This window comes from Pistacia vera, unplaced genomic scaffold, assembly GCF_008641045.1.
Source record: "Pistacia vera cultivar Batoury unplaced genomic scaffold, PisVer_v2 Contig25, whole genome shotgun sequence".
NCBI lineage: Eukaryota > Viridiplantae > Streptophyta > Magnoliopsida > Sapindales > Anacardiaceae > Pistacia > Pistacia vera.
The window spans coordinates 344,616-416,704 of NW_022196057.1; the positions used below are offsets into that span (position 1 = coordinate 344,616).

At 35.2% G+C, this 72,089-nt stretch overlaps 4 protein-coding genes, 2 non-coding genes and 2 pseudogenes across 9 annotated transcripts in view; 1 reads left to right on the forward strand and 7 right to left on the reverse strand.

Moving 5' to 3' along the window:
* Positions 1-5,189: 5,189 nt before the first annotated feature.
* Positions 5,190-41,118, forward strand: LOC116132209. Its single transcript, XM_031417866.1, is given in 19 exon segments — positions 5,190-5,266; positions 5,389-5,510; positions 5,607-6,079; positions 6,174-6,309; positions 6,390-6,430; positions 6,974-7,022; positions 7,388-7,789; positions 9,041-9,163; positions 9,518-9,729; positions 10,324-11,129; positions 11,379-11,479; positions 11,574-11,740; positions 17,817-17,878; positions 20,263-20,353; positions 23,650-23,673; positions 40,574-40,585; positions 40,665-40,760; positions 40,857-40,978; positions 41,064-41,118. Coding segments are annotated over 19 exon segments (3,171 nt in total).
* Positions 22,366-52,296, reverse strand: LOC116132197 (zinc finger CCCH domain-containing protein 30-like). Of its 3 annotated transcripts, XM_031417858.1 has the most exons (3): positions 38,199-38,583; positions 35,371-37,563; positions 22,366-22,477 (listed from the first exon to the last, which is right to left on the reverse strand). In XM_031417858.1, the coding sequence occupies exon 2, from the start codon at positions 37,550-37,552 to the stop codon at positions 35,396-35,398; it is 2,157 nt and encodes a 718-aa protein (XP_031273718.1). In that variant the 5' UTR covers positions 37,553-37,563; positions 38,199-38,583; the 3' UTR covers positions 22,366-22,477; positions 35,371-35,395. The 3 variants fall into 3 exon arrangements, with proteins under 3 accessions (XP_031273718.1, XP_031273717.1, XP_031273716.1); XM_031417857.1 differs by lacking the exons at positions 22,366-22,477; positions 38,199-38,583 and adding an exon at positions 52,147-52,296 and having other exon boundaries at positions 34,699-37,563; XM_031417856.1 differs by lacking the exon at positions 22,366-22,477 and having other exon boundaries at positions 34,699-37,563.
* On the reverse strand, positions 28,146-28,219 carry TRNAI-AAU. Its single transcript has one exon. It is a non-coding gene; the product is annotated as a tRNA-Ile (tRNA).
* LOC116132210 lies at positions 42,752-43,589 on the reverse strand (annotated as a pseudogene).
* LOC116132211 lies at positions 49,410-52,099 on the reverse strand (annotated as a pseudogene).
* Positions 52,297-56,572: 4,276 nt separating the features above from the next.
* TRNAI-AAU lies at positions 56,573-56,645 on the reverse strand. The gene has a single exon. It is a non-coding gene; the product is annotated as a tRNA-Ile (tRNA).
* Positions 56,646-64,849: 8,204 nt separating this feature from the next.
* Positions 64,850-65,635, reverse strand: LOC116132173. 2 transcript variants are annotated; one of them, XM_031417830.1, is made up of 3 exons: positions 65,500-65,635; positions 65,199-65,426; positions 64,850-65,098 (listed from the first exon to the last, which is right to left on the reverse strand). In XM_031417830.1, exons 1-3 carry the CDS (start codon positions 65,551-65,553, stop codon positions 64,964-64,966), a joined length of 417 nt encoding a protein of 138 aa, XP_031273690.1. In that variant the 5' UTR covers positions 65,554-65,635; the 3' UTR covers positions 64,850-64,963. The 2 variants fall into 2 exon arrangements, with proteins under 2 accessions (XP_031273690.1, XP_031273689.1); XM_031417829.1 differs by having other exon boundaries at positions 64,850-65,110.
* A 1,441-nt stretch (positions 65,636-67,076) lies between these two features.
* Positions 67,077-72,089, reverse strand: part of LOC116132241 (cellulose synthase A catalytic subunit 3 [UDP-forming]) — a 6,509-nt gene continuing 1,496 nt past the window's right edge. The window contains exons 3-14 of the mRNA XM_031417892.1: positions 72,005-72,089; positions 71,803-71,917; positions 71,504-71,702; positions 70,970-71,236; positions 70,479-70,824; positions 70,258-70,395; positions 69,742-69,867; positions 69,450-69,662; positions 69,035-69,299; positions 68,647-68,849; positions 68,041-68,391; positions 67,077-67,952 (exon numbers count right to left, since the gene is read on the reverse strand). The exon at positions 72,005-72,089 is cut by the window's right edge and continues 136 nt beyond it. Of these exons, the coding sequence (XP_031273752.1) occupies positions 67,368-67,952; positions 68,041-68,391; positions 68,647-68,849; positions 69,035-69,299; positions 69,450-69,662; positions 69,742-69,867; positions 70,258-70,395; positions 70,479-70,824; positions 70,970-71,236; positions 71,504-71,702; positions 71,803-71,917; positions 72,005-72,089 (2,893 nt within the window). The 3' untranslated portion in view covers positions 67,077-67,367. The remainder of the gene's footprint in view (positions 67,953-68,040; positions 68,392-68,646; positions 68,850-69,034; positions 69,300-69,449; positions 69,663-69,741; positions 69,868-70,257; positions 70,396-70,478; positions 70,825-70,969; positions 71,237-71,503; positions 71,703-71,802; positions 71,918-72,004) is intronic.

The window sequence follows — 72,089 nt, forward strand, 5'->3', positions numbered from 1 at the left end:
TCCATGCAAATCCAAGCTATTGAAGTGGATTACCACTTTATCCTAGAAAAGGTGGCAAACCGAGACTAATCCTACACCATTCCCTTTCTTCATTACAACTGCGGATATTTTACCAAGGGTCATACGGCTGATAGGTCTGTTTTCCAGAGACAAACTCTCCAGTGATGGATCTCCCTGCTAGTTTGCGGGGGAATGATAAGGATAAGGACCAAAATGTTCAAACTACACGTTCAAATGTTGAGGATTTGGGTTGGCATAATCTTCTGTTCATATTTTAAATCTTATGTAAATCTTATCTCTTGAAACTCTTATCTCTTGTAACAGTTCTGAATATATTACATGAGTTTACACTCTTCTCTGGTAAGCAAAACCAGATTTATTCCAGTTCTTTCAATATTCATCTTCATTTGCTGTCATTGCATGATCCTTTTAATAGAGATCTAAATTTGATGTTCCAGGCATCCTGTGTGCTAACAATTAATTGATGATCCTCCAGGTACTTGATTTTATTCATCCTCCTGGTGAAGTTGATGAAACATGTTCTCTTTACCTCCAAGTCTAAGGGATATACATTCAGCCGGTTTCTAAAAATGGTAAGGGGCTTAACTCCCTTCATTACTTTGAAAGTATAGAGTATAACATTCATGTTTTATTAGTTTAAAATCTATTTTTTTATTGTGCACAGGTTTTTATTTGTTAATTAGAGTAATAGCGGTGACTCTGTGTCACACTATAGCAGCTTCAATGGCTCCACGCCTTGGTTCAACACCTATGGTTGCGTTCCAAATTTGCTACAGGTCTGGCTCACTCATCTCTTCGGGCTGATGGATTGGCTGTTGCGGGACAGGTATTTAATAACTTCCAATTTTTCTTCATGATTATGCTTTCAAAGAGTAGCATCTGAATATGAACTTATCAGTAACATGTTTCAGGCCTTCTGCTTGTTCTTGCTGAGAAGGACTATCAATAGGCACAGTCAGCAAAAGATTACTGTAGGTAAGCCATTATTACTTTAGGATTTACAATTAATGGTCTCATCTTTTTGTAGAAAATTCGCGGAAATTCAACACCCAGATAATTAGAGATCATTTATAGATATAGATCACTTAACCAATAGATTTAGGATTTTAGGAATACTTGTCTGAGCAATGATGTGTACAAAATTTGTTGAATCAATGATGTATAGTAAAACTCTCTACTGTGAACTCTATGTAAAAATAAATTCTACATAGTCATAAAAAATTTTATTCCCATTTCGGATAGTTATAAATAAAATAACTTCATATTGTAATAAGTTATAATTTTTCTGATTCCCGTCTGAAGGAAAGTTTCCTCCACATAGTAATAACTATCTTATATTGTAAAAAAAAATATATATGTTATATTACATTAAAGGTTTAAGACGAAATAAATATTTATCTAAATTGTTTGGAACAATGATTATGCTTTAGAGTTTATACCACATCTTTTAACTTACGGTACATTACTCTAGCATGACATCTTCTTGTTGAGCCAAAATATTTCTAGCATCTCAAGTATATTTAGAGCTTATTGGCACGAAATTTTTGTATCTCCATACTATCAACTCATGATTATTTCCTTTCTATTTTTGTCTAATTGCAGCAATGATTTCTTCTTCAAATAATACATGATGACTTGTTGTTTATTTGGATGATTAAAAAGATATTATATTCATTTGATTAATATAGTGAAATTTCGAATATAATCACTCAATTCTACTGTGACTCTTTGATTCTCCACCTCCACTTAATTTGTAACTTGCAATTCATCGACATGGGAGTCCTAACTTGCAATGTTTAAAACAATGGCAATTTTATATGGCTTCACATCATTGACCATGTAGCAACTGCATTTACAATTCTATCAAAGACACTATATTTTTGCTAGTTCCAAGAAAAATCTTTTATCCGTTTCAAAAGTGGGCAATTAATGTGTTGAATTTGAAATCCTAATACTATTAAAAATGAATTTAAATCTTATTACTTACTACTAAAACATGAATTGTAAAATAAAAAAATTTTGTAACTACACATCTATTAAGTAATAACCTCCTTATAATAAAAATTATTAGTTCTAATTATGATTTAGAAGGTTTTCTGTATATAGTTTTATGTGAAACTCTTAACTTGTAACCTAGCCTTAAAGCAATTTAATGTAGCCTTAAACACTCATCTTTGACCAATGAGTACAACTTTATTAAGAGATAACAAAAGCTATCACAAGCAATTACATTCATCAGAGAATTTATGTCATTCTCTTAACCTCTAATAATAATTTTAATGAAACAAATTTTCATGGTTCCACTGTAAAATACATAAGAACCCCCTTTGAGTAGGTTACTATATAAGGAAACAAATTTCCTAAATAACGATAGAGAAATTTATGAGTATCATAAATACTTTTTTGACAATTACCACTTACTCACCCATAATCCTCCCGATAGAAATTCATGTATTTAACAACATGCCCATAAATTTACTTTAGTCATATTCCCACACAATATAACAACTATTCATGTACGTATAATATTATAATTATATTATTATAATAATTACATAGCTTTATATATATAGCTTCAGGATCAGGACTAAATTACATAACTATATGTGCTCTTCAACCATTCCTACTACCAAAAATACCCAGCAATATAATATGTAACTTTTGTATTGGATATGATTATCTCGCTAAGTGATTAATATTTTTTTTTTTTTTTTTTTGTGATCAGGATATTCTGACCAGTTTACACGTACATCAATTAAATTTTAAGATTTTAAAGTTAACAACCGAATAAATCTCTTGAATAAATTTTTAATGATTATCTTTATTAATAATTATGATGAATCCAATTCAAAATCTTTTAAATAATATCAAGGATTACCTTATCTTAGTTGGTTAAGTGATTAACATTACCAATTTCTCATTTGTTTCTATAATTATGTGCTTGGAAGGACCCGCCTCGCACTTAATTTAATCTCTTCACTTGAGTTTACAATCTTGACCTTGTACGGATATCCTAATCTTGAGTGACTACAAAGGAAGACGTGTCACTTTCCCAGGGCTTGATCATTCCTCTCTGCCGTGATTGTCAAAATTCTACTCAAGACGTCTCTTTAATGAATGTATTTATGAAGCGTTTGTCACTATATAGAATTGTCACCATTAAACAAAATATTCTCAGTCACTTTACGTTAACTCATCGAAAGTTTACAAATCGATTATCAAGGCCATATGACTTCTGTCGGTGAAGTTTGTCATCGTTCATGTTTCATAGGTTAACTCCTTTCTTCAATATTTTCCATACTGTTTAGCAGTGTGAACATAAGACTTTTGATGCATACTGTTTAGCAGCGAGAAAGTCTTTTTATGTAGTAGGTGTCTATAAATTACTTTGAGCTGAGTTTGGTTTACTTTTTTATACTTTTTAAAAAAATTTATAGGAAAAGTTAAAAAAAATTTGAATTGAATAGCTATTACGATATAAAATTTAAAAATAAATAAAAATATCTTTTATATTTATTTATTTACAAAATATCCTTCATATATTTGTTTATTTACTAAAAACTCCTATAATAAAATATTAAAAGTTAACAAAAATACCCCTAATCCACCCGCCAACACATGAACAACTGACCACCACCACCGAAGGGTGGCCGGAGTCATCGTATCGACGCATGACCGATTGGATCTTACCGGTCTTGTGCCGATATGCCCTTTTCTGACCAGATCTATGGCTAGATCTGGCAGTATTTACTCGTGTACGACGGCCAAAGATACGGTCGTCGTTGATGGTAAACGACGACCATGTGTTGGCCGTCGTTGACGACTGACTACAGCCAACGGCCAGATCTTTGGCCTTAGATTTGGCCGAAAAAGGCTAGATCGGTGCACTACCGGTCAGATTCAGCCAATAGTGGTGGCCGGAATCTGGTAAATATGGTTGCTGGAGTTTTTTTGCAATTTCTAAAAAAATATTTATGGGTATTTAATTAAATTAACAAATTTAAGGAGTTTAAAAAAAGTTGAATAATATTGTGAATTTTTGCGATTTTACTGTTTAGCTTTATTAGGAATACTAGTAGTAGTTTGGTGATAATAACGAGATAAAATTTAAAAATTAACAAAAATAATCTTCTAGGTTTGTTAATTTATTAAACACCCTTATAATAAAAATATTAAAAATTATAAAAACATCATCACCCACCCATTAAATATTGGCAGCCGATCACCACTATCAGAGGGTAGCCGAAGTCTCTGTATCAGAGTACGAGCGACTAGATCTAACCGATCGTGTACCAAGATGGCCTTTTTTCAACTAGATCTACCATAGATCTTATAAAAAAATATCAAATCTACAACTAGATCTGACCATTGACAGCCAGATCTAACTATGTTTGATCGTTAATAATGGTCAAAGATATAACTTTCGTTAATGGCCAAAATTATATCAATTAGGTTCAAAACTAAGCTTATAGGGGAGATATATCTGGGGTAGAGGTTGAAAAAAATGAACGAATCTTGCTTTCAAAGAAGGTTCATAAAGACCAAGACAAAATGTCTATTCTGATTATGATTTGTCCCAACTTATTAAAGGAATTTAATATAAATCCTAGTATGTGTCACATTCACTTCGGGCTTTACAATGCTTCTAATATTATTATTATTTTATATCTTAGTTTCCAGGTTACTTCTGCTGTGACCTAAACTTTATGTAATGAAGGGCTCAAATTTAAAAAACCATTTTGTCAAATATAAACAAGGTTTAGTTAATTAATTAGAGACACTTCGTTTGACGGATTGTTGATTAATTTCTATAACCAAGGTACGGGTCAACTATAATTAGTTTGTTATTAAACGAGCCAACTCTCTGAAGCATATAATCGATTTGGCGTTTCTTAAGTTTGATATTTCTTATCACGTCTTTGATATTTCTTATCACATCTGATATCTCCATTGTTAATATTCCTCAGTAAAAACAATTCATTAGTTATAATTTATTTCTCTAAGCCATTGAAGTGGTTGTTCAAAACAATAAATTTCATGCACATGCAATCTTCGATATTTATTTACTCGCAATTGGGGAGCTTTGTAAACCTGTGAGATCTCAGCACTTTGAACTTGGGTTCATCCGATTCAAACTTGAAATTATTTTGGATTTGAATCAATACTGTATGGCCGACACTACTGATCTGCGTTCACCACAAAGCAAATGGAGAATCCGAGTTTTTGTTTTCTTCAAAGATGCGAGGTAATAACTGATGAACTTTTAGTTTCCTGTATTTTTTTACATGCACGTAGATGGCTAACAACCTGGAGATCGATCTTATGTTTATAGTTCGTGCTAACGTGATCATTTTATGTAAATTTCAGACTTGTGTTCAAGATGGATTCACTTGGTTTGGAGATTATTCAGATTGCACTTCCTGCTGCTCTAGCTTTAGCCGCTGATCCCATCGATTCGCTCATTGACACAGCATTTATTGGCCGTTTAGGTCTGTTTTCTTATCTTTCATCCTCTTAATTTTAGCAGATTTATGAACATCTCTCAGTTTTTTAAGTGAATTAATCAACATTTTGTGCGTCAATAGGAGCGGTGGAGCTTGCAGCCGTGGGAGTTTCAATCGCCATATTCAATCAAGCTTCAAAGATTACCATATTTCCACTAGTCAGTATCACAACTTCTTTTGTCGCTGAAGAGGAAACCATTGGACGAGTTACCAATGTTGAAGAACCAAAAGCTGAGGACTCGGAGAAGAGTTCAGCTAAAGATAGTGAAATGAAGGAGTTGAAGCCAGAAGAAGCCATGCTTGAGAACTTGGAAAAAGGAGCTTCAACAAACACTGCTACTGAAACAAAAGATGAATCTTCATCAGATAATAATTCTTCGGCAACTACATGCAAGTCTCCCTCTCTAATGGAAAGCAAAGAGTTGAGTAAGGGGAAGTGACATATCCCTTCAGCATCAACTACACTAATTACAGGCGCCTTTCTTGGTCTTGTCCAAGCTATATTTCTTGTATTCGGAGTCAAACCTCTGTAACATATTATGGGCGTGAAGTCTGTGAGTTCTTAATTATTTCAGGATTTATTTTTGTTCTGATTTTCTGTTTACTAAGTGCTGAGTAAGGAAACCTTTTTCGTTCGCTATTGATCAGAATTCTCCCATGATGAACCTTGCTCAGAAATACTTGACTTTAAGATCACTGGGTGCTTCTGCAGTCCTTCTTTCTCTAGCAATGCAAGGGGTTTTTCGAGGATTGAAGGATACAAAAACTCCCTTATACGCCACTGGTAGCCTAAAATTCTCTCCCTTATCATTCAGAATTTTAGTTCATTTAGCGGTATATAACATCACATTTCATGTAAAACAGTTGCAGGAGATTTGACAAATATCATTTTGGACCCAATATTTCATAAGGATAAGGACCACAATGTTCAAACTACACGTTCAAATGTTGAGGATGTTGGGTTGGCATAATCTTCTGTTTATATTTTAAATCTTGTGTAAATCTTATCTCTTGAAACTCTTATCTCTTGTAACAATTCTGAATATATATACATGAGTTTACACTCTTCTCTGGTAAGCAAAACCAAATTTATTCCAATTCTTTCATGGTATCAGAGCCATCTATAGCTAACGCTTTTGTCGATCCTATGGCTTCTGTTGCAGAATCTTCGTCTTCTTCCACTGCATTTCATCTTCCTTCTCAAGTCATTTCCATCAAACTTGATGGAACCAACTTTCTTGCTTGCAGTGCTCAGTTACTTCCCTTGTGTCATAGCTATGGTCTCATAGGAATCGTTGATGGTTCCAAACCCAGTCCTCCTCAATTTTCCAGCGCCGAAAATAAGACCCAAGGTATTCTTAATTCTGCTTTTGTGGTTTGGCAATATAAGGACCAAACGGTACTTGGCTGGATTGTTTCTTCTTTTTCTCCTGCAGTTATCTCCACCATATTTGGTCTTGAGACTTCTTGGCTTGCTTGGCAAGCCCTTGGCGCACGGTTTGTTGCACCCTCCACGTCTCGCATTTCTCTTATTAAAAGAAAGTTGCAATCTGTACAGCAAGGCTCCATGTCTTGCTGGGATTTTTTGGATAAGGTTAAATCCCTTGCTGATGAATTATCTGCCGTTGGGAAACCAATTGATGACTCCGATTTGATTCTCTCTGTTCTCAATGGTCTCAACTCCTCTTTCCATTCCTTTGTAATGACATATATGCTCCTTGCTAAGGAGAAATCTATGCCTTTTTTGGACTTCCATGCAGAGCTGTTGAACTATGATCTTATGCAGAAGTTTCATAATCAAACCATACAACCAAAGGCGTGATCATATGCCCTCTACTCGCATAAACCTGGTTCTAAACCAGGATCTCGTAACAGCAACAGCAAGTCCCGTTTTTCCGGTGTGTCCAAAGGCTCGAGTGGTTCTTCTTCTCATTTTCGGCAACCATTGCCTCATCTGCCCTCCTCGTCACCTGCTCCTACTGCTGCTCAGTCTGTCTCTCGCTCTCGATCTCCTTGTCAAATATGCAAACGGGAAGGTCATCAGGCACTAGACTGCTTTAATCGCATGAACTACTCGTTTCAGGGGCGTCATCCTCCAACTGATTTAGCTGCTATGGTTGCTGAGGCTAACACCAATTATCTCAATCAAAATCAATGGTATGCTGACAGTGGTGCAAAAATTCATGTTACCTCCGATATTGCCAATCTTGCAACCTCTCAGCCGTATGACGGTGATGACTCAGTGGGTGTAGGTAATGGTACAGGTTTGGTTATTTCTCGGACTGGCACTGCTTCCATTCAAACTTCATCTTCTACTCTCAAATTAAATAACTTTGCTTATTGTCCTTAAGCTTCTGCTCATCTTCTCTCTATTAATAAATTTTGTAAAGATAATAATGTTCTCTTTGAACTCACTGGTTCTTGTTTTTCTGTGAAGGACATCCGGACAAGGGACACAATTCTAACGGGGCCAAGTGATAATGGATTGTATCCGATCAACCTTCGTCAACTTTCTTCACCCAAGTTTCATGCTCTCACCATGACTGTTGGCGTCAATGCTTCTACCTCCACTTGGCATTGTCGTTTAGGACATCCTTCCACGACAACTCTACATCGTGTCATTTCTAAGTTTTCTCTACCAGTTTGTAATTCCATAAATAAACAGGTCATTTGTGTGTCTTGTCAACTTGGCAAATCTAAATAGTTGCCATTTTCAGACTCTAAAAGAGAGTCAACTACCCCTTTAGAAATCATTCATTCCGATGTTTGGTCTACTTCTACTCCATCTTTAAGTGGTTGTCAGTATTATGTAATTTTTATTGACGACTATACTCGTTTTTGTTGGTTGTTTTCCCTTTCTAATAAATCCGATGTTTATTCTACGTTTGTTAAGTTCAAGCTTTTAGTGGAAAAACAATTTCATTACACCAATAAACAATTCCAAAGTGATCATGGTGGTGAATATTGTTCAACCATTTTTAAACAATTTATAACTTCACATGGCATTTTTCATCGTCTTTCCTATCCTCATACCTCCCAACAAAATGGCCTCGCCGAAAGAAAACATCGTCATATTATGGAAATGGGTCTCACTCTCCTCGCCCAATCTGGCTTACCTAAGCACTTTTGGGTTGATGCTTTTCTCACATCTATTTTTCTCATTAATCGCTTAACTACCAAGGTCCTTGATTATTCATCACCTTATGAACGCCTGTTTCATCTTCCCCTTGACTTTACCTATTTTCGTTCTTTTGGCTGTCAATGCTTTCCCTATCTTCGCCCTTACACGCCTAATAAACTGTCTTACCGTAGCACACCTTGTATTTTCATGGGTTATTGCTCTAATCACAAGGGGTTTTAGTGTTTTGATCCATCCTCCAGGCGGGTGTATATTTCTCGCAATGTTATTTTTTACGAGAGCCTCTTTCCAGCTCGTGACCAATACCTCTTCCCTGAGTCTGCTCGTTGCATGGACTTTTTTCCAACTCGTGACTAATCCCTCTTCTCTGCACCAGCTCGTTGCGTGGCCTCCCTTCCAGCTCGTGACCAACCCCTTGACTCTGCTCATTGCGTGACCTCCTTTCCAGCTCGTGTACAATCCATCTTCACTAACTCTGCTCGTTGCATGGACCCCCCAGGTAATTCTCATACTTTGATCTTCTCTCCTCCCTCACATATTTTCTCTTGTCCTCCTGTTTCGTCTCCTAGTCCCCTTTTGGTGTCTTCTCTCCCTGATTCAGATACACATGTCCTCTCCTCTAGTTAACCCAAGACTCATTTAGACTCCTCCTCTTCTCATCCTTCTTCACCTAGCCTTGCCTCAGTTACCCACGACAGTGCACCTTCAGCTCCCCAAGACCTAGCCCCCTCCTTGTCTATTCCTCTTTCTCATATGATTACTAGATCTCAGACTGGCCGTTCTAAGCCCCATAGCTTTCCTGACTTCCATCTTTATTACTCTACTCGTCACCCTCTTCAATCTTTGCATGCAGGTGTGGTCATATCTGAGCCTCGTACCTATGCTCAAGCGGCACCTATACCTGAGTGGCATACGGCAATTGAGAGTGAATTTCAGGCACTCTTGAAGAATGAAACGTGGTCGTTGTGCCCTCGTCCTCCTGGTATAAATATGGTGCCTTGCAAATGGGTTTTTAAACTCAAACGTAGACCCAATGGCAGCATTGACCGTTACAAGGCCACGTTGGTAGTAGTTGGTTATCTCTAGCGCATTGGGGTTGATTTTCATGACACTTTCAGCCCAGTCATCAAACCTTCTACTGTCCGTATGGTTCTTTCACTTGCAGTTTCTTTCAACTGGGATATTCGGCAACTGGATGTCTCTAACACCTTTCTCCATGGCATTTTAGGAGAAGAGGTTTATATGGCCCAACCGAAAGGTTTTGAGGATCTAGTGCACTCCCAATTTGTTTGTAAGTTTCATAAATCTCTCTATGGCTTGAAGCAAGCTCCTCGGGCGTGGTTTCTTCACCTCTCTATTGCCTTGCTCTCTCTTGGTTTTCACAGTTCACAAGTTGACCCATCGTTATTCACCTATCACCAAGACTCGGTCCATGTGTTTTTGTTGGTGTATGTGAATGATATTCTTGTCACTTCTAATGATCAGGACTTCATTACATCTCTTATCTATACCCTGCAACTTGAGTTTGCTATGAAGGATCTCAGCCAGTTGACTTATTTTCTGGGTATTTAAGCCACACGCAATTCTTCTGGTTTGCACCTTCGCCAAACAAGGTATATCATTGATTTGTTAGAACGTGTGAAACTCCTGGGAATCTAGCCCTATCGAGCTCCTTGTGTCTCGGGCTCCAAACTGTCTAAATTTGATGGAGATCCTCTTTTGGATCCGGCTGAATATTGTCAAACTGTAAGTGCTTTGCAGTATGTCACCCTTACACACCCCGATATCGCATATTTCGTAAACCAGCTTTGTCAACACATGCAAGCTCCCACTTCTGCACATTGGACAACAACCAAACGAGTGTTAAGGTACTTGAAGCAGACACTTGATTTTGGCATGCTCTATAAGCCAGTTTCCTTCTCTATTAATGCCTACTGTGATTCTGATTGGGCTGGAGACCCTGACGACAGACGCTCAACGTGTGGTTATGGTGTTTATATGGGTCCTAACCTCATCTCTTGGTCCGCCAAGAAGCAACCTGTTGTCTCTAAATCTAGTACGGAGGCAAAATATCACTGCTTAGCTCTTGTCAAGGCTGAGGTATATTGGCTACGCATGCTCTTGTGTGAGCTGCAAATTTCACTTGACTTGGCTCCCATTGTTTGGTGTGATAATATCAGTGCTCTAGCTCTTGCCTCCAATCCAATTTTCCATGCCAAATCCAAGCATATTGAAGTGGATTACCACTTTATCCTAGAAAAGGTGGCAAACCGAGACATAATCCTACACCATGTCCCTTCTTCATTACAACCTGCGGATATTTTTACCAAGGGTCATACGGCTGATAGGTCCTGTTTCCTCAGAGACAAACTCTCAGTGATGGATCTCCCTGCTAGTTTGCGGGGGAATGATAAGGATAAGGACCAAAATGTTCAAACTACACGTTCAAATGTTGAGGATGTTGGGTTGGCATAATCTTCTGTTCATATTTTAAATCTTATGTAAATCTTATCTCTTGAAACTCTTATCTCTTGTAACAGTTCTGAATATATATACATGAGTTTACACTCTTCTCTGGTAAGCAAAACCAGATTTATTCCAGTTCTTTCAATATTCATCTTCGTTTGCTGTCATTGCATGATCCTTTTAATAGAAGTCTAAATTTGATGTTCCAAGGCATCCTGTGTGCTAACAATTAATTGATGATCCTCCAGGTACTTGATTTTATTCATCCTCCTGGTGAAGTTGATGAAACATGTTCATCTTTTACCTCCAAGTCTAAGGGATTTACAATTCAGTCGGTTTCTTAAAAATGGTAAGGGGCTTAACTCCCTTCATTACTTTGAAAGTATAGAGTATAACATTCATGTTTTATTAGTTTAAAATCTAATTTTTTTATTTGGGCACAGGTTTTTATTTGTTAATTAGAGTAATAGCTGTGACTGTCTGTGTCACACTATAGGCAGCTTCAATGGCTGCACGCCTTGGTTCAACACCTATGGTTGCGTTCCAAATTTGCTTACAGGTCTGGCTCACATCATCTCTTCTGGCTGATGGATTGGCTGTTGCGGGACAGGTATTTAATAACTTCCAATTTTTCTTCATGATTATGCTTTCAAAGAGTAGCATTCTGGATATGAACTTATCAGTAACATGTTTCAGGCCATTCTAGCTTGTTCATTTGCTGAGAAGGACTATCAATAGGCAACAGTTGCAGCAAATAGATTACTGTAGGTAAGCCATTATTACTTTAGGATTTACAATTAATGGTCTCATCTTTTTGTTAGAAAATTCGCGGAAATTCAACACCCAGATAATTATAGGATCATTTATAGATAATAGATCACTTAACCAATAGATTTAGGATTTTAGGAATACTTGTCTGAGCAATGATGTGTACAAAATTTGTTGAATCAATGATGTATAGTAAAACCTCTCTACTGTGATACTCTATGTAAAAATAAATTCTACATAGTCATAAAAAATTTTATTCCCATTTCGGAATAGTTATAAATAAGAATAAACTTCATATTGTAATAAGTTATAATTTTTCTGATTCCCGTCTGAAGGAAAGTTTCCTCCACATAGTAATAACTATCTGTATATTGTAAAAAAAAAATATATATATGTTATATTACATTAAAGGTTTAAGACGAAATAAAATATTTATCTAAAGTTGTTTGGAACAATGATTTATGCTTTAGAGTTGATACCACATCTTTTAACTTACGAGTACATTACTCGCTAGCATGAACATCTTCTTGTTGAAGCCAAAATATTTCTAGCATCTCAAGTATATTTAGAGCTTATTGGCACGAAATTTTTTGTATCTCCATACTATCATACTCATGATTATTTCCTTTCTATTTTTGTCTAATTGCAGCAATGATTTCTTCTTCAAATAATACATTGATGACTTGTTGTTTATTTGGATGATTAAGAAAGATATTAATATTCATTTGATTAATATAGTGAAATTATCGAATATAATCACTCAATTCTACTGTGACTCTTTGATTCTCCACCTCCACTTAATTTGTAACTTGCAATTCATCGACATTGGGAGTCCTAATCTTGCAATGTTTAAAACAATTGGCAATTATTTATGGCTTCACATCAATTGACCATGTAGCAACTGCATTTACAATTCTATCAAAGACACTTATATTTGCTAGTTCCAAGAAATAATCTTTTATCCGTTTCAAAAGTGGGCAATTAAAGTGTTGAATTTGAAATCCTAATACTATTAAAATATGAATTTAAATCTTATTACTGTACTACTAAAACATGAATTGTAAAATAAAAAAATTTTGTAACTACACATCTATTAAGTAATAACCTCCTTATAATAATAAAATTAATTAGTTCTACCATTATGATTATAGATAGGTTTTCCTGTATATAGTTTTATGTGAAACTCTTAACTTGTAACCTAGCCTTAAAGCAATTTAATGTAGCCTTAAACACTCATCTTTGACCAATGAGTACAACTTTATTAAGAGAATACACAAGCTATCACAAGCAATTACATTTCATAGAATTTATGTCATTCCTCTTAACCTCTAATAATAATTTTAATGAAACAAATTTTCATGGTTCCACTGTAAAATACATAAGAACCCCCTTTGAGTAGGTTACTATATAAGGAAACAAATTTCCTAAATAAACGATAGAGAAATTTATGAGTATCAATAAATAGACTATTTTGACAATTACCACTTATCTCACCCATAAATCCTCCCGATAGGAAATTCATGTATTTAACAACATGCCCATAAATTTACTTTAGTCATATTCCCACACATATATACAACTATTCATGTACGTATAATAATTATAATTATTATTATTATTATAATAATTACATAAGCTTTATATATATAGCTTCAGGATTCAGGACTTAAAATTACATAACTATATGTGCTCTAGTGTTTGTCAGTTTCATATTTGTTTTTCATGGTTTTTCTTATTTTCTTTTTTGGGGTAACATTTCCCAGAATGCTTATGTTTGAGTGTCATTGTACCATATCGCTTTTATAAAATAAGAATCACATGGCCGACCACCATTTCTCTCCTCTCTCCCACATGGAAATTTTTACCCATTTTATAAATTTATTAAACAGAAGAGATTCTTTGATATTACTAGATTTATGGTTACTCAATATATTGCCAAATCAAAGTATTCTCAGTCACTATACGTTAATTCATCGAAAGTTCAAAATCGATTATCAACTTTGAACTTGCCATATAACTCTTTATCGGTGAAGATTTTGTCATCCTTCTTGTTTTAAAGGCTGCAGTTCATCCATGCAACTGTTATTTGCCTTACTTTTTAGCTGGTGTGAACATAAGACTGCTGATGCAAACGTCTAAGTTATAAGAAAGTCTTTTTTAATTAAATAGGCGTACATAAATCATGTAAAATAGGTGACATGTAGAGATTGGACGAACGTGCGTTTCGCTGACTTATAGTTATATATATCAGGATTCAAAATAAACCTTATATTTAAACTGTATGCACAAGGACAGGGGTCAAAAGTTATATCAATTAATTAGGTTCAAAATTAAGCTTATAGTGGAGATATATCTGGGGTAGTAGTTGAAAAAAATGAACGAATCTTGCTTTCAAAGAAGGTTCACACAGACCAAGACAAAAATGTCTATTCTGATTACAATCTTGACCTTGTACGGATATCAATCTTGCTTAACTACAAAGGAAGACATGTTACTTTCCCAGGGCTTGATCAATCCTCTCTACTGTGATTGTTTTATTCTATTATTAAAAATTCTATGCAAGGCATCTCTTTAATAAATGTATTTATGAAGCGTTTGTCACTATATAGAATTGTCACCATTATTCAAGAACACACTTTATAAAATATTACAAAATCAAAGTATTCTCAGTCACTATACGTTAATTCTCCGAAAGTTCAAAAATCGATTACCAACTTGGAAGTTGGAACTTGCCATGGGACGGACTCTTAGTCAGTCAAGATTCTGTCATCGTTCATGTTTTAAAAGGCTGTGTAAGTAGAACAACTTAGAGCTGGTTCATCCATGCAACAGTTTTTTATTCGATATTTTCTTTAGTTTCTTTTTTTTTTTTTTTCCCTGAGTAAATTCAATAATTACCTCTCTCATAATTCGAACACAAAACCTCTGGTTATAATTAACCCTAATGACTAAGTTATGAGAAAGTTTTTTAATGAAATTGGTGTGCATAAATAATGTAAAATATATGACATATTGAGCGAAATATATGTGCATCTGTTTCATTGGAGCGTTTCACTGACTTATATATATGTCAGGATTCAAAACAAATCTTATATTTAAACTGTATGCACAAGGACAGGGGTCCAAAAATAATATCAGTTAGGTTAAAAATTAAGTTTATAGTGGAGATGTATCTGAGGTAGAATTTGAAAAGAAGAAAGAATCTTGCTTTCAAAGAAGGTTCACAAAGACCAAGACAAAAATGTCTATTCTGATTATGGTTTGTCTCAACTTATTAGAGGAATTTATAATTTTTATTAGTGGAGACTCATTTTAACCGATGACGTTATTAGGGGTATAAATAACTGAGGGAGGTCTACATTAATTAATTACAAATATAAGTCTTAGTATGTGTCACACATTTCCGGATTTACTGGGGGCTTTACAATGCTATATTATTATTATTATTTTATATCTTAACTTCCAGGTTACTTCTGCTGTGGCCTAAACTTTATGTAATGAAGGGCTCAACTTTACAAAACCATTTTGTCAAATACTGTATTAATAATCAAAAATCCAATTTTAATCAAGTTTCCTATGTGAATTATGTTATCCGTTTGTCAAAGATATAAGCAAATATTTGTCTTTTGGCCAAATGCAACAAAAGGGTAGGCTGTAAAGTTTAACCGGTCGGCGAAACTATGAAATTATAAACAAGGTTTAGTTAATTAATTAGAGACACTTCGTTTGACGGGGTGTTGATTAATTTCTTTAACTGAGGTAGGGTTCAACTATATATCCTATAATTTGTTTAAATTCCTTGAGTTTGTCATTAAACGTGCTAACTCTCTGAAGCATATAATCGATTTGGCGTTTCTTAAGTTTGATATTTCTTATCACATCTGATATCTGATTTTCTCCATTGATAATATTCCTCAATAGTTCATTAGTTATAATTTATTTCTCTAAGCCATTGCATGTTCTGCCATTGAAGTTGTTGTTAAGAATGCACATGCAATCTTCGACTTCTACTCGCAGTTGCGGAGCGAGCTTTGTAAACCTGTGAGATCTCAGCACTTGGGTTCATCCGATTAAAATTTGAACTTATTTTGTATTTGAATCAGTACCGTATGGCCGACACTACTGATCTGCATTCACAACAAAAGCAAATGGAGAATCCCAGTTTTTGTTTTCTTCAAAGATGCGAGGTAATAAATGATGAACTTTTAGTTTCCTGTATTTTTACATGCACGTAGATGACTAACAACCTGGAGATCTTATGTTTATAGTTTGTGTAATGTGATCATTTATGTAAAATCAGACTTGTGTTCAAGATGGATTCACTTGGTTTGGAGATAATTCGGATTGCACTTCCTGCTGCTTAGCTTTAGCCGTGATCCATCGCTTCTTGATTGACACAGCATTTATTGGCCGTTTAGGTCTGTTTTCTTATCTCATCCTCTTAATTTTAGCAAATTTATGAACATCTCTCAGTTTTTTTAAGTGAATTAATCAACATTTTGTGCGTCAATAGGCGGTGGAGCTTGCAGCCGGGGGAGTTTCAATCGCCATATTCAATCAAGCTTCAAGGATTACCATATTTCCACTAGTCAGTATCACAACTTCTTTTGGCGCTGAAGAGGAAACCATCGGCGAGTTACCAATGGTGAAGAACCAAAAGCTGAGAACTCCGAGAAGAGCTCAGCTAAAGATAGTGAAATGAAGCAATTGAAGCCAGAAGAAGCCATGCTTGAGAACTTGGAAAAAGGAGCTTCAACAAAACATACTACTGAAACAAAAGATGAATCTTCATCAGATAATATTCTATGCAACTTATACATGTAAGTCTCCTCTCTAATGGAAGCAAAGAGTTGAGTAAGGGGAAGCGACATATCCCTTCAGCATCAACTGCACTAATTATAGGCGCCTTTCTTGGTCTTGTCCAAGCTATATTTCTTGTATTCGGAGTCAAACTCTGTTGCATATTATGGGAGTGAAGTCTGTAAGTTCTTAATATTTCAGGATTTATTTTTGTTTTGATTTTGTGTTACCAAGTGCTGAGTAAGGAAATCTTTTTTCTTCGCGATTGATCAGAATTCTCCCATGATGAAACCTGCTCAGAAATACTTGACTTTAAGATCACTGGGTGCTCCTGCAGTCCCTTTCTCTAGCAATGCAAGGGGTTTTTCGAGGATTGAAGGATACAAAAACTCCTTATACGCCACTGGTAGCCGAAATTTCTCTCTTTTATCATTCAGAATTTTAGTTCATTTAGCGATATATAAAATCACATTTCCCGTAAAACAGTTGCAGGAGATTTAACAATACAACATTTGGACCCAATATCTTTGTTTGCCGTCTTGGTGTCAGTGGAGCCGCCATTGCACATGTTCTTTCACAGTAAGTTTTATCATTGCATGAATCCTTTAATAGAAGTCTAAATGATGTTCCTAGGCATCCTGTGTACTAACAAATGATTGATGATCCCCAGATACTTGATTTCATTCATCCCCTGGGGAGGTTGATGAAACAAGTCCATTCTTACCCAAGTCTAAGGGATTTGCAATTTAGTCGGTTTCTAAAAATGGTAAGGGGCTTAACTCCCTCTGTACTTTTTGAAAGTATCGAGTATAACATTCATGTTTCATTAGTTTAATTTCTGATTTTTGTATTTGGGCACAGGTTTTTATTTGTTAACCAGAGTAATAGCTGCGACTATCTGGTCACACTCGCAGCTTCAATGGCTGCACGCCTGGTTCAACACCTATGGCTGCGTTCCAAATTTGCTACAGGTCTGGCTCACATCATCTCTTCTGGCTGATGGATTGGCTGTTGCGGGACAGGTATTTAATAACTTCCAATTTTTCTCATGATTATGATTTCAATGAGGAGCATTATGAATTATGAACTTATCAGTAACATGTTTCCTCCACTGTCAGGCCATTCTAGCTTGTTCATTTGCTGAGAAGGACTATGAGAAGGCAACAGGTGCAGCAAACAGGTACTGCAGGTAAGCCATTATATTTTAAGGGAGCATTTGGTTAGGGGGTATTTGAGATTACTCGGATCAAGTCACTTATATTACTTAGATTATCATGTTTAGTATCAAGTAATATAAGATACGATAATCTTTAAGTACCAATAGTGGTACTATTGACAATATTTAAGGTAATTCGATTTTTCTATTTCTAGGTATTCTAAGATATTAGGGATATTTTTTATTACGATTCTATCTCTTATTAATAAAATTTTAGGACAATAATGCCCTTATTTTTAAATTTATTACATGAATATAGCTTTTACTATTTCACCCCAATAATTAACTTTTTTAACAAATTTACCCTGAATTAAAAAAAAAATTACAGCCCACACCAAACCACCACCCCAGCCACCTACCGCGGTAACCACCGCCGCGGCCAACCGCCACGGAACAATGCACGAAATGCCAAAAATGGCCAATATGGCCATTGCGAACTGATATCTGGTCGGAAATGGTTGACGGCAAATCTAATCAGGTCATCAAAGACCGATCCATCAACTAGCCGTTGAAGGCATATCGACGTACGGCGGCCATTTTTTGCCTTTTGTGCACCGTTAGGTTGCTGGCTGCCGATAGCCTATGGTGGGTGCCGACGATCGACAGTAGCTGGGTTGGTGGGGGTGTTTTGTTGATTTTCCAAACTTTTATTATGGGGTTTTTTTTTTTTTTTTTTTGCTAAGTTTTTAAATGTAAGGGGGCTTATATAATCTAAATACTATTAAATAATAATAATATTTAATTAGAGGACAATTCAGTAATTTAAATAACATATCCACCAATTTATTCCTCTCAACCAAACATATAATATAACATACTTACCAATTAACCAAACACATTTTCCTAAACATTCCCAATAATCTAAGGTAACTATCTTTCCAGTAATCCAAAATTCCTGAACCAAACGCCCTAGGGGGCGTTTGGAGGGCGTATATAACATAATGGGATAATCATCGTTATTTACAAGTTTCTACGTTTGGTTCAAGTAAAAATATTACAGTAATCTTATATTGCAAATAGTGTTATTTTTAGTAATGTGGGGGATAATCTTATTACCTTGTAAAGGGGTTATTAAAACATTATCGAGGTACTCTGATTTTCTACTCATTTTGCCTTAATTAAAAACCATTTCGGACACAATTGCCCTCAAATGTACAAATAACAATTAGTCCAGCCCTACATTTGAGAAATTAGCTAAACACTTCAACCACAAAAAAATTAAAAGTTAACAAAATACCCCCAGCCACCCAAGACCATCGCCGGCGCAGAAATCAGCCACATTAATGGTGCACGACCAACGAGATTTGGCCTATCATGCGCCAGAAAGCTTTTCCAACCATGGATCGCCAGATCTAGTGGTTCTATGGCCGTTTCCAGGCCACATATGGCCGTGAAATGGCCATTTTTCGGCCATGGATTTGCGATCCATGGCCATTTCTGCTTTGTAGCGCACAGCGGCTATATCAGCCAGTCATGCACCATTCCCAGACTGTCGACGACGAGCATTGGCAATGGTAGCTGACTCCGACAGCGACTTGGGGGCGGGTGAGGGTGATTTGTTACAAATTAAAGTTTTATATGGCTGAGGTGTTTTAGTAAAATTTCAAATGTAGAGAGTAAAAATATGATTTAAAAAATAATAATAAAATATTATTATATTAATATTAAAAAGGAGGGCAATTTATAATTTATATAACTACCCACCCATTACCTCCAACAAACATATTATTCACCGATTTATTTCAACCAATCAAACATATTTTCTAAATATTCCTAGTAATCTTTAAAATGATCTTTTTTTCGTTAATATAGGGGGTGTTTGTCTGAGTTTATGAAAATTAGCTTATAAGTAACAAGTTAGTTTATAAGCATTTGAAATGTTAAGCAAATATGTGTTTGATTAAAGTATTATAAGTGACTGATAAGTAGTTGGCGGGTTTGAAAATGTGGCTTATAAGTACATTTTATTATAAAATGACTAAAAAATGTGCTATATTAAACAAGGGTATACTATAGAATTTTAAAATTAAACAAGGAAATGTGGTAATATATTTGGTCAAACTAGCTATATAAGCAAAAAAAAAAAAAAAAAAAATACTCCCCTAACCCCCGCCCAAACTTTTTTTTTTTTTTTTTTCTTATAAGTTCAAAAAAATATAAACAAACAGTCAGCTTAATTTAGAGCTATAAGTAGTTTGACCGTTTATAAGCTTAGACAAACACTCTCATAATATACCCCTATAATAAAACATTATATGATTGAACGTTCCTGAGATTTACAATTAATGGTCTCATCTTTATTATGTTGATGAATGTTTAAAACAAGATCGTGAAAATTATCATATGTTGGTTTTGCAGATGGGTTTTGTTCTAGGCTTGGGGCTTGCTCTCTTTGTAGGACTTGGACTCTACTTCGGCTCTGGAATCTTTTCAAAAGATGTTCATGTTATCACTTATAAACATCGGCATACCGGTAATTCATACTTCCGGACATACGTGTATCATATTGGTAAATTAACTTAAAACTAAATACTCTCTTTTTTCACCCTTCAGTTTGTTGCAGCAACTCAACCCATCAATTCCTAGCTTTTGTCTTTGATGGTGTAAATTTTGGAGCTTGATTTTGCATTTCTGCATACTCCAGGTTAGTACACAGGCAGGCTCTTAAATGTTGAATTAATCTCAATCTCTTTCCAAATCTCTTCTGATAAATGTCAAAACTTCTTGTCAATTTCTTCAGGTTTTGGTGGCCATGGTAAGCATAGCAAGCTTATTTGTTCTCTTTAAGAGCAATAGTTTTGCTGGAATCTGGATAGCTTTAACAATTTACATGGGTCTCCGCACATTTGCTGGTGTATGGAGGTGACCAAAATAAACTAATACACAAAAAACTATCTTTGGAAACACTTTATTTAAGTAAAAAGCTTCAATTTTGCATGCAGGATGGGAGCTGGAACTGGACCTTGGGGATTTCTCAAAGCCCGATTGTTACCATAAGCTTTATATTATATAGCTTCAGGATTCAGGACTTAAAATACTTAACTATATGTTCTTAGTGTTGTCAGTAAAACAACTATTTTTCTTGGTTTTTTCTTTCTTGAGGTATCATTTCCAGATACACATATAAATGCTTCTGTTTGAGTGCTATGTACCAATAGCTTTTATAAAATAAAAATCACATGACCGACCACATTTCTCTCCTCTTCCACATAGAAATTTGATCACTTTAGTGATGAAAATCAGGCAATATTGTCAAGTGCATATTAGCCTTAGCATATATACTAATCACAAGCAACTAATCAAATAAAAGGTTATATAAAAGGAAGAAATATTAAAGCCGCCATCTTGAGAGTGAGAGGAACGGTGCCTAAGAAGCAAGCAATGGGGGATTGATTATAAAGAAAAGTTGATTAATAAATAATGTTAGAACCAAAACATTATACTTAGAAAGTAAGCAACCTACTCATCAACCGACCATAAAAAAGGCAAACCCTAGAAATCTTACAACATGAACTGACCCACCACAAGACTCAAATCACTATCAAAATACCCAAGTGAAAAATATTAACCATTTCTTATCCAACTTCAATAGAGGCTTGCCCACCCACCTTACTTTATGGGTTGAGTGGTTTGCATCAAAACAAAACAAAGGTACAAAATTGAAAATACCTCTTCCTCAATCTCAAAGTCAAGGACCAACACCACCATCTTTTAAAAGTTAGATCTCATAAATTCATTCCTTATTCAAGAAAATATTCCACTATCTTGTTTATCCACATGTGACGATCTCTTCTTAAAAGATTAAAAAGAATCTTAAACATATTCTATTCCTTTGTGTCTCACAAATAATGATAACCAATTAATAACCGAAACATCGGGATGGAGATACAATTCAATAATGACACCCAGATAACATATATATATAACTTGGCTTCAGTTTGATTGTATGTACATCCGAAATAAAGCGAGCAAAGGAATCAAGAAAAGATAAAGGAGGGCAAGATGGTTCAACTAAGGAAAGAAAAAAAAAAAAGGTATTCAAATATATTAATAATAAAGGAAACATATGGCATCTAATACATTGCAGCCATCAAAAAGAATTACCCTCCCCTTTCCCCCACTTACGTTTCTTTAGTCAATCAACTATCCAAGGAAAATATAATATTGGGAACTGAAAAAATGAGACATCAAAAGTACAAATAAAGGTCTTGTATCAGCCATTTCTTTGAAGAGAAAATTTAGCAGCAAGAATAATCCTACGAGCAGAAAATATTAGAGAGAGAGACCAAGCCTGGACTAAGTTTTCTTAATCAATGCAGAGAGAGGCTTCTTCCCACTTTCTTGATTTCTGTAATAAACATAAAAAATGGTATAAGAAAAAAAATTGAAAATTGCCTGAACTTTTCAGTCATTCTTTTAACACTTTAACTGTTGAACATCACCCTTTTGTTCCACCTTCACTACTGTGTGTCTTCCCAAAGCTTCAACCATCCCTAAAAATACCCAGCAAAATAATATGTACCTTGTGAAAAGTGCTTTACCTATCATCAATTTGAGTAATCAAGATGAAATTTATACTAGACAAGCTGATACAGCTGCATTGCTCAAGCCATGCCCCAATAACCGAATGATCAATGGAACAGTAGGAGAACTGAATTCAAACCTCACCAGAAGATGCGGCACCAGAGGCCAGAAATGTTGGTTTCTCTTTCATCATCTCAGGTGGTGATCCTTAACTAGAGACTGAACCCAAGTTAGATCAGGCTCCTCACCAATGTTCTTCCGAAGATCAAACGAATTTGATCTTCGCAAAAGTTCTAGTTCATCCCATTAACTGACCAGTCTACTTTTCCATTTGGAGAGACCACTTTAGACCAAGAATTTGCATACAGGAGAACCAACAGTTTGGATGGGATTATTGGATCCTAGGTCCCTCAAGCGAGGCGGTAGTTGTGGCTTTCCACGCTGCATCAATGCAGCTAGCCTAGAGCCCATTGGGGAAATTGGTCCACACTTCTTGGTGACATTCTTACGGGAGATCAACACAAATGAAGCTGCCTTAGCGGGTGCTCTACGTTTTTTGGAGAGAAAACATTTGTAAATGGGAGGATAGCATGCTTTGTTGGAGTTGTGAGAACAGCTGATTTGTGGCCAGGGGAGGAAACGGCGCTGATCAGAATACCTAGGAGATGAAGATACTCAGCAGAGTGAAAAGCTCCTCCAGATTTGAGGGATTCGTGTTTTAGTCGACCAGAGCGACTCAAAGACACAGGACTGTTTCGTGATTGAGAAAAACAGGTTAGATCATTTAAAATCTGTTTGTGGGCATCATGTTCTGACAAAATGCTAAAATCATCAGCAGGGATATCTCTAGCACTAAGGGAAGACCTCAAGCGACTGATTGAATGTTGTCTCCCGGAGATTAGTGTAGGAACATTGGTTGTGGCCACGCCATGCAGAGTGCATATTGCCATTCCCTGAAGGAGACATGGGTTGAGTAAAGGGATTAGGTGACATGGCAGAGATCGATGAGGGAGAACCAGGGAAAAGGCTCAATGTGGCAGCCATATCCATGACACCAGCACTGCTTACAGATGAGGTGGTGAAGGAACCACAGATCCAGAAGAGACAACAAGGGGCGAAGTTTCTTCAGCTGTGTGAGCGAAAAAGCAAACCCGCCTATTGCAACTTGTGCCATCTTTGCATAGCCGAGTTCTGTATTGAGCTGGGTGTAGCCAGCACTCAAACACTCCATGAGCATACTCACATATCACCACGCCTACAAGAACCCTTACGAAAATCAGGACAAGGCACACAGCTATAGTGAAACTTCCGCAGGATCTCTTGCCGAGCATTCTCCCCCGGGTGGACAAAAGGGCACTCTGTCCAATCATGGGAATATGCTCGGGAACAAGGACGGACCTTGAAGGAGAACATCCGAAACTCATCAGATGCATAAATGCTTTTTATGTCTGGGAGAGATGGATAATTGGGTACTCTTTCTTTTCAGCAACAGCACTGACAGATACATCAAACTTTGAGGATATTGGAGAAGATGCAACTCAGTAGGAGATGGTAGTGACCCATTGCCTAATACAGAGGGGATTGGGGAGTAGAACTAGAAGAACTAGTCGATATTGTCAAATTGCTCTCAACATCACGGCTAAAACCAGAAGCACAATTGCTTCCAAGAAGTTCTTCAAGAGCGATTCTCATGCTCTGCAGCTTGGTGGAACAGCATAACATCAACCGACGTCGACCACTGGGACAACACAATATGGATCCGCACCTGCAGCTAAGAGCAGTCTAACAACATCAATCATATCAGGTGAACCTCCAGAAGCAGACCAATGAAGGGCAGTGCTTTTGTCCGTGCCACATGAGAGATTTACATCAGCCATAGAATGCAGCAGTATAAGCTTAAGCACATCAACATACCATAGGTAGCAGCAACCATCAACGGAGTTTTAGCCTCGCGAACTATCTGTTTTGAGCCTTTTTGACGGCCATACACAGCCAACCTCGTCAACACAAGAAGGATCCCGCTCTAATACTCGCTAAAGCCTTCAACATCATTGTTAGAAGCAAGTTCAAGTAAGCTGGAAAAAGAATCTTCAGTCTCAACACTAAGGTATTCATATCTTCGGTGCTAGATTTTGATCGCTCTGGACCACCGCACAGCTTCAATTAGCTGGAGAATCAAGAACAAAAATTAAATGAATAAATAAACATACTAATTCTAGAAACCACAAATCCATAAAACGCATTCAAATTAATGACGACAATACCATAGAATAAACCAAAATAATGATATAATGAAATATCATAGAAAACCGTACTGAAACTTAGTAAAAACATCATTTATATTTATATTTTGAGATAGAATGAGAGCTACTTAATCATACAAGCAATACGTATAATTGCATAGAACTAACTTATAGACAAGAAAAATATACATATCTTGTAATGGATCGTCTACAAAAGATCAGCACAAAACTTTAAGAAGAAGATAGACAAAATCATAATACCAACAACAAGAATCTTAGTAAAGGTAGATCTGCAACTCAAACTCTAGAATTCTACACGACATACATATAATACTCGGGAATAATTAGATTACAATTTTTTTTTTTTTTATTTGGTAGAAGCATGAGGATTCTTACTCTAAAAATCAAAACTTTTTGCTATTCACTTAAAAAAAAAAAAAAAAAAAAAAACTAAAACTCTTTCAGGACATTCCATTTTCTCAGCAACACAAACAACAACGAAAACTTAAATACTAAAAAGAACTCACATACAAATTTGAAGCATGAGGTGAGTAGAAGAAAAGTCAACAGATCTAACGAAAGAGAGGAGACGAATCAGCATGGGGCTTCATGGATCTGCAGAGCAAAGATCAATGGCCGAAACTGCCTAAGTAAAGTGATAGAAGAAGACAAGCTAGAGAGATAATAGATGAAGGTGTGTTATAGCACAACTTGTAAAACATCTTCTTCAGGTCGATGCTACCGAGGAAACAAAAACTGTGCTGAACTGAACTACCAAGAATAAAGAAAGGATGTTTGGAGAGGAAGAAAGTAAAGCCTAGAAATGGAAATGAAAGATTAGATTTACGGACTGGATAGAGTTTAAGTTCAAAATAAAAATGAAGGAGAAACAAGAAGAAATGAAATGGTATTGAAATGCACGTTAAATGAAGTTGAAATGAGAGTTAAATTTAAAGTGAGGTGGGGGAAGATTGTGGGACGTGAAGTGGCGGATTAAAAGCTGGATTGGAATTGGAGATTTGGAGTCCGCAATCAAAGAGAATGTGTCAGGGCAATAGTCAATTTTGGTTTAATTTAGAGTCAAATCAATATAATATATATTTTATAAACAAATAAAAATGGTGTGTAATAAGAGTTTCTATTTTAAAAATGAAAAAATTATACAAAGAGTTTCTTAAAATAAATTTCTTTTATTATTACTATTATATTCAACCTTTTCTTTAATATTTTTAAAAGGAAACTGAAGTGATTTACTTACTGGAGAAATTTGATTCCAAAATTAAGAATAATAAAAATTAAAGTTGTTTAAGGTATATTTACTTTAGAATTTATCCTTATGCTTGTGATAAGAAAACAAATATTGACAAGATAATCCAAAATTAAGAATAAAAAAAAAAAAAAATGAGTTTGGGTAAAACCCACTCACAAAAACCAAATCAAAAAAGAAGAAAGTTCAACCATATATTTTATAACAATCTATCAAAATAACGATATGTTACAACTTTAACATCCTCTTTCATATTCGACGTGCATAGTCAAGGTACAAATCTATCAAAAACAACCATCGGCTCAAACAAACATAATTCTAATACCATTATAAACGAAATTGGCTAGAACTATTTCGTGTCATTTACCATATAAATAGTATTTAATGCATTATATTTAATTGCAATTGACTTTAAAATCAAATTATCTTAACAGTTGTGATTTCTTACCAAAGTAAGCAACATAATTACATATAGATTGAGTTAGGTTTGAAAGACATAGGACAACAATCGAAATTGTCTTGATTAGAAGAAAAGATTTGGTGAGGAGAAAAGTAGTTAGATTATGCTACGCCCATTTGAAAGCAATTAATATATTTTGTTAATAAATAACTATCACTTACTTATATTTATATATTAAAGAGGAATATAAGTTGTTGGTGACAAATTTTCACTTTTAATAACCATAACTAATCTTAATCAAGTTAGGCAACGTGTTTCCTTCCATATTTAAGGAATTATGTTGGTTCATTTTTACACTAATTAATACATTAAATATAACGAATTGAATTACTTCAATAGTATCACCGATTAATAAATACATATTGTATATTTTTCAACTTGATAATAACTAGTCACTACCAAAAAAATTTATAATGATATAAATTATTGTTTTATAGTATGGAAGATGTGTTATAGCTTCGATATTCTAAATTTTTTCTTCCAACCCTTTTTTTTTTTTTTTTTTAATGACAGAGTGTCTGAGCTAATTTGCGTGCATCTCGACTATTCTTCGAGATCTATTGGACACCTTACAAACCTAATAGATCTGGTAAGTTGTATTACTAGTACAAGCCTAATGGACCGATAAGTCATAAATGTGATAAGTGGCTACTTGATGGCCAACTTGAACAGACGACCTTTGGATAGCCTAAGGTTGTGTCATCCCGTCGGAGTCAAGTGGTTAATCCATTTTAGCTTTCTTTTGATAAATAATATTTTTGCTTCTATTATAATCCATGGTGGTGATTATTTTATAAAAAATTAGGGTTATCCTAATTGTAAGAATAAATGTCATGAATAGTGTTCCCACTCAAAGTCCTATTAACATATTCCAAATGTTGGGGACTTTTTTTATTATTTGAAACGTGAAGTCATAGGCAAACAAGAGATTAATTTAATATGATATAAGGTTAAAAATATTATATTTTGTATGGCTTAAGTATTGCATTATTCATGCTCAGAGAATTATTTTTGTCTCTCATGACCAAGAAGGATAAGTGGGTTATTAATCTAAGTTTTTAATTAATAGATAATATTATTTATTTATTTATTTGATGCCCCACTAAACTAAGTAATGGTGATAATGCTTTTGCCATAATAAGGCAATCCTATTGCAAGATTCGTTTTCTCTTTAATTGGTATTTGGATAATGGTTTCTTTGGCACATTATGAATCCAAAGGTTGACCTAAAAAAAAGTTTGTTCATTTAATTGATTTTCTAAATTCAAACCACTTAAGAATCACCTATTATATTTATGATTTATCTTAGAACATTGAATTTTTAAGATGTTCAATGGGTTCTGAGGATTTGACGAGATATACAAAAGCTGATCCGAACACTTCAAACATAAAAAAAGAAAAAGAAAAAATGATACATTATGATACTAATAAATAAATAAAAAGAAGAAAGATGAGAATATGGTAGAGGATCAATAGTATCTTAATTTTTTTTTTTTTATCTTTACAATTTGTATGATTAATTGAATACAATATAACATGATGTATTGATTCGTGATATCGTTAATGAGATATTATTTCTTTAAATAAAGAATTATTACTATTTGTTTAGGGGGAGGATAACTTAACAGTAACATAATTCATAAAGCATAAACATTATATTTTCTATTTTAAAAATTATATTAACTTAAAAAAGATGGATAATATAAAATAAAAAAAAAAAAAAAAAGGGAAAGCATATGGCCCATGCAGGTCTCGAACCTGCGACCTTCGCGTTATTAGCACGACGCTCTAACCAACTGAGCTAATAGGCCAACTGTTTTCAGTACAAAAGATATAATAGAAATCAAAAGCCCACAAAAAAAGGAAGATGTAAAATGTAGATATAGGTCTACTTTAAGGTTTATTGAAAACTCCATTCCAACAACCTTTGAGAGAAAAGCCAATGGATATTGATTTTGATTATCAAACAAAGCTGAATCGGTCCCATTTTGAAAAGCACTTCTTCTTGCTTGGTAACAACCTACTTTGGTCCCATTTTGAAAAAAACACTTCTTCAATCTTTTAGCTTCCTAACTATCCACATACAATGTCAAAACCACTTTGGCTCCCTTCAACGCCAACAAAACTATTTCATTTTCAACTTCTTTCTAAGTTTTAACTTATTCCCTTATCGCCCTACACGTGCCATTGCTTAAACCTTCTTTAAATTATCTTTATGACTTAAATACCCATTTTATAATTTTACATTTCTTTTTCTCCTCCCAATTTTATTATAAAATATTCTAAACTCCCAAATCTCTCTTAAAAGTGTTCAAGTGTCACGTTCGACTTTTTTTCAAGTCTATACCAGACCCAATATCCAATTAAAGAGACTTGATTTAGACTTGACCCATAAGCTTTTAGAATATTCCTTCACCAAAGCATTCTATTGTTTGTACACTTAATCCTAGTCATCTATTTCAATGAATATGTACGGATCTACACCGTAAGATCTAGGAGTATTCAAAAGAACTTATTGGAATCAGAACCGGCGGGTACCTGGGGTTTGGTTCTAGTTCTGGTTCCAACCCATAACCGATAGTCAACGGGTAGGTTCCGGTTCCAAATTTTTGGAACCGTTACTGTACGGTTCCGGTTCCTAACTATAGGAACCGGAACCAGAATCAGGAACCAGAAATCGAGACTAATATAAAATAAAATTAAAGATTAGGGGAGTAAATAAAAACTTTTGTAGAAAAAGTAACGTGAATATATTTATATTTATATCTTATAACATTTAAAGTAATTTGGTTTGACTTTTGAGAATCTACTTTTACAAAGTAATGGAGTTTGTAATTTTGAATTTATAATTTACAATTTTATTTTTGTTAACAATTTTATTTTATTTCAGGTACTTTATATTTTCAAAAAATATAAAGTACCTGAAACCAAACACCCCTAGCAAGATCTACTTGTTAAAATCCTATATAAAGCTAGCTAGTATTATGTTTATTCATTCATTCCAAGCATTATACTCAATTGAGAGCAATAAAATAAAGTTTTTCTCTTCCTCTATATTCTTCATATTCTTATTTATCTTTGAGAGTTTATGGGTGTTTTAAGCTTATTTAGTGTTCCATCTTGTGCTTGTGCACTAAGACCGCACTATACAAATAAGGTGGTGAAACAAGGCACCATAAACTAATCCAAATACAGATTTGAGGGATTCAGTGTTTAGTGTCGACCAGAGCGACTCAAAGACACAGGACTGTTTCGTGATTGAGAAAACAAAACAGTTAGATCATTTAAAATCTGTTGTTGGGCATCATGTTCTGAAACATGAAAATCATCAGCAGGGATATCTCTAGCACTAAGGGAAGACCTCAAGCGATCGATGAATGTTGCTCCCCGGGAGATTAAGTGTAGGAACATTTGGTTGTGGCCACGCATGCATGAGTGCATATTGCCATTCCCTGAAGGAGACATGGGTTGAGTAAAGGGATTAGGTGACATGGCAGAGATCGATGAGGGAGAAACCAGGGAAAAGGCTCAATGTGCAGCCATATCCATGACACCAGCACTGCTTACAGATGAGCGTGGTGAAGGAACCACAGATCCAGAAGAGACATACAAGGGGCGAAGTTCTTCAGCTGTTGGCGGAGCAAAAAGCAAACCGCCTATTGCAACTTGTGCCATCTTTGCATAGCCGAGTTCTGATTGAGGGGTGTAGCCAGCACTCAAACACTCCATGAGCAATCTCACACATATCACCACGCCTACAAGAACCCTTACGAAAATCAGGACAAGGCACACAGCTATAGTGAAACTTCCGAGGATCCTTCGCCGAGCATTCTCCCCGGGTGGACAAAAGGGCACTCGTCCAATCATGGGAATATGCTCGGGACAAGGACGGACCTTGAAGGAGAACATCCGAAACTCATCAGATGCTAAATGCTGTTTTTATGTTGGGAGAGATGGATCAATTGGGTACTCTTTCTTTTCGCAACAGCACTGACGATACATCATTAAACTTTGGGATATTGGAGAAGATGCTAACTCCGTAGGAGATGGTAGTGACCCATTGCCTAATACAGAGAGGATTGGGGAGCTAGAACTAGAAGAACTAGTCGATATTGTCAAATTGCTCTCAACATCACGGCTAACACCAGAAGCACAATGCTTCCAAGAAGTTCTTCAAGAGCGATTCTCATGCTCTGCAGCTTTGGTGGAACAGCAATAACATCAACCGCACGTCGACCACTGGCATCAAACAATATGGATCCGCACCTGCAGCTAAGAGCAGTCTACAACACAATATATCAGGTGAACCTCCAGAAGCAGCACAATGAAGGGCAGTGCTTTTGTCCGTGCCACATGAGAGATTTACATCGCCATGATGCAGCAGTATAAGCTTAGCACATCAACACTACCATAGGTAGCAGCACCATCAACGGAGTTTTAGCCTCGCGAACTATCTGTTTGGCCTTTTTGACGGCCAACCACAGCCCAACCTCGTCAACACAAGAAGGATCCCGCTCTAATACTCGCTTAAAGCTTCAACATCATTGTTAGAAGCAAGTTCAGTAAGCTGGAAAAAGAATCTTCAGTCTCAACACAAGGTTATTCATATCTTCGGTGCTAGATTTGATCGCTCTGACCACCGCACATGCTTCAATTAGCTGGAGAATCAAGAACAAAAATTAAATGAATAAAAAATCATACTAATTCTAGAAACCCACAAATCCATAAAACGCATTCAAATTAATGACGACAATACCAAGAATAAACCAAATAATGTAATAATGAAAATATCATAGAAACCCGTACTGAAACTTAGTAAAACATCATTATTTATTATATTTGAGATAGAATGAGAGCTACTTATCATTACAAGCAATAGTATAATTGCATGAACTAACATAGACAAGAAAAAATACTAATCTTGTAATGGATCGTCTACAAATAGATCAGCACAAAACTTTAGAAGAAGATTAGACAAAATCATAATCACCAACAACAAGAACTTAGTAAGGTAGATCGCAACTCAAACTCTAGAATAATCTACACAGACATATCATATAAATACTCGGGAATAATCTAGATTACAATTATTTTTATTTTTTTTATTTGTGTAGAAGCATGAGAGATTCTTACTCTAAAAATCAAAACTTTTTGCATTCACTTAAAAAAAAAAAAAAAAAAAAACACTAAAACTCTTTTCAGGACATTCCATTTTTCAGCAACCAAACAACAACGAAAACTTAAATAATAAAAAGAACTCACCATACAAAATTTGAAGCATGAGGTGAGTAGAAGAAAAATGCAACAGATCTAACGAAAGAGAGAGACGAATCAGCATGGGGCTTCATGGATCTGCAGAGCAAGATCAATGGCCGAAACTGCCTCAAGTAAGTGATAGAAGAAGAAAGCTAGAGAGAGATATAGATGAAGTGTTGTTTTAAGCACAACTTGTAAACATCTTCTTCAGTTCGATGCTACCGAGGAAACAAAAACTGTGCTGAACTGAACTAAACCAAGAATAAAGAAAGAGATTGTTTGGAGAGGAAGAAAGTAAAGCCTAGAAATGGAAATGAAAGATTAGATTTTACAGGACTGGATAGAGTTTAAGTTCAAAATAAAAAGAAGGAGAAACAAGAAGAAATGAAATGGTATTGAAATGCACGTTAAATGAAGTTGAAATGAGAGTTAAATTTAAAGGAGGTGGGGAAGATTGTGGACGTGAAGTGGCGGATTAAAAGCTGGATTGGAATTGGAGATTTGGAGTCCGCCAATCAAAGAGAATGTGTCAGGGCATAGTCAATTTTGGTTTAATTTAGGGTCAAATCATAATATAATATTATATTTTTATAACAAATAAAATATGTGGTAATAAGAGTTTCTATTTTAAAAATGAAAAATTTATACAAAGAGTTTCTTTAAATAATTTCTTTTATTATTACTATTATTATTCAACCTTTTTCTTAATATTTTTAAAAGGAAACTTGAAGTGATTACTTACTGGAGAAATTTGATTCCAAAATTAAGAATAATAAAAATTAAAGTTGTTTAAGGTATATTACTTACTTAGAATTTATCCTTATGCTTGTTGAATAGAAAACAAATATTGACAAGTATAAATCCAAATTAAGAATAAAAAAAAAAAAAAATGAGTTTGGGTAAAACCCATCACAAAAACCAAATCAAAAAAGAAGAAAGTCAACCATATATTTTATAACAATCTATCAAATTAACGATAGTTACAACTTTTAACATCCTCTTTCATATTCGACGTGCATAGTCAAGGTACAAATCTATCAAAACCAACCATCGTCTCAAACAAACATATTCTAATACCATTATAAACGAAATTGGCTAGAACTCATTTCGTGTCATTTACCATATACATATGTATTTTAATGCATTATATTTAATTGCAATTGACTTTAAAATCAATCTTATCTACAGTTTGAATTTTACCAAGTAGCAACAATAATTACATATAGATTGAGTTAAGGTTTGAAAGACATAGGACAACAATCATGAAATTGTCTTGTTAGAAGAAAAGATTTGGGTTTAGGAGAAAAGTAGTTAGATATTGCTACGCCCATTTGAAAGCATATAATATATTTGTTAATAAATAACTATCACTTACTTCATATTAATATATAGAGGAATATAAGTTGTTGGTGACAAATTTTCACTTTTAATAACCATAACTAATCTTAATCAAGTTAGGCAACGTGTTTCTTCCATATTTAAGGAATTATGTTGGTTCATTTTTACATAATTAATACATAAATATAAAGAATTGAATTACTTCAATAGTATCACCGATTAATAAATACATATTGTTTTTTCAACTTGATAATAACTAGTCACTACCAAAAAAATTTATAATGATATAAATTATTGTTTTATAGTATGGAGTGTGTATAGCTCGATATTCTAAATTTTTTCTTCCAACCTTTTTTTTTTTTTTTTAATGACAGAGTGTCTGAGCTAATTTGCGTGCATCTCGACTATTCTTCGAGATCTATTGGACACCTTACAAACCTAATAGATTGGTAAGTTGTATACTAGTACAAGCCAATGGACGATAAGTCATAAATGTGATAAGTGCTATTGTGGCCAACTTGAACAAGACCTTTGGATAGCCTAGGTTGTGTCATCCGTCGGAGTCACAGTGTTAACATAGCTTTAACAATTTACATGGGTCTCCGCACATTTGCTGGTGTATGGAGGTGACCAAAATCAACTAATTTACACATAAAACTATCTTTTGGAAACACTTTTATTTAAGTAAAAAGACTTCAATTTTTGCATGCAGGATGGGAGCTGGAACTGGACCTTGGGGATTTCTCAAAGCCCGATTGTTTCCATAAGCTTTTTATATATATAGCTTCAGGATTCAGGACTTAAAATTACTTAACTATATGTTCTCTAGTGTTTGTCAGTTAAAACAACTATTTTTCTTGGTTTTTTTTCTTTCTTGAGGTATCATTTCCCAGATACACATATATAATGCTTCTGTTTGAGTGCTATTGTACCATAGAGCTTTTATAAAATAAAAATCACATGACCGACCACCATTTCTCTCCTCTTCCACATAGAAATTTTGATCACTTTAGTGATGAAAATCAGGCAATATTGTCAAGTGCATATTAGCCTTAGCATTATATACTAATCACAAGCAACTAATCAAATAAAAGGCTATGTAAAACGTAAGAAATATTAAAGCCGCCGTCTAGAGAGTGAGAGGAACGGTGCCCTAAGAAGCAAGCAATGGGGTATTGATTATAAAGAAAAGTTGATTAATAAATAATTCTTAGAACCAAAACATTATACTTAGAAAGTAAGCAACCTACTCATCAACCGACCATAAAAAGGGCAAAACCCTAGAAATCTTACAACATGAACTTGACCCACCACAAAGACTCAAATCACTATCAAAATACCCAAGTGAAAAATATTAACCATTTCTTATCCAACTTCAATAGAGGCTTGCCCACCCACCTTACTTTATGGGTTGAGTGGTTTGCATCAAAACAAAACAAAAGGTACAAAATTGAAAATACCCTCTTCCTCAATCTCAAAGTCAAGGACCACAACCACCATCTTTTAAAAGTTAGATCTCATAAATTCATTCCTTATTCAAGAAAATATATCCACTATCTATGTTTATTCCACATGTGACGATCTTCTTCTTAAAAGATTAAAAAGAATCTTAAACATATTCTTATTCCTTTGTGTCTCACAAATAATGATAACCAATTAATAACCGAAACATCGGGATGGAGATACAATTCAATAATGACACCCAGATAACATATATATATAACTTGGCTTCAGTTATTGATTGTATGTACATCCGAAATAAAGCGAGCAAAGTGAATCAAGAAAAAGATAAGAGGGCAAGACGGTTCAACTAAGGAAAAAAAAAAAAAAAAAAGGTATTCAAATATATTATTAATAATAAAGGAAACATATTGGCATCTAAATTACATTGCAGCCATCAAAAAGAATTAATCTCCCCTTCTCCCCCACTTACGTTTCTTTAGTCAATCAACTATCCAAGGAAAATATATATTTTGGGAACTGAAAAAATGAGACATCAAAAGATACAATAAAGGTCTTGTATCAGCCATTTCTTTGAAGAGAAAATTTAGCAGCAAGAATAATCCTACGAGCAGAAAATATTAGAAGAGAGAGACCAAGCCTGGACTAAGTTTTCTTAATCAATGTCCAGAGAGAGGCTTCTTCCCACTTTCTTGATTTCTGTAATAAACAATAAAATGGTATAAGAAAAAAAATTGAATAATTTGCCTGAACTTTTCAGTCATTCTTTTAACACTTGAACTGTTGAACATCACCCTTTTGTTCCACCTTCACTACTGTTGTGTCTTCCCAAAGCTTCAACCATCCCTAAAAATACCCAGCAAAATAATATGTACCTTGTGAAAATGTGCTTTACCTATCATCAATTTGAGTAATCAAGATGAATTTATTCACTAGACTACAAGCTGATCAAGCTGCATTTGCTCAAGCCATGCCCCAATAACCGAATGATCAATGGAATCAGTAGGAGAACTAGAATTCAAACCCTCACCAGAAGATGCGGCACCAGAGGCCAGAACTGTTGGTTTCTCTTTCATCATCTCAGGTGGTGATTCCTTAACTAGAGACTGAACCCAAGTTAGATCAGGCTCCTCACCAATGTTCTTCCGAAGATCAAACGAATTTGATCTTCGCAAAAGTTCTAGTTCATCCCCATTAACTGACCAGTCTACTTTTCCATTTGGAGATCCCCATTTAGACCAAGAATTTGCATTTACAGGAGAACCAACAGTTGGGATGGGATTATTGGATCCTAGGTCCCTCAAGCTGAGGCTTCGTAGCTGTTGCTGCTTCTCACGCTGCATCAATGCAGCTAGCCTAGAGCCCATTGGGGAAATTGGCTCCACACTTCTTGGTGACATTCTACCGGGAGATCCAACACCAAATGAAGCCTGCCTTAGTGGGTGCTCTACGTTTTTTGGAGAGAAAACATTTGTATTAATGGGAGATAGCATGCTTTGTTGTTGGAGTTGATTGAGAACAGCTGATTTGTGGCCAGGGGAGAAAACGGCCTGATCAGAATACCTAGGAGATGAAGATACCTCAGCAGTGAAAAGCTCCTCCAGATTTGAGGGATTCAGTGTTTTAGTCCGACCAGAGCGACTCAAAGACACAGGACTGTTTCGTGATTGAGAAAAACAGGTTAGATCATTTAAAATCTGTTGTTGGGCATCATGTTCTGACAACATGCTAAAATCATCAGCAGGGATATCTCTAGCACTAAGGGAAGACCTCAAGCGACTCGATTGAATGTTGCTCCCCGGGAGATTAAGTGTAGGCACATTTGGTTGTGGCCACGCCATGGATGAGTGCATATTGCCATTCCCTGAAGGAGACATGGGTTGAGTAAAGGGATTAGGTGACATGGCAGAGATCGATGAGGGAGAACCAGGGAAAAGGCTCAATGTGGCAGCCATATCCATGACACCAGCACTGCTTACAGATGAGCGTGGTGAAGGAACCACAGATCCAGAAGAGACATACAAGGGGCGAAGTTCTTCAGCTGTGTGAGCGAAAAAGCAAACCCGCCTATTGCAACTTGTGCCATCTTTGCATAGCCGAGTTCTGTATTGAGCTGGGTGTAGCCAGCACTCAAACACTCCATGAGCATACTCACACATATCACCACGCCTACAAGAACCCTTACGAAAATCAGGACAAGGCACACAGCTATAGTGAAACTTCCGAGGATCTCTTCGCCGAGCATTCTCCCCCGGGTGGACAAAAGGGCACTCTGTCCAATCATGGGAATATGCTCGGGAACAAGGACGGACCTTGAAGGAGAACATCCGAAACTCATCAGATGCATAAATGCTGTTTTTTATGTCTGGGAGAGATGGATCAATTGGGTATTCTTTCTTTTCAGCAACAGCACTGACAGATACATCATTAAACTTTGAGGATATTGGAGAAGATGCTAACTCAGTAGGAGATGGTAGTGACCCATTGCCTAATACAGAGAGGATTGGGGAGCTAGAACTAGAAGAACTAGTCGATATTGTCAAATTGCTCTCAACATCACGGCTAACACGAGAAGCACAATTGCTTCCAAGAAGTTCTTCAAGAGCGATTCTCATGCTCTGCAGCTTTGGTGGAACAGCAATAACATCAACCGCACGTCGACCACTGGCATCAACACAATATGGATCCGCACCTGCAGCTAAGAGCAGTCTAACAACATCAATCATATCAGGTGAACCTCCAGAAGCAGCACAATGAAGGGCAGTGCTTTTGTCCGTGCCACATGAGAGATTTACATCAGCCATAGAATGCAGCAGTATAAGCTTAAGCACATCAACACTACCATAGGTAGCAGCAACCATCAACGGAGTTTTAGCCTCGCGAACTATCTGTTTTGAGCCTTTTTGACGGCCATACCACAGCCCAACCTCGTCAACACAAGAAGGATCCCGCTCTAATACTCGCTTAAAGCCTTCAACATCATTGTTAGAAGCAAGTTCAAGTAAGCTGGAAAAAGAATCTTCAGTCTCAACACTAAGGTTATTCATATCTTTGGTGCTAGATTTTGATCGCTCTGGACCACCGCACATGCTTCAATTAGCTGGAGAATCATGAACAAAAATTAAATGAATAAATAAATCATACCAATTCTAGAAACCCACAAATCCATAAAACACACTAAAATTAATGACGACAATACCATAGAATAAACCAAAATAATGATAATAATGAAAATATCATAGAAAACCCGTACTGAAACTTAGTAAAACATCATTTTTATTTATATATTTTGAGATAGAATGAGAGCTACTTATTCATTACAAGCAATACGTATAATTGCATAGAACTAACTTATAGACAAGAAAAATATACTAATCTTGTAATGGATCATGTACAAATAGATCAGCACAAAACTTTAACAAGAAGATTGGACAAAATCAAAACCAAATCATAATCACCAACAACAAGAACCTTAGTAAAGGTAGATCTGCAACTCAAACTCTAGAATAATCTACACAGACATATCATATAAGTACTTGGGAATAATCTAGATTACAACTACTTTAATTTTTTTCTTATTTTGGTAGAAGCATGAGAGATTCTTATTCTAAAAATCAAAACTTTTTGCTATTCACTTAAAAAAAAAAAAAAAAAAAACCAAAACTCTTTTTCAGGACATTCCATTTTCTCAGCAACCAAACAACAACGAAAACTTAAATACTAAAAAGAACTCACCATACAAAATTTGAAGCATGAGGTGAGTAGAAGAAAAGTCAACAGATCTAACGAAAGAGAGAAGACGAATCAGCATGGGGCTTCATGGATCTGCAGAGCAAAGATCAATGGCCGAAACTGCCTCAAGTAAAGTGATAGAAGAAGACAAGCTAGAGAGATAATAGATGAAGTGTTGTTTTATAGCACAACTTGTAAACATCTTCTTCACGTTCGATGCTACCGAGGAAACAAAAACTGTGCTGAACTGAACTAAACCAAGAATAAAGAAAGAGATTGTTTGGAGAGGAAGAAAGTAAAGCCTAGAAATGGAAATGGAAGATTAGATTTTACAAGGATGGATAGAGTTTAAGCTCAAAATAAAAATGAAGAAACAAGAAGAAATGAAATGGTATTGAAATGCACGTTAAATGAAGTTGAAATGAGAGTTAAATTTAAAGTGAGGTGGGAAAGATTGTGGACGTGAAGTGGCGTGTTAAAAGCTGGATTGGAATTGGAGATTTGGAGTCCGCCAATCAAAGAGAATGTGTCAGGGCAATAGTCAATTTTGGTTTAATTTAGAGTCAAATCATAATATAATATTATATTTTTATAAATAAATAAAAATATGTGTGTAATAAGAGTTTCTATTTTAAAAATGAAAAAATTTATACAAAGAGTTTCTTAAAATAAATTTCTTTTATTATTACTATTATTATTCAACCTTTTCTTTAATATTTTTAAAAGGAAACTTGAAGTGATTTACTTACGGGAGAAATTTGATTCCAAAATTAAGAATAATAAAAATTAAAGTTGTTTAAGGTATATTTACTTTAGAATTTATCCTTATGCCTTTTGAATTAAGAAAACAAATATTGACAAGTATAAATCCAAAATTAAGAATACCAAAAAACATGAGCTCGGGTAAAACCCACTCACAAAAGCCGAATCAAAAAAGGAGAAAATTCAACCATATATTTTATAACAGTCTACCAAATTGGTAATATATTACAACTTTTAACACCTTCTTTCACATTTGGCGTGCATAGTCAAAGTACAAACCTATCAAGGTACAAAAATATCAAGACTAACCATCGTCTCAAACAAACATAATTCTAATATCATCATAAACGAAGTTGGATAGAACTCATTACGTGTCATTTACCATATACATATGTATTTTAATGCATTATATTTAATTGCAATTGACTTTAAAATCAAATCTTATCTTCACAGTTTGAATTTCTTACCAAAGTAAGCAACAATAATTATATATAGATTGAGTTAAGGTTTTGAAAGACATAGGACAACAATCATGAAATTGTCTTGATTAGAAGAAAAGATTTGGGTTTAGGAGAAAAGTAGTTAGATTATGCTATGCCCATTTGAAAGCATATAATATATTTTGTTAATAAATAACTATCACTTACTTCATATTAATATATTATGAGGAATATAAGTTGTTGGTGACAAATTTTCACTTTTAATAACCATAACTATGCGGGTGAGGGTGATTTTGTTACAAATTAAAGTTTTATATGCTAGTGTTTTAGTAAATTTCAAATGTAGAGAGTTAATAATGATTTAAAAAATAATAAAAAAATATATTAATTAATATTTAAAAGGAGGGCAATTTATATTTTATATAACATACCCACCCATACCCTTCCAACCAAACATATTATTCACCGATTTTTTCAACCAATCAAACATATTTTAAATATCCTAGTAATCTTTAAAATGATCTTTTTTTCGTTAATATAGGGGTGTTTGTCTAGTTTATGAAAATTAGCTATATAACAAGTTAGTTTATAGCATTTGAAATGTTAAGCAATTATGTGTTTGATTAAATATTTATAAGTGACTGATAAGTAGTTGGCGTGTTTGGTAAAATGTGGCTTATAAGTACATTTTATTATAAAATGACTAAAAAATGTCTATATTAAACAGGGTATACTATAGAATTTTAAAATTAAAATAATGTGTAATATATTTGGTCAAACTAGCTTTATAAGCAAAAAAAAAAAAAAAAAAATACCTCCCCTACCCCCGCCCAACTTTTTTTTTTTTTTTTTCTTTATAAGTTCAAAAAATAATAACAAACAAGTCAGCTTATTTTTAGAGCTTATAAGCTAGTTTGACCGGTTTATAGCTTAGACAAACACTCTCTAATATACCCCTATATAAAACTTATATGATTCGAACGTTCCTGAGATTTACAATTAAGGTCTCATCTTTTTTATTGATGAATGTTAAAAACAAGATCGTGAAAATTATCATAATGTTGGTTTTGCAGATGGGTTTTGTTCTAGGCTTGGGGCTTGCTCTTTTGTAGGACTTGACTCTACTTCGGCTCTGGAATCTTTTCAAAAGATGTTCATGTTATCCCCCTTATAAACATCGGCATACCGGTAATTCATACTTCCGGACATACGTGTATCATATTGGTAAATTAACTTAAAACAAATATCTCTCTCTTTCACCCTTCAGTTTGTTGCAGCAACTCAACCCATCAATTCTCTAGCTTTTGTCTTTGATGGTGTAAATTTTGGAGCTTCTGATTTTGCATATTCTGCATACTCCATGGTTAGTACACAGCAGGCTCTTAAATGTTGAATTAATCTTCAATCTCTTTCCAAATTCTCTTCTGATAAATGTCAAACTTCTTGTCATTTTCTTCAGGTTTTGGTGGCCATGGTAAGCATAGCAAGCTATTTGTTCTCTTTAAGAGCAATAGTTTTTGCTGGAATCTGGATAGCTTTAACAATTTACATGGGTCTCCGCACATTTGCTGGTGTATGGAGGTGACCAAAATCAACTAATTTACACATAAAACTATCTTTTGGAACACTTTTATTTAAGTAAAAAGACTTCAATTTTTGCATGCAGGATGGGAACTGGAACTGGACCTTGGGGATTTCTCAAAGCCCGATTGTTACCATAAGCTTTATATATATATAGCTTCAGGATTCAGGACTAAAATTACTTAACTATGTTCTCTAGTGTTTGTCGTTAAAACAACTATTTTTCTTGGTTTTTTTTTTTCTTGAGGTATCATTTCCCAGATACACATATATAATGCTTCTGTTTGAGTGCTATTGTACCATATCTTTTATAAATAAACACATGACCGACCACCATTTCTCTCCTCTTCCACATAGAAATTTTGATCACTTTAGTGATGAAAATCAGGCAATATTGTCAAGTGCATATTAGCCTTAGCATTATATACTAATCACAAGCAACTAATCAAATAAAAGGTATATAAAAACGAAGAAATATTAAGCCGCCATCTAGAGTGAGAGGAACGGTGCCCTAAAAGCAAGCAATGGGGATTGATATAAAGAAAAGTTGATTAATAAATAATGCTTAGAACCAAAACATTATACTTAGAAAGTAAGCAACCTACTCTACAACCGACCATAAAAAGGGCAAAACCCTGAAATCTTACAACATGAACTTGACCCACCACAAAGACTCAAATCACTATCAAAATACCCAAGTGAAAATATTAACCATTTCTTATCCAACTTCAATAGAGGCTTGCCCACCCACCTTACTTATGGGTTGAGTGGTTTGCATCAAAACACAAAAGGTCAAAATTGAAAATACCCTCTTCCTCAATCTCAAAGTCAAGGACCCCAACCACCATCTTTTAAAAGTTAGATCTCATAAATTCATTCCTTATTCAAGAAAATATATCCACTATCTATGTTATTCCACATGTGGATCTTCTTCTTAAAAGATTAAAAGATCTTAACATATTCTATTCCTTTGTGTCTCACAAATAATGATAACCAATTAATAACCGAAACATCGGATGGAGATACAATTCATAATGACACCCATAACATATATATTAACTTGGCTTCTTTATTGATTGTATGTACATCCGAAAAAGCAGGCAAAGTGAATCAAGAAAAAATAAGGAGGCGAGGTTCAACTAAGGAAAGAAAAAAAAAAAAAAAGGTATTCAAATATATTAATAATAAAGGAAACATATGGCATCTAAATTACATTGCCCATCAAAAAGATACCCTCCCCTTCTCCCCCACTTACGTTCTTTAGTCAATCACTATCCAAGGAAAATAAATATTTTGGGAACTAAAATGAGACATCAAAAGATCAATAAAGGTCTTGTATCAGCCATTTCTTTGAAGAGAAAATTTAGCAGCAGAATAATCCTACGAGCAGAAAATATTAGAAGAGAGAGACCAAGCCTGACTAAGTTTTCTTAATCAATGTCCAGAGAGAGGCTTCTTCCCACTTTCTTAATTTCTGTAATAAACATAAAATGTATAAGAAAAATTGAATAATTTGCCTGAACTTTCAGTCATTCTTTTAACACTTAACTGTTGAACATCACCCTTTTGTTCCACCTTCACTACTGTTGTGTCTTCCCAAAGCTCAACCATCCCAAAATACCAACCAGCAAATAATATGTACCTTGTGAAATGTGCTTTACCTATCATCAATTTGAGTAATCAAGATGAAATTATTCACTAGACTACAAGATCAAGCTGCATTTGCTCAAGCCATGCCCCAATAACCGAATGATCAATGAATCAGTAGGAGAACTAGAACTCAAACCTCACCAGAAGATGCGGCACCAGAGGCCAGAACTGTTGGTTTCTCTTCATCATCCCAGGTGGTGATTCCTTAACTAGAGCTGAACCCAAGTTAGATCAGGCTCCTCACCAATGTTCTTCCGAAGATCAAACGAATTTGATCTTCCGCAAAAGTTCTAGTTCATCCCCATTAACTGACCAGTCTACTTTTCCATTTGGAGATCCCCATTTAGACCAAGAATTTGCATTACAGGAGAACCAACAGTTGGGATGGGATTATTGGATCCTAGGTCCCTCAAGCTGAGGCTTCGAGCTGTTGCTGCTTCTCACGCTGCATCAAGCAGCTAGCCTAGAGCCCATTGGGGAAATTGGCTCCACACTTCTTGGTGACATTCTACCGGGAGATCCAACCAAAATGAAGCCTGCCTTAGGGGTGCTCTACGTTTTTTGGAGAGAACATTTGTATTAATGGGAGATAGCATCTTGTTGTTGGAGTTGATTGAGAACAGCTGATTTGTGGCCAGGGAGAAAACGGCCTGTCAGAATACCTAGGAGATAAGATACCTCAGCAGTGAAAGCTCCTCCAGATTTGAGGGATCAGTGTTTTAGTCCGACCAGAGCGACTCAAAGACACAGGACTGTTTCGTGATTGAAAAACAGTTAGATCATTTAATATCGTTGTTGGGCATCATGTTCTGACATGCTAAAATCATCAGCAGGGATCTCTAGCACTAAGGGAACCTCAAGCGACTCGATTGAAGTTGCTCCCCGGGAGATTAAGTGTAGGAACATTTGGTTGTGGCCACGCCATGCATGAGTGCATATTGCCATTCCCTGAAGGAGACATGGGTTGAGTAAAGGGATTGTGACATGGCAGGAGTCGATGAGGGAGAACCAGGGAAGGCTCAATGTGGCAGCCATATCCATGACACCAGCACTGCTTCACAGATGAGCGTGGTGAAGGAACCACAGATCCAGAAAGACATACAAGGGGCGAAGTTCTTCAGCTGTGTGAGCAAAAGCAAACCCGCCTATTCAACTTGTGCCATCTTTGCATAGCCGAGTTCTGTATTGAGCTGGGTGTAGCCACACTCAAACACTCCATGAGCATACCACCACACATATCACCACCTACAAACCCTTACGAAAATCAGGACAAGGCACACAGCTATAGTGAAACTTCCGAGGATCTCTTCGCCGACATTCTCCCCCGGGTGGACAAAAGGGCACTCTGTCCATATGGGAATATGCTCGGGAACAAGGACGACCTTGAAGGAGAACATCCGAAACTCCAGATGCTAAATGCTGTTTTTTATGTCTGGGAGAGATGGATCAATTGGTTACTCTTTCTTTTCAGCAACACACTGACAGATACATCATTAAACTTTGAGATATTGAGAAGATGCTAACTCAGTAGATGGTGTGACCCATTGCCTAATACAGAGAGGATTGGGGAGCTAGAACTAGAAAACTAGTCGATATTGCAAATTGCTCTCAACATCACGGCTAACACCAAGCACAATTGCTTCCAAGAAGTTCTTCAAGAGCGATTCTCATCTTGCTCTGAGCTTTGGTGGAACAGCAATAACATCAACCGCACGTCGACCACTGGCATCAACACAATATGGATCCGCACCTGCAGCTAAGAGCAGTCTAACAACATCAAGGTTTTTATTTGTTAACCAGAGTAATAGCTGCGACTATCTGTGTCACACTCGCAGCTTCAATGGCTGCACGCCTTGGTTCAACACCTATGGCTGCGTTCCAAATTTGCTTACAGGTCTGGCTCACATCATCTCTTCTGGCTGATGGATTGGCTGTTGCGGGACAGGTATTTAATAACTTCCAATTTTTCTTCATGATTATGATTTCAATGAGGAGCATTATGAATTATGAACTTATCAGTAACATGTTTCCTCCACTGTTTCAGGCCATTCTAGCTTGTTCATTTGCTGAGAAGGACTATGAGAAGGCAACAGCTGCAGCAAACAGAGTACTGCAGGTAAGCCATTATTATTTTAAGGGAGCATTTGGTTAGGGGGTATTTGAGATTACTCGGATCAAGTCATCTTATATTACTTAGATTATCATGTTTAGTTATCAAGTAATATAAGATATCGATAATCTTTAAGTACCAATAGTGGTTACTATTGACAATATTTAAGGTAATCTGATTACTTCTATTTTCTTAGGTATTCTAAGATTATTAGGGATATCTTTTTTTATTACGATTCTATCTCTTATTAATAAAATTTTAGGACAATAATGCCCTTATTTTTAAATTTATTTACATGAATATAGCTTTTACTATTTCACCCCCAATTAATTAACTTTTTTAACAAATTTACCCTTGAATTAAAAAAAAAATTACAGCCCACCCAAACCACCATCCCCAGCCACCTACCGCCGGTAACCACCGCCGCGGCCAACCGCCACCGGAACAATGCACGAAATGCCAAAAATGGCCAATATGGCCATTTGCGACCTGATATCTGGTCGGAAATGGCCCTTGACGGCCAAATCTAATCAGGTCATCAAAGACCAGATCCATCAATCTAGCCGTTGAAGGCCATATCGACGTACGGCGGCCATTTTTTGCCTTTTGTGCACCGTTAGGTTGCTGGCTGCCGATAGCCTATGGTGGTTGCCGACGATCGACAGTAGCTGGGTTGGTGGGGGTGTTTTGTTGATTTTCCAAACTTTTATTATGGGGTTTTTTTTTTTTTTTTTTGCTAAGTTTTTAAATGTAAGGGGGCTTATATAATCTAAATACTATTAAATAATAATAATATTTAATTAGAGGACAATTCAGTAATTTAAATAACATATCCACCAATTTATTCCTCTCAACCAAACATATTAATATAACATACTTACCAATTAACCAAACACATTTTCCTAAACATTCCCAATAATCTTCAAGGTAATCTATCTTTCCAGTAATCCAACATTCCCTGAACCAAACGCCCTAGGGGGCGTTTGGATCGGGCGTATATAACATAATGGGATAATCATCGTTTATTTTACAAGATTTCTACGTTTGGTTTACAAGTAATAAAATATTACAGTAATCTTATATTGCAAATAGTGTTTATTTTTTAGTAATGTGGGGGATAATCTTATTACCTTGTTAAAGGGTGTTATTAAAACATTATCGAGGTACTCTGATTTTTCTACTCATTTTGCCCTTAATTAAAAACCATTTCGGACACAATTGCCCTCAAATGTCTACAAATAACAATTAGTCCAGCCCCCTACATTTGAGAAATTAGCTAAAACACTTCAACCACAAAAAAATTTAAAAGTTAACAAAATACCCCCAGCCACCCAAGACCATCGCCGGCCGCAGACATCAGCCACATTAATGGTGCACGACCAACGAGATTTGGCCTATCATGCGCCAGTAAAGCCTTTTCCAACCATGGATCTGCCAGATCTAGTGTTTCTATGGCCGTTTCACGGCCACATACTTGGCCATGAAATGGCCATTTTTCGGCCATGGATTTGCGATCCATGGCCATTTCTGGCTTTATCAACGTACGGTCGGCCATATATGGCCAGTCATGCACCATTTCGTCGACTGTCGACGGCGATTGGCAATGAATAGATAGTGGCAATACAATGGTCAGCTGAATACGGTAGCGACCTTGTGGGGTTGTGAGTTGAGGGTGATTTTGCTACAAATTAAAGTTTTATATGGCTAGGGTGTTTTAGTAAATTTCAATGTAGAGAGTTAAAAGAATGATTTAAAAAAAATAATAAAAATACTTATATAATAATATTAAAAGGAGGGCAATTAATAATAATAAACAACCCACCCATTACCCTTCTAACCAAACAATATTCACCGATTTATTCAACCAACCAAACACTATCAAATACCTAGAATCTTTAAAAGATCTTTTTTTTTTTTTTTTTGTTAATATAGGGGGTGTTTGTCTGAGTTATGAAAATTAGTATAAGCAACAGTAGTTTAAGCATTTAAAATTAAGCAATTAGTGTGTTTTAAAGTATTATAAGTGACTGATAAGTAGTTGCGTGTTTGGTAAAATGTGGCTTATAAGTACATTTATAAAAATAACTAAAATGTATAATTAAACAGTGACTATAATAGAATTTTAAAATTAAACAAGGATAATGGTAGAATATTTTTGTCAAATAGCTTATATAAGCAAAAAAAAAAAAAAAAAAAAAATACCTCCCCCCCCCCAACTTTTTTTTTTTTTTTTTTCTTATAAATTCAAAAAAATATATAAACAAACAAGTCAGTTAATTTAGAGCTTATAAACTAGTTTGACGGTTATAAGCTTAAAAACACTCCATATATACCCTTATAATAAATATTATATGATTCGAAGTTCCTGAGATTTACAATTAATGTCTCATCTTATTATGTTTGATGAATGTTAAAAACAGATCGTGAAAATTATCATAAGTTGGTTTTGCAGATGGGTTTTGTTCTAGGCTTGGGGCTTGCTCTCTTTGTAGGACTTGGACTCTATCGGCTCTGGAATCTTTTCAAAAGATGTTCATGTTATCCACCTTATAAACATCGGCATACCGGTAATTCAAACTTCCGGCATACGTGTATCAATGGTAAATTAACTTAAACTAAATCTCTCTTCTTTCACCCTTCAGTTTGTTGCAGCAACTCAACCCATCAATTCTCTAGCTTTGTCTTTGATGGTGTAAATTTTGGAGCTTCTGATTTGTATTCTGCATACTCCATGGTTAGTACACAGGCAGGCTCTTAATGTTGAAATTAATCTTCAATCTCTTTCCAAATTTCTCTCTGATAAATGTCAAACTTCTTGTCAATTTCTTCAGGTTTTGGTGGCCATGGTAAGCATAGCAAGCTTATTTGTTCTCTTAAGAGCAATGTTTTGTTGGAATCTGGTGGATAGCTTTAAAATTTCTGGGTCTCCGCACATTTGCTGGTGTATGGAGGAGGTGACCAAAATCAACTAATTTACACATAAAACTATCTTTTGGAACATCTTATTTAAGGAAAAAGACTTCAATTTTTGCATGCAGGATGGGATGGAACTGGACTTGGGGATTTCTCAAAGCCCGATTGTTTCCATAGGCTTTATTATATAGCTTCAGGATTAGGACTTAAAATATAACTAAATGTTCTCTATGTTGTCAGTTAAAAACTATTTCTTGGTTTTTTTTCTTTAGGTATCATTTCCCAGATACACATGTATATAAGCTTCTGTTTGAGTGCTATTGTACCATAAGCTTTTATAAAATAAAAATCACTGCTGACCACCATTTCTCTCTTTCTCCACATAGAAATTTTGATCACTTGTGATGAAAATCAGGCAATATTGTCAAGTGCATATTAGCCTTAGCATTATATACTAATCACAAGCAACTAATCAAATAAAAGGTATGTAAAACGGAAGAAATATTAAAGCCCCGTCTAGAGAGTGAGAGGAACGGTGGCCCTAAGAAGCAAGCAATGGGGGATTGATTATAAGAAAAGTTGATTAATAAATAATTCTTAGAACCAAAACATTATACTTAGAAAGTAAGCAACCTACTCATCAACCGACCATAAAAAGGCAAAACCTGGAAATCTTACAACATGAACTTGACCCACACACAAAGACTCAAACACTATCAAAATACCCGAGTGAAAAATATAACCATTCTATCTAACTTCAATAAGAGGCTTGCCACCACCACTACTTTATGGGTTGAGTGGTTGGAATCAAAACAAAACAAAAGGGACAAAATTGAAAATACCCTCTTCTCAATCTCAAAGTCAAGGACCCCACACACCATCTTTTAAAAGTAGATCTCATAAATTCATTCCTTATTCAAGAAAATTAATCCACTATCTATGCTTATTCCACATGTGAGATCTTCTTCTTCAAAGATTAAAGAATCTTAACATATTCTATTCTTTGTGTCTCACAAATAATGATCACCAATTAATAACCGAAACATCAGTGGAAATACAATTCAATAAGACACCCAAATAACATATATATATAACTTGGCTTCAGTTATTGATTGTATGTACATCGAAATAAAGAGCAAAGTGAATCAGAAAAAGATAAGAGGGCAAGACGTTCAACTAAGGAAAGAAAAAAAAAAAAAAAGGTATTCAAATATATTTAATAATAAGGAAACATATTTGCATCTAAATTACATTGCAGCCATCAAAAAGAATTAATCCTCCCCTTCTCCCCACTTACGTTTCTTAGTCAATCAACTATCCAAGGAAAATATATATTTTGGGAACTGAAAAAATGAGACATCAAAAGATACAAAAGGTCTTGTATCAGCCATTTCTTTGAAGAGAAAAATTAGCAGCAAGAATAATCCTACGAGCAGAAAATATTAGAAGAGAGAGACCAAGCCTGGACTAAGTTTTCTTAATCAATGTCCCGAGAGAGGCTTCTTCCCACTTTCTTAATTTCTGAAAAAACAATAAAATGGTAGAAGAAAAAAAAAATGAATAATTTGCCTGAACCTTCAATCCTCTTTAACACTTGAACTGTTGAACCTCACCCTTTTGTTCCACCTTCACTACTGTGTGTCTTCCCAAAGCTTCAACCATCCCTAAAATACCCAGCAAAATATTGTACCTTGTGAAAATGTGCTTACTATCATCAATTTGAGTAATCAAGTGAATTTATCACTAGACTAAAGCTGATCAAGGCTGCATTTGCTCAAGCCATGCCCCAATAACCGATGTCAATGGAATCAGTAGGAGGAACTAGAACTCAAACCCTCACCAGAAGATGCGGCACCAGAGGCCAGAACTGGTTTCTCTTTCATCATCTCAGGTGGTGGATCCTTAACTAGAGACTGAACCCAAGTTAGATCAGGTCCTCACCAATGTTCTTCCGAAGATCAAACGAATTTGATCTCCCAAAAGTTCTAGTTATTCCCATTAACTGACCAGTCTACTTTTCCATTTGGAGATCCCCATTTAGACAAGAATTTGCATTTACAGGAGAACCAACAGTTGGTATGGGATTATTGGATCCTGGGTCCCTCAAGCTGAGGCTTCGGAAGCTGTTGCTGCTTCTCACGCTGCATCAACGCAGCTAGCTAGAGCCCATTGGGGAAATTGGCTCCACATTCTTGGTGACATTCTACGGGAGATCCAACACCAAATGAAGCCTGCCTTAGTGGGTGCTCTACTTTTTTGGAGAGAAAACATTTGTATTAATGGGAGATAGCATGCTTTGTTGTGGGTGATGAGAACAGCTGATTTGTGGCCAGGGGAGAAAACGGCCTGATCAGAATACCTAGGAGATGAAGATACCTCAGCAGTGAAAAGCTCCTCCAGATTTGAGGGATTCAGTGTTTTAGTCCGACCAGAGCGACTCAAAGACACGGACTGTTTCGTGATTGAGAAAAACAAGTTAGATCATTTAAATCTGTTGTTGGGCATCATGTTTGACAACATGCTAAAATCATCAGCAGGGATATCTCTAGCACTAAGGGAAGACCTCAAGCGACTCGATTGAATGTTGCTCCCGGGAGATTAAGTGTAGGCACATTTGGTTGTGGCCACGCCATGGATGAGTGTATTGCCATTCCCTGAAGGAGACATGGGTTGAGTAAAGGATTAGGTGACATGGCAGAGATCGATGAGGGAGAACCAGGGAAAAGGCTCAATGTGGCAGCCATATCCATGACACCAGCACTGCTTACAGATGAGCGTGGTGAAGGAACCACAGATCCAGAAGGACATACAAGGGGCGAAGTTCTTCAGCTGTGTGAGCAAAAAAGCAAAAACGCCGTATGCAACTTGTGCCATCTTTGCATAGCCGAGTTCTGTATTGAGCTGGGTGTAGCCAGCACTCAAACACTCCATGAGCATACTCACACATATCACCACGCCTACAAGAACCCTTACGAAAACAGGGCAAGGCACACAGCTATAGTGAAACTTCCGAGGATCTCTTCGCCGAGCATTCTCCCCCGGGTGGACAAAAGGGCACTCTGTCCAATCATGGGAATATGCTCGGGAACAAGGACGGACCTTGAAGGAGAACATCCGAAACTCATCAGATGCATAAATGCTGTTTTTTTTGTTGGAGAGATGGATCAATTGGGTATTCTTTCTTTTCAGCAACAGCACTGACAGATACATCATTAAACTTTGAGGATATTGGAGAAGATGCTAACTCAGTAGGAGATGGTGGTGACCCATTGCCTGATAACAGAGAGGATTGGGGAGCTAGAACTAGAAGAACTAGTCGATATTGCCAAATTGCTCTCAACATCACGGCTAACCACGAGAAGCACAATTGCTTCCAAGAAGTTCTTCAAGAGCGATCTCATGCTGGAGCTTTGGTGGAACAGCAATAACATCAAAGGACATCGACCACTGGCATCAACACAATATGGATCCGCACCTGCAGCTAAGAGCAGTCTAACAACATCAATCATATTAGGTGAACCTCCAGAAGCAGCACAATGAAGGGCAGTGCTTTTGTCCGTGCCACATGAGAGATTTACATCAGCCATAGAATGCAGCAGTATAAGCTTAAGCACATCAACACTACATAGGTAGCAGCAACCATCAACGGAGTTTTAGCCTCGCGAACTATCTGTTTTAGCCTTTTGACGGCCATACCACAGCCCAACTCGTCAACACAAGAAGGATCCGCTCTAATAACTCGCTTAAAGCCTTCAACATCATGTTAGAAGCAAGTTAAGAGCTGGGAAAAAGAATCTTCAGTCTCAACACTAAGGTTATTCATATCTTTGGTGCTAGATTTTGATCGCTCTGGACCACCGCACTGCTTCAATTAGCTGGAGAATCAGAACAAAAATTAAATGAATAAATAAATCATACCAATTCTAGAAACCCACAAATCCATAAAACACACTAAAATTAATGACGACAATACCATAGAATAAACCAAAATGATGATAATAATGAAAATATCAGAAAGCCCATCTGAAACTTAGTAAAACATCATTTTTATTTATATATTTGAGATAGAATGAGAGCTACTTATTCATTACAAGCAATACGTATAATTGCATAGAACTAACTTATAGACAAGAAAAAAATACTAATCTTGTAATGGATCATGTACAAATAGATCAGCACAAAACTTTAACAAGAGATATGGACAAAATCAAAACCAAATCATAATCACCAACAACAAGAACCTAGTAAAGGTAGATCTGCAACTCAAACTCTAGAATACTACACAGACATATCTATATAAGTACTGGGAATAATCTAGATTACAACTACTTTAATTTTTTTCTTATTTGGTAAGCATGAGAGATCTTATTCTAAAAATCAAAACTTTTTGCTATTCATATAAAAAAAAAAAAAAAAAAAACCACAAACTCTTTTTCAGGACATTCCATTTCTCAGCAACCAAACAACAACGAACAAAATACTAAAAAGAACTCACCATACAAAATTTGAAGCATGAGGTGAGTCGAAGAAAAGTCAACAGATCTAACAAAGAGAGGAGACAGAATCAGCATGGGGCTTCATGGATCTGCAGAGCAAAGATCAATGGCCGAAACTGCCTCAAGCAAAGTAATAGAAGAAGACAAGCTAGAGAGATAATAGATGAAGGTGTTGTTTATAGCACAACTTGTAAAAATCTTCTTCACGTTCGATGCTACCGAGGAAACAAAAACTGTGCTGAACTGAACCAACCAAGAATAAAGAAAGAGATTGTTTGGAGAGGAAGAAAAGAAGCCTAGAAATGGAAATGGAAGATTAGATTTACAGGATGGATAGAGTTTAAGCTCAAAATAAAATGAAGAAACAAGAAGAAATGAAATGGTATTGAAATGCACGTTAAATGAAGTTGAAATGAGAGTTAAATTAAAGTGAGGTGGAAAGATTGTGGACGTGAAGTGGCGTGTTAAAAGCTGGATTGGAATGGAGATTTGGAGTCCGCCAATCAAAGAGATGGTCAGGGCAATAGTCAATTTTGGTTTAATTTAGAGTCAAATCATATAAATATAATATTTTTTAAATAAATAAAAATATGCGTGTAATAAGAGTTTCTATTTTAAAAATTAAAAAATTTATACAAAGAGTTTCTAAAATAAATTCTTTTTTATTAGTAATTATTATTCAACTTTCTTTAATATTTCTAAAAGGAAACTTGAAGTGATTTACTTACGGGAGAAATTTGATTCCAAAATTAAGAATAATAAAAATTAAAGTTGTTTAAGGTATATTTACTTTAGAATTTATCCTTATGCCTTTGAATTAGAAAACAAATATGACAAGTATAAATCCAAAATTAAGAATACCAAAAAACATGAGCTCGGGGAAAACCCACTCACAAAACCGAATCAAAAAAGGAGAAAAATTAAACAATATATTTTATAACAGTCTACCAAAATGGTAATATATTACAACTTTTAACAACTTCTTCACATTGGCGTGCATAGTCAAAGTACAAAACCTATCAAGGTACAAAAAATCAAGACTAACCATCGTCTCAAACAAACAAATTCTAATTCATCAAAAGAAGTTGGTAGAAGTCTCATTTCGTGTCATTTACCATATACATATGTATTTTAATGCATTATATTTAATTGCAATTGACTTTAAAATCAAATCTTATCTTCACAGTTTGAATTTCTTACCAAAGTAAGCAACAATAATTACATATAGATTGAGTTAAGGTTTTGAAAGACATAGGACAACAATCATGAAATTGTCTTGATTAGAAGAAAAGATTTGGGTTTAGGAGAAAAGTAGTTAGATTATGCTATGCCCATTTGAAAGCATATAATATATTTTGTTAATAAATAACTATCACTTACTTCATATTAATATATTATGAGGAATATAAGTTGTTGGTGACAAATTTTCACTTTTAATAACCATAACTAATCTTAATCAAGGTAGGCAAAGTGTTTCCTTCCATATTTAAGAAATTATGTTGGTTAATTTTTACACTAATTAGTATATTAAATATAACGCATTAATTGAATTACTTCGTTGATTTATCTCAATCAATATTAAAATACCAGACTACAAAATTGCTTTATTCGATTCTTCTTGTTGGTAGATACATAACCAACCGTGTCCCATTCAATAGAAAATTCATTTAATTTATGTAGTACGAGGTTTCTTTTCTCTCAATTTCCATTATTGGTTTTGTACTATAAAGTAAAGATCATGAAAATGGAAACTTGACGAATTGTTTTCATGAGAATTTATGATACCACGAACATGTTACATCAATAGTACCACCGATTAATAAATACATATTGTATATTTTTCAACTTGATAATAACTAATCACACTAACAAAAAAATGTATAATGATATAAATTATTGTTTTGTAGTATGGAAGATGTGTTATAGCTAAGATATTCTAAATTTTTTCTTCCAACCCTTTTTTTTTTTTTTTTTTTTTGTGACGGGGTGTCTGAGCTAACTTACGCGCATCTCAATTATTTTTTAGGATCTATTAGACACCCTACAAACTAAGGGTGTTTGGTTTCAGATACCCTATATTTTTTGAAGGAACTGGAACCGACAGTTCCTTGAAATTTGGAACCAAAACCGGAATCGACGGTTCCGGTTACTAGGTATCCAAAACTAGAACATGTAATAACAGTTCCGGTTTCAGTTCTAGATACCCTGTAAAATTACATGATCCCTCAAAAGTTTTAAAAATAGCAAAAAAATCCTTAAAAACTTACAAACAACCCCCCATCTGGAACTTGTTAACAAAAATAAAATTAAAAATTAAAAATTAAAAACTCCATTACTTTATAAAGATAGATTCTCAAAAGCCAAACCAACTTACTTTAAATGTTATGAAATAAAAATATAAATGTATTCACATTACTTTTTCTATAAAAGTTTTTATTAACTCCCTTACTCTTTAATTATATTTTGTATTAGTCTCGATTCCCGATTCCGATTCCAAAAATTTGAAACTGGAACCTACCCGTCGACGGTCGATTCTGCGTAGGAACCGGAACCAAACCCCGAATACCCATCGATTCCGGTTCTGGTTCCAATCGGTTCTGTTGAACACCCCTACTATAAACCTAATGGATCTTATAAGTTACATTACTAGTACAAGTCTAATGGGTCAGGTAAGTCACAAATGTGATAGGTAACCAACTTGAACACACGATCTTTAGATAACCTAAGGTCTTACCATCCGGCCACAGTCAAGTGGTTAATCCATTTTAGCTTTCTTTTGATAAATAATATTTTTGCTTCTATTATAATCCATGGTGGTGATTATTTTATAAAAATTTAGGGTTATCCTAATTGTAAGAATAAATGGCATGAATAGTGTTCCCACTCAAAGTCCTATTAACATATTCCAGATGTTGGGGACTTTTTTATTATTTAAAAAGTGAAGTCATAGGCAAACAAGAGATTAATTTAATATGATATAAGGCTAAAAATATTATATTTTTAATGGCTTAAGTATTGCATTATTCATGCTCAGAAAATTATTTGTCCCTCGTAAGTAACCAACAAGGATAAGTGGGTTATTAATCTAAGTTTTTAATTAATAGATAATGTTATTTGTTTATTTATTTGATGCTCCACTAAACTAAGTAATGGTGATAATGCTTTTGCCATAATAAGGCAATCCTATTGCAAGATTCGTTTTTTCTTTAATTGGTATTTGGATAATGGCTTCTTTGGCACATTATGAATCCCAAAGGGTTGACCCTAAAAAAAGTTTGTTTATTTAATTGATTTTCTATATTCAAACCACTTAAGGGTCACCTATCACATTGGTGACTTATCTTAGAATATTAAACTTCTAGGATGTTCAATGATTCTGAGGATTTGACGAGATACAAACAAGCTGATCCGAACACCTCAAATATAAAAAAAAAAAAATTAAAAATGGTACATTATAATACCAATAAATAAATAAAAAGAAGAAAGATGAGAATATGGTATCAGATCAATAGTATCTTAATTTTTTATTTTTTTTAATCTTTACAATTTGTATGATTAATTGTTCTTAAATTGAATACAATATAACATGATTTATTGATACCTGATATTGTTAATGAGATATTATTTCTTTAAATAAAGAATTATTACTATTTGTTTAGGAGGAGGATAACTTACTAGTAACTAGGGGTGTTCGGTTCCGGGTACCCTACACTTTTTGAAGGAACCGGAACCGGAACCGACGGTTCCTTGAAATTTGGAACCAGAACCGGAACCGACGGTTCCGGTTCCTAGGTACCTAGAACCAGAACCTGTAACAACGGTTCTGGTTTCGGTTCTGGGTACTCTGTAAAATTACATGGCCCCCCAAAAGTTTTTAAAATGGCAAAAAACTTTAAAAACTTACAAATACCCCCCCACCTGACACTTGTTAACAAAAATAAAATTACAAATTATAAATTCAAAATTCAAAATTACAAACTCCATTACTTTGTAAAGGTAGATTCTCAAAAGACAAACCAACTTACTTTAAATGTTTTGAAATATAAATATAAATGTATTCACATTACTTTTTCTACAAAAGTTTATATTAACTCCCCTAATCTTTAATTTTATTTTATATTAGTCTCGGTTCCTGGTTCCTGGTTCCAGTTCTGGTTCCTAACTATAAGAACCGGAACCGGAACCGCACAGTAACGGTTCCAAAAATTTGGAACCGGAACCTACCCATTGACGACTGTCTCGGGGAGGAACCGGAACCAAACCCAGGGTACCCGCCGGTTCCGGTTTCAACCGTTCTTTTGAACACCCCTACTAGTAACATAATTCATAAAGCATAAACATTATATTTCTATTTTAAAAATTATACTAACTTAAAAAAGATGGATAATATTAAAAAAAAAAAAAAAAAAAAAAGGAAAGCGCACATGGCCCATGCAGGTCTCGAACCTGCGACCTTCGCGTTATTAGCACGACGTCTAACCAACTGAGCTAATAGGCCAACTGTTTCAGTACATAACTGAAATATAATATATATATAAATCAAATACAATAGAACTAAATAGAAACCCACAAAACCCGGAAGATGTAAAATGTAGATATAGGTCTACTTTAAGGTTTATTGAAAACTCCATTCCAACAACCTTTGAGAGAAAAGCCAATGGATATTGATTTTGATTATCAAACAAAGCTGAATCGGTCCCATTTTGAAAAGCACTTCTTCTTGCTTGGTAACAACCTACTTTGGTCCCATTTTAAAAAAAGCACTTCTTCAATCTTTTAGCTTCCTAACTATCCACATACAATGTCAAAACCACTTTGGCTCCCTTCAACGCCAACAAAACTATTTCATTTTCAACTTCTTTCTAAGTTTTAACTGATTCCCTTATCGCCCTACACGTGCCATTGCTTAAACCTTCGTTAAATTATCGTTATGACTAAAATACCCATTTTATAATTTTACATTTCTTTTTCTCCTCTCAATTTTATTATAAAATATTCTAAACTCGCAAATCTCTCTTAAAAGTGTTCTAAGTGTCACGTTGGACCTTTTTTCAAGTCTATACGAGACCCAATATCCCATTAAAAAGGCTTGATTTAGACTTGACCCATACGCTTCTAAGGCTCCGTTTGACACATTATTTCTACCCATATTTCCAATCATATTCCCAAAATATTGTTTGTTTTGTTATTTGAGAAATATTAGTATATTTTTTAATTATTTTTAGACCCTTTATGTTTATTAATTTCATTAAATACCCCCAGAAAAAAGTTTAAAAATTAATAAAAACACCCTCATCCACCCATACTTGCCAGATTCCGGTAATCACCGCCGATGGTAGCTGGAATCTGTCACAACGGCCAACAAACGATTGGAACTGGCTGGTAATTCATAGATCTGGCCTTTTCCAACCAGATCCGTAGTGGATTTGGCCGAAAAATGCCATATCGATGCCCTATTCGCCAGATCCGACCGGTCTGTGTCGTAACGTCATTTTTCGGCCAGATTCCTGCAGTGGTGGCTGGAATCTGGCACTGTGGGTAGGTGGGGGTGTTTTTATCATTTTATAAATTTTTTATATACTGGAGTGTTTAGTTAAATTAGTAAACCTATGAGGTTTTTTTTGTAAATTTTTAAATTTTACCTCGTAATGCTCCCTTATTCAACTACTCAATATTATTCCCAAAATAATAAAACAAACGGACCCTATAATATTCTTTCACCAAATGATTCTATTGTTTGTACACTTAATCTTAGTAATCTATATCAATGAATATATACGGATCTAGACCGTAAGATATACTTGTTAAAATCCTATATAAAGCTAGCTAGTATTATGTTTATTCATTCATTCCAAGCATTATACTCAATTGAGAGCAATAAAATAAAGTTTTTATCTTCATCTATATTCTTCATATTCTTATTTCTCTTTAAAAATTTGTGGGTATTTTCATGCTTACTTTGAAAGTTTGTGGGCGTTTCAAACATACTTAGTGTTCAATATTGTGTTGTGTGCTAAAACCGTACGATACAAATAAGGTGGTGAAACAAGACACCATAAACTAATCCAAATCTAAAAACCAATATTCAAAGATTGAAAGAAAAAAAATAATAATTAAAAGGGTATTTTAGTCATACAACTAACTCAATAGTGAGGGTCTTAATTTTACCGATCTGGAGACGTGGCTAAATTTAGTTTTAAGATTTCTAAGATTAATAATAATTTTGAGGACCTTCCTTATCTTAAAAAGATAAAAATCAAGTGGTCCATGAACATTGGGGATTCAGAGCAGGACCCACATCATCATCAATAAGTGGAACCCACGTGAATGAAAGTTTCTTCAATAAGTTGCCGCCAGATGGGATGATGTGAGCCGTTGATCAAGCCGAACTCCTTAAATTATTGTACTATCAGATCCGATTAGATTATATGGGCCAGAATTTTCAAATGTAGGGCCCTCCTATCAGATACTACGATTGACCAAATCATAAGTACCATTATATCTCTACTCTCTAGTCTTGTCAATCTAGTAAAGCAATCTTATAATGTCAAAAAATTTTATTTTTTATTTTGGAAATATTATTTTATATGATGTCAAGATATGTCACACATTATTAATTATAAGTTTATAACACATTGTTTTTAGATTAAAAAATTTTTTTCTTTCTAATTTTTTCTTTATTTTTTTTCCTTCCATAAACTTTGAAAAAATTATTTTTTCATACATATATATTATAAGGTTAATATTACTTATACCGTTAAATTATAAATACATAATAATCAGTTTTACTAACTTAGAGATTAATCATTTAAATCTTCAATTTTAATAATTATACAATGATATTTCATTAAAATTGTATATTCTATGAAATTATATAAAAATATAATTTAAAAAAAACTGAATAATTGTAAAAAAAGTGAAAATAAAAAATTATAGAAAAAGCTGAAAAAAAAAAGTTAGCCAGACTCACAAGGTCCAGGTCCATTTATACTAGGAGTGTAAACGAGCCGAGCCGAGCCGAGCTTTTGGCTTATCGAGCTCGAGCTTGGTGAGCATCAAAATTGCGAACTCGAGCCGATTCGCGAGCTCGCTATCAAGCTTAAGCTCGATAAGGCTCGCAAGCCCTTATGTTTTACCAGAAAGCACATATCCAATTTTACTAAAACTCAGTTGAGAGAAAAAAATTGAAGACCAACTTAACTCAAGACAAATAATTGCTATAATCCAATTAAAAATTCTCAAATTCCACCCAAACTTAAAAATCTCACACAAATTTCATCAAACAAAACTCATAAAATAAAAGAACCAATCTTCTATCTTCCTTGCAGAAACCAAAGTTCAAATATCACCTGCACGTCAAGAAAAGTCAACACATCAATTATGACAAAAAGAAAACCTTAAATTCGTATTTATTATCATCGAAAAAACCCAAACAAAGAAAAATTAGTCTAAAAAGTCCAAGCGCAAATTGAACAAGCCGAAAATAGTAAGTAGTCAAAGAAGAAGATAGCAATCGAAAATTTGATAAGCAACGAACGAAGAAAATAGAATCCACTTACAGTCGAATCGATGCGAACTTACCAAGGCGGAGAAATTATTAGAACCAAAACCCTAAAAGACGAACAAAGACGAAACGAAAAGAAAGTGAGAGAAGATATAGGGAACTCATGCTATTTCAATTTTGCAGTTTGGGGGGGGGGGGGGGGGGGGGGGGGGGGGTTTTTTTGGGTTGGGAACTATCATTTTTTAAAACTTTTTTCACTGAAAAATATCAGTTTAATACCTAATAGTTTAAAAAATCACCAAAACACCTTATGAAGTGTACAGTGCTTAATCAAGCCGAGCCAGGCTCGCGAGCCCACGAGCCGAGCTTCACTGTGTTTGAACTCGACTCGGTTAATGAACTGAGTTTGAGTCGAGTCAAACCGAGCCTTATTGAGCCGAGCTCTAAATGAGCTTTTACCGAGCCGAGTAGAGCCGGCTCGGCTCGTTTACAGTCCTAATTTGTACCCCCTGATGCGGTTCTAGCCAACTTTTTGTTTCAAATTTTTTTAAAATTTGTTAACTCTAAAATTAATATAGACTAAACTAAACAAGATGATAACTAATAATAGGTTGGCCAAGTGTAAAAGTTTGAGGCCAAGGAGTTTGCTCTTTTTGTGGTCTTAGACTTTTAAATTGAAATTATAAGAACGATTACTAATATTGTTGACCACGGACAACAAGACTTACTCTTTTTATCGCAAAAAAGAGGGATATGAGCTGAACTAGAAAAACCAAGATCAGAAAAAAATTGCTGGAGCCAATTATTCTGTCTCTAAAGAAAACCTTGATACTGTAACTTGCTTCTTAGACTTCCAAGACAGAAGAGACTTTCCCAAAAATACACAAAAACCAGTGATTGATCTCCGAGTAATCAAACAAGAGGCCTAATTTGAATCACAATAAGCATTAAGCTGAACTGTGTTGTTAGATGACAAAAATAACCTTAAGCAAGAACGACTGTTAATATTATTGATTGCAGGACTTACCCTGTTTCCGTTGTTGGAATATTTTATTAAATTAAATTAAATAAATGGAATGAAAGTGGTGGTGTAAATTGAGAATTTGAAAGGTGAAAAGTTAGTAGGTTAATGGAGGAAGTTTTAAGAATTGGAAAGTGAAATGGTGGAATTCAATGTTTTGTCCCACTTTGAGTAGTATAAAAATATGTTCTTCCTCTCATTTCAAACACACCAAAAAAATAAAAATTGAGAGCTATTTCAATCTGTTATTTTCTTTATAGTTTTATGATTTTCTTTTGTTGGAGTTAAAACTTTATTCAATTCATTAGAATAGAAGAGTGGTGCTTCTCTTGCTATTCATCTGTCGTTGTATCCTGAGAAACAGACGCTGCTCAAATCCTTACACACCCGAGTGAAGGAGGCAAATATATTTTAAGAAAACTGTGTGTTACACAGGTCTCGACATTCTTCTTAAGGTTATATTATTCGGATCTCATCCTATCATTCTTAAAGGTGGAAAAGTAACCCACCCGGCCTGACCTGCGGCGGGTTACGTAGATTGGCAAGCCGGGCCTAACTCGCCTACCAACAAAGGCAGGTCGGGTTAGGCCCGCCATTATGGCGAAAATGGTTGGCCCAGCCCGGCCCGCCAACCCTAACTCGCCGGGTTAGGCGGCGGTCCGGGCCGGGTTAGCCCGATTTTCTTTTTTTTAATTTTTTTGTTTTTTTAATTTAACTTTTCAAATAAATAATTATAAATATAATTGTTTTTCGTTAACTTTTCAAATATCAATAATTCAATTCAATTCAATTTTTTTTTTTTGGTTAACATTTCAAATATTAATTCAATTTTAATACAATAAAATTGTAATATAAGAAAAATTAGACTTATAACTTATTCATTTATCAAAAAATAAAATAAGAAATTACAACAATTATTGCCTTGTTAAAAACCTCACCAAGAAAAACCCAATGGGAGAAAAACTTGGTAAAGAAAAAAGAGTGCAATAATTGACAATTTGTAAATTACATTTTACAAAACAACTAATTTGGGGGTGGTTCACTAGGACCTCCCTCATCTGTATCATCTATATTACAAAATTGAAATGATTCTACTAAAGTATTGTCGATAACCTCGTATTGATCTTGATGGCGCGATCGTTCCCAATCTCGAAGACATGTGAGGACTTCAATCATTTTTGGAGCAAGTTTAGTCCTCCTTTCATTTAAAATCCTTCCACTTGCACTAAATGTTTGTTCGGATGAGACGGTTGAGACAGGAACAGCGAAAACATCCAAGGCAAGTCTTGATAATACCGGAAAAATACATTTTCTGGCTCTCCAATACTCTAAGAGATCAAAGTGACCTGTTGAAAACATTTCGGGGGTTGCCAAATATTGTTGAAGTTCATTACTCTGCGACTCCATGGAGGACAGCATATTAGTTGTTGTTGTTGTTGGTGGTGGTGCTTCTGAAGAGGAGGCTGTGCTTCGGACTCGGGTCCTCTTCGGCCTATTCAGTGCATTCCAAGAGAATAAGTCTTCATTTGTTTCTTCTGCTACAGCTTCTCTGGATATTTCGCCTCTTTGCGACTGCGGGTTCCCATACCTGTTTTCATATTGGAAATATACTTCGAAAAGACTATTTTTTACCTCTCCTATTTGATTGACATATGATTCGGTTTGTAAATTTTCACTTAAATTGTCAAAACCATTTTCTAAACGTGCTAATTTAATTCTAGGATCAAATATAGCACCTAAACAATAAAGAAAAGGAACGGGTTTCCAATATTTCAAAAAAAAAATTTCCATTGCCTTTATTGGTGCATGTAAAATTTCATTGTCTTTGTTTTTTGTAAATAACTCGGAAATTTTTATAATTGCATGTATTACCAATGGACTAGTAGGATAATACACACCAGAAAGTTGTAAAGTGGCTTGGTAAAAACATTTGAGAAAAGAATGAAATACTTTAGCTATCTTCCAATCATTTTCTACCAAATGATGAGGACCTCTATTATTTGCTACAAAATAACTAATTATATTAGCATAAGGTAAACATGAATCAAGCATTAAATAAGTACTATTCCATCTAACAGGCATATCTAATGCAAAAGTTCTAGGAGACATATTTGATTTTATACAAGCTTCTTGAAATTCAGCATTTCTTTTATTACTACTAGTAATCCAAGCTAAAGATTCCCTAATTCTATCAATATTTTTTTTAATTGTTTTCATACCACTTTTCACAATTAAATTAATAACATGACATGCACAACGTTGGTGAAAAAACTTCAAATTATTATATAAAAGATAATTATTTTGAAAAAATTCTATAGCTTTACTATTAGAACTTGCATTATCTAAAGTTAAACTTATCACTTTATCAATAATATCATAATCTTCTAAAACTTCAATAATTTTATTATAGATTTCTAAACCACTATGATCCACATCCATTAATCTAAATCCTAATAAAGATTTATTTAATTTAAATTCATTATCAAAATAATGACTAGTCACACAAATATAATCTTGTTTAGCTCTACCACTCCAAATATCAGCAGTTAAAGCCACACTAATATGACAAGTATGAAATTTATTTTTTAATTCTAATTTCATTTTTTTAAACAATTTTATTAAATCATTTCTAGTTGCAGTTTTAGAATAACTTTTAAATCCTGGAAAAAATGAATTTTGAACAAATCTTTCAAAATATTTATCTTCAGCCATATTAATAGGTTGATCAGTTGCAGCAATATATAAAGCTAACTGTTCCCTATATACATCAGAATTATAACGCCAAGTAGTACCCATATTAGTTATTTGAGTTTGATTGCTTTCTCTATTTCCATGTTGATTAATATGTTTATTAGCATGCCTTTTTAAAGTACTAGTACCATTACCTGAATCAGCTTTATAAACATTTGCACAATATTTGCATCTTGCTTTCTTGACTTGAACGCCATTTTCTGTCTCGTAAAACTTGTCGAAATGCGCCCAAACGTCTGATGTGTGTCTGTTTTCGCTTTCGACGGCAGTTGATGATCCCGCCTCAGCTTGAGATGAAGTTGGACGAGGACGACGATTACGAGGACGACTTCTAGAACCACCGGGAGCTGTTGGAATCGACGGCATATTTTGAGGTGTATCGGATTCTGAGACTGGGATTGGGACAGCGGGACTATTTGAATCTCCTGCATTCATAGTAAAATCAGCGGGACTAGGACTAGGATAGTAGTTTTCTTCATCATTGAAATTGAGGGGAGAGAAATATCTATCCATTGTAGTTGAAAAAAAAATTGATGTAGAAGAAATAAAAATTAAAGAAAGAGAAATGGAATTTGGAAATTGGAATTTGGAAAATTGGAAATATGAATTGAAAATTGCAAAAACTAATAAAAATTAAAATAAGAGCAAATTGATAACAAAAAGATTAAGAGAATAAATGAATAATTGAGAGAATAGAGATTAGAGAATATGAGAGAATGAGAGAATTTGAGTTGTGAGAAAAATATGAGAGTTTAGGGCCAATTTATAGAAAAAAATGGGGAAAGAAAATGACGAAAAAGACCCCTCTAACAGCTATATTTCAAGGGTAATTTAAAAAAATAAATTAATTTTTTTTAATTTATTTTTCGGCCAACCCGGCGGGCCAACCAGCATGCAACCCACTGGGTTGGTGGGCCTCCTGCAGAGAAGACAAAATAGCAACCTGGCCCGCCCGGGGGTTGTTGGCGGGTTGGGCTCAACTCGACCCGCCATTAAGGTGGGCCGGTTTCAACCCTCTTTATTACAGGCCGGGTTATGGTTGACCTGCGCAACCCGGCCCATTTGTTCCATCTCTAATCATTCTAAATGATTTCTTACACGTGATTAAGTTGTTGATATTATTAATTTTATTGTATTATCTTTTTATTTTTTTGATAGTTAATTCTATTGTTTTATATTAAAAAAATTTATTATTTACTTTTGGTAATATAATAGTTGATTATTTTATAATAATATTTTTTTTATAACATTGGTTCGGGTTGAGAATGAAGCGATAAAAAATATTATAATCTTTTTATAGCTCTACCCTATCAGTTAACCGAATCCATTAACTTAGGTTAACAGGTGGAAGATTTATTTGTTTTCCTACGTTTTATGGGTGAAAAAATACGATAAACCTTGGGTGGGAAATTATCATTCACTCTTGTTCTTGTCGCAGTCTATCAAAATACAAACTTTACAAAATTCCCAAGAAAAGTTGAGAACCAAAAACACAATAAAGAAAAAAGAAAAAGCGAAATTGAAGATTTATATTAAGTGATTAATTCATCCTTGCTTTATCTTTGTGTTTTCCTTTGATAATTAGTTTAACAAATTGCTTTAGGCCCTTCTTTTTATGACTCCTTTTCTCCTCTTTTTCTTCTCCAATTTTCTCAGCTTCCACCGCTGCTTCCAACTGCAAACACAGCTGATACAATACATCAGACCCATCAGATTAAACTACCTCATCATCAAAAAATCAAACGGTTACAATTTCAATTGATGTGATTGATTACCTTGAATACACGGTATTCTACATGCTCAAGTCTCTCAATGAGGGTCCCCTTGACTCCAGTCTCCATGACCACACGATTAATCGGACGGCAATGCTTCTCTAGACTCTTTGGGGAGAAATCAACGGAGGAGGGAAGGCCATCACTATTTAGGGTCCCACTTGATGGAGTAGATGCGTATGAGCTCTTTGGTGACCTGCTACAGTATCTAATTTCTTCTAGTTGTCTCAACTGTTAACCACAACACAGAATTATAATCAACGAACAGAATTTGTCGATTATTATCTAGTTTTAAAGGACTTACCATGTTCTCTAAACGATCTAATCGAGAGAGAATCGGTGTATCAGCAACCGCCATTATTTTTCCTTGTTCTTTTCGCGGGAAACAAACAGTTACTATCAATTTGTAGCTCCTCAAAATTTTTTTTTTTTTTTTTATGTCAAAAGATTCGTGAATATGATTTGTTTTGGGTTCGGCGGGCAGAGAGGGTTCTTAAAGGAAGATAGAGATAGTCAGGAACTGTTGATTACGTCAAATATAGTTGCTTTAACCACGTGTCGAGCTCCAGGTCCTCCGCTGTGGCACAGCCTACACGTGTCATATATGTTTGATGATGCAATGCTTAGTTTATCTACTATTTCTTGACACGTTTACGAGTTCCATGCAAAGGACATCAAACCGCCACGTGTTTCTTTCATGATTGGTATATTTCACGTCTTTCTTTGGCTGATCTTCTATTCTCTAAACTTAAAGGGCCGTTTGGACAAGTGATATAGAATAACAGGTAATCTTTGATTATTTGTTAAGATTCTTGCTTTTAGTTTATAAGTAATAAAATGTTATAATAATCTTTTATTATATATAGTATTTGCTATTCGTAATATAAGGAATAATCTTATTACCTTATTAAAGAGTGTTATTAAAACATTAATGAGGTAATATGATTTTTTTACCTATTTTACCTTTAATTAAAAATCATTTCGGACACAATTATCCTCAAATGTCTACTAAATAACAATTATTCAGTCCCCCTACATTTAAGAAATCAGTTAAAATACTCAAGCCATAAAAAAGTTTAAAAGTTAACAAAATACCCCCAACGACCCAAGACCACCACTGGCTGTGACTCACCACCACCAACCATCGGAGTCAGTTGCCATAATGGTGCACGATTGACAGGATCTGATCAGTTATGCACCAGTAAGGTCTTTTTGGGAAATGGCAAGATCTGGAGTTTCTGCAGCTGTTTTACAACCGCATCTTTGGTCGTGAAATGACCATAGATCTGATAAATTTCTGGCCACGAATTTGTGATCCATAACCATTTTCGGCTTTCCCAATGCACGACCGGCCATATACGGCCAGTCGTGTGCCACTCCGTCAACTCTTGACAATGGCTTGGAGAGGTTGGGGGTGATTTTACTACAAATTAAAGTTTTATATGACTGGTGTGTTTTAGTAAAATTTCAAATGTTGGAGGTTAAAAGAAATAATAATAAAAAATACTATTAAATTAATATTATAAATGAGGACAATTTAGTAATCTATATAACATATCCACCCAAACAAACATATTATTCACTAATTTATTAGAACCAACTAAACACATTTTTTAAATATTTCTAGTAATCTTTAAAATGATATTTCTTTTCGCTAATATAATATACCCTTATCATAAAATATTATATAATCCACACGCTCTCTAAATATGTTAGAGCACCGTTTTCCAATTTCCTCTAATCTTGTTTTAATATGTCATGTGTAATGGTTGCCCAATCTTGAGGTTTTTGATTCCTCTAATTTGTGCTCAATTTTGGATTTAGAAATACGTGACAAGATTGCTTCCCAATTTGGCAATACATAAACTTGGAATGAATAAATATTCCAGCAGTAATCTCCATTAAGTTACATATATAAATGAACAAATCTTCCAAGCAGTAATCTCCATAAGTTATATCCAAAACTATGACGTTTCACTCGTGGAACAACAAATTTGATTTTTCTAGTTTTCAGTTTTCACCAACTATAATCTGCACATTATGTGAATTCACATAGACAAACAGGACATTAAAAAGCAAGGCAAAATCATGCGGTTTCGTGATTCCCACCTCTCAAGCTTTTTAGTTGGGTGAGGCCAAAACAGCACTTCTGAATTCCAGCAGTTGTTTTGGCTAACAGTTGATTCCACATTGCTCGACATCAGGACCCGTAACTCTGGTGGTAAAGGGATCAATCCGCACCCATAATAATGAGAAAATGGAAGCAAGGAGAATGGACCAAACCACGACAATGGTGGGTGTCCGGTTCTGGCGCCCCATCAAACCTTTGAGGAAGGGATAGAGATGGACGATCACCCAGAAGGCAAAGAATAGCTTGCCAAATAGAGGACCCCATGACTGATAACCGCTGTTAATGGCATAGGAGATTCCGGCAACCACTCCCACCAAGTTTATGATGAGAAGAGTCGTTGGTGGGATAAGCAGAGTTGTCCATTTGAACATATACAGTTCAGCATAATCCCCGTCTTCATCTGATGCCTTGGAGGTGACAGTGAAGTTTGTGTCAATTCCAGCAAGTACTTTCAGAAGACCTTGGAAAACAGCAAAAAGATGGGCTGAAACACCACCAATAACCCAAAATTGTTCGTTTCTCCACCATTCATCAATTCCGACACCACTCCATCTCATCTCTAGAATACCAGTTGCAAAGATGGACAGAAAGAGTGAAATGAACCATATACTGGCAAGGTTACTGATCTGCAATAAAATAAGCCAACCAAAAGAATTAGAATATTCTAAAGACGATATTAGACACAAAGAAAAGCAATGTTTTGATATAACAAACCTGAGGAATAATAAACTTGTTAGTTAGTAGACAGACGGCTGGCAGTGTACAATACATGAGAAGAGGAATGGCGGTGATGGGATAGATGGTGGTGTTTACATAAGCGAACCTCTCAAGCCATTTCAACCTACCACCATAACCATACCAGATAGGACAGTGACGACTGAGAAGAATTTCCACAGAACCTAAAGCCCATCGAAGCACTTGGTTTAGACGATCTGAAAGATTAATTGGAGCCGACCCTTTGAAGGCTGGGCGCTTCGGCATACAGTAAATTGATCGCCAACCACGGGCATGCATCTTAAATCCTGTAAGAATATCTTCTGTAACGGATCCATAGATCCATCCAATCTGCAAAAGAGACAACAAAGGGTAGGTGTCCAATCATGATTTGTAAGACAACAAAATGCATGGATTAGTAATATAAATATTATCCCCTTTGGGGTGGGAGGTGTCAAATCATTCCCGTAAGTGGAGCAAAATCAACTCGTGGATGCACTTCAGACAAGCAACAAGAATTCATTTCAGTTACTAGATTTGCTTAGTTATGCTTTACCCATATGCCAAACTTGACATTAGACAGTGCCTGTTTAATAGATAACATACCTCAGTTCCCCAGTCACTTTTGTCCTCGTATCCACAACTAATAACATGAATAGCCTCTTTAAGAAGAGTTTCAGGTGTTGCAGACTGTGGAACACCACCATTCTCCATAAGCGTGGAGGCGACAAAAACAGCTGATTGACCAAATCGTTTCTCCAGGCTCATTTGGGACATAAGTAGTGACTTCTCGTCATCAAATCCAGCACCTGATTGATGTGAGAGGGAAGATTAGTGTCAAACATCAGAAAAAGATGCCAAAAAAATTAGTCTCCCTTAGATGAAAAGAGTACACAGTTCAATAAATCAAACATCACATGACCTAAACAAAATTAAATGATATATCTATACCGAGTACCAAAGGAAGTGAAAAACATTAAAACAAGAAACAAACCTTCCACTCCCTCCTCAATGTCCTCTAGACTAAATATTGGCACAGTGGGGTCCATGTGCTTTCTGGATTTCTTCTTGTCTGAGCCCGTTTTACTTGATTTTGAACCCTTCTTCCGTGAGCCACCACAGAGTGAAGATAACACTCCTAGTTTCCTATGCTTGGGTTTAACCGGAGGTTCATAACCATATAAAGCTGTTCTGTTGAAGACACATCCAGTACCCACATAAACAGGACCTTGAATGCCATCCAAACCTCTCAAGTTGATCTAAAATCAAGAAGAAAAATTATGGTAAAAAAGAATAGTCACAAGAAAACATAACTGATACTTTCTCAGACATTTTCAAATGCTTAACAGATTGCTATTCCATATTAACATGAAGGAAATACATGATTAGTAAAAGAACGTAGAACTCACATCAAAGAAAACAGTGTTGCGGTTAGCATATCGATCGTTCCTATCAATACCATCAAATCTCTGGGGAAACTGAACATAACAAACATGTTTCCCAAGATTGGGATCCATCATAAAACACATAGCTTCCCTCAAGGCTTTGCTGTTGTTAATGTAGTGATCACAATCAAGATTCAACAAGAAAGGTCCGTTGGTAAGGACTGCAGACACCCGAACCTGCATTTGTATGGGCCACAAAGAGGTGAGACAAGACAAGAAATGAAGGGAAGAAGCTCAAATCATGTCAAATACTCACCAATGCATTCATAGCACCAGCTTTCTTGTGGTGTTGGAAGCCTGGTCGCTTTTCACGAGAAACATAAACCAAACGTGGCAGCTCATTTCCCTCAGCATCAAGACCTCCACTTTGCCCTAAGAACACCTGCAAATGAAAATATGTATATATATAATTAAGTTAGACAATGTTTATACTCCAAATAAACACAACTGAACCTCAATCCAAATCGGTTGGCATCCGCTCTATGAATTGTTTCACTACATTCCGACCTATCCAGGTCACAATAGAATGACCCCAATCCCGATTAACAGACTGTAAGGTTCAGCACCCAAATGAGTCTAAGTAACATAAATGAAAATCAAATGGGACAGGTATGAAGGCCAGAAAAGGACAATGGAATTGGCATAATGCATAGATATATGTATTTCTTCTAATGGCTATTGTAGGAAAGTTGTTCAACTCTAAAACATCCTCTGGATCTGAGAAGCCCTAACAAGTTTGTGTTCATCATAAAGAGATCTACTATGGTTTTACCTGGATCATTCCTGGATGGTCTCTGGTGTTATTTCCAGGCCATGGGGTGCCATCTTGCATAACCCATCCTTCTTCAGGAACTTTCTGTGCCTTTGCAACAAGCCCATTAACACGAATCTTAAACTCTTCATACTCTCTCTGCAACGTAAGGAAAGATGCAAGTGATCTTAAATTAGAGGAAGATCAAGTGATGAAGTATACTCATAAATAGAAAACCTCACCTTCATAGCTCTACGATCTTTGACAAATGAAGGTTGAACTTTATCCTTCAGGTAGTCGATTTTTTGTGCAAAGTACCATTCTGGAGCTCGGGGCTCAATGCTATACTTCTTGCAGAAAGGTACCCATTTTCTTGCAAATTCTGATGTTTCAGATAGAGCTTCAAATGACAACATAGCAGCACCATCATCAGACAGATAGCAAGAGACCTTGTCGACGGGATAGTCAACCGCAAGAATGGATAGCACGGTATTGGCTGTCACAAGGGGTGGCTCCTTCAATGGGTCGACAGTACTGACAAATATGTCAATGGCAGCTAACTGTGAAGGCTCCCCTTCACGATCGTACCTGTTACTCAGGAAAACAATTAACATTAAGACTCTAAACAGAAACAAAATACCAAAATTTAAGGGAGAAAGCTCCTTGAAAAAAGTGAATAAGGATTAACACTCATGAAGCTATATATGAAGATGGAGGGGAGAATTAGTCCTACCTTAGAGCCAGCCTGTCAAGATATGTCTCACGATTTACTGGAAGCCACTTGGGAAACTGATCGAGAATCCAAGATATTGCAAACCAAATTTCACATATCACAGATATCAACCACAGAGCATAGGCATTTGGCACAGGATTTGTTATCCGGTAATGCAAGAAAATGCTGAGAATAATCAGCCGCAGAACAATGACCATTCTGTAAGGGTTTATCCTAGATGATGGAATGGAAACCTTCCTTGAAAGAGGTTGCCGAGCTTCATCATTCCTGCAAGACAACAATCAGACAGAAGAAGGAATTTAGAAATGAATAACAAGAGAGTTATTAAAATTCGAAAAGTACTAATTCAGTAGTCATGCTATATTTACACTCATCACTAATACTAATGCCAAGATTCTAAGCATGATAAGATATGAAATTGCCTTATGGCCATTAAAAAGTTTAGACTTGCCAAGGATTAACAACAAGAACAGAAGGAAATATAATCTCAAAGTAACAATAAAAATTCACAAATTTCATCAAGTAAGAACCCACAGTAATGAGTCATCTACGAGAACATCTGTGCTAGCATCAATATCTCCACCACCCCTTTCAGATGTAGCCTGACCAGTGCTCATAGGAACAACATTCTTTTCCTGCTTCATCTTCCAGCCATCAACTCTCTCTTTCCAAGCAACATTGCCCAATCCAGGCGACCCAAACTCCCTCACTGGATCCACAACCCTAATATTAGCTGCAAAAAGATCATTTCCAGGAACCAAGAATTAAAATCAGATATTCAAAATGGTGACAAGCAGAAAAATAAGATATCACTTGAGGAAGGAGAGGCATACGTGATTGATTGATATCGCCAGAATAGGAGAGAGGGTGCATACGCTTGCCACCAGGAACACCAGGAGATGCCATAGAAATATGTTCAGGTGATGCAGCAGATAATTCTCCAGAAACCTAAAGTTAAGGAGGGGTAAAAGAGATAAATATGACTTCATTTATTAGCAAAAACGAACCACAACATACCAAAACTTATTGATGTACCTCCGTTCCACTAGTAAGACGAGGAATATGATTGTGAGAAACCTCATTATCATATTTTGGAGCTCCAACATCCTCCCCTTGTCCA

Excerpts from the sequence above, each read along its gene's own strand:
- LOC116132197 (XM_031417858.1), bottom strand. The coding sequence starts at position 37,552 with ATGTGCGGTGGTCCAGAGCGATCAAAATCTAGCACCAAAGATATGAAT.
- LOC116132173 (XM_031417829.1), bottom strand. The coding sequence starts at position 65,553 with ATGGCGGTTGCTGATACACCGATTCTCTCTCGATTAGATCGTTTAGAG. Across the intron at positions 65,427-65,499 it reads TAGATCGTTTAGAGAACATG|TTGAGACAACTAGAAGAAAT; the intron begins GTAAGTCCTTTA and ends TGTGGTTAACAG. Across the intron at positions 65,111-65,198 it reads TAGAATACCGTGTATTCAAG|CTGTGTTTGCAGTTGGAAGC; the intron begins GTAATCAATCAC and ends GTATTGTATCAG.